Source organism: Lactuca virosa, chromosome 8, assembly GCF_052849685.1.
Source record: "Lactuca virosa cultivar CGN04683 chromosome 8, Lactuca_virosa_CGN04683_v6, whole genome shotgun sequence".
NCBI classification, from domain to species: Eukaryota; Viridiplantae; Streptophyta; class Magnoliopsida; order Asterales; family Asteraceae; genus Lactuca; species Lactuca virosa.
This window is the reverse complement of record NC_136433.1, coordinates 187,786,046-187,858,134: the sequence shown is the minus strand read 5'-3', so window position 1 is coordinate 187,858,134 and position 72,089 is coordinate 187,786,046. Positions and strand designations below refer to the sequence as shown.

Genomic DNA, 72,089 nt, shown 5'->3' with positions numbered 1-72,089 from the left:
TGGTAACCGTTGTGAAGAACCGTTTCGCCTTATTACCTCTTGGTATTCTGGATGAATTGTTCCGGACAGTGCATGATCCGGAGTATAAAAGGGACGTTCCGGAACATATATGATAAACAGGGTTTCCGGAGCAAATTTGAAATTCTGGAGCAAATTTTGAAATTCCGGAGCAAATTTTGAAAATTCCGGAGCAAATTTTGAAATTCCGGAGCAAATTGAAAATTCCGGAGCAAATTTTGAAATTCCGGAGCAAATTTTGAAAATTCCGGAGCAAATTTTGAAATTCCGGAGCAAATTGAAAATTCCGGAGCAAATTTTGAAATTCCGGAGCAAATTTTGAAAATTCCGGAGCAAATTTTGAAATTCCGGAGCAAATTTTGAAAATTCCGGAGCAAATTTTGAAATTTCGGAGCAAATATTGAAAATTCGCCTATCCGGAGTGGATTTCCGGAATTCCTTTATTGAGTGAGTTCTGAAATGGTGATTCAGATGATGGTTGATCTTGATAGTCGTGATGAAGAGAATGAACTGTACAGCTTAAAAACTCAAGGGATAATTAGTAAAAAAGACAGGTAAAATGATCCTTTGTATGTAGAGAGAAAATAGTTCCGAAGCAAAAATAATTGAGTTCGGAGCATATATTTCTTCTGAATACTTCTATCAAAGAGAACATGTCTCCTGAAAGAATTGAGGATCAGGCATCGTCATACTCATTTTGTTCAGAAAACCATTAAATTTGGTTTCGTCTAATGCCTTAGTAAAGACATCAGCAATTTCATCGTCAGATGGAACAAAAATAAGTTCGATGTCACCATTTAGAACATGATCTTTGATAAAGTGGTACCGAATGTCAATGTGCTTCGTCATGGAGTGCTGAATTGGATTGTAAGAGATTGCAATGGCACTTTGAGAATCACAGTAGATAGGAATGCGTTGAAATCGGTAACCATAATCCAACAGTTGAGATTTCATCCAGAGAACTTGAGAGGTACAGCTGGCAGCAGCAATGTATTCAGCTTCAGCTGTAGAGAGAGCAATGCAGTTCTGTTTCTTGGATGACCAGCTGACTAAACGACCACCTAGGAATTAACATCCTCCTGATGTACTTTTCCTATCGAGTTGAAGACCATCATAGTTTGAATCAGAGTAAGCTTGCAGAAGGAAATTTTCATTTGCTGGATACCAGATTCCGAGGCTCTTTGTACCTTTGAGGTATCGAAATATTTGCTTCACAGCCAAAAGATGAGACATCTTCGGATTGACTTGAAATCTGGCACATAAGCAGGTTGAGAACATAATATCTGGGCGACTAGCAGTGAGGTAGAGTAAGGATCCAATCATTCCACAATACTTCTTTTCATCAACGGAAACACCCGAAAGGTCGGCAAAGATTTTGTGACCGAAGCCCATAGGTACCTTGGCTGAGGCACAGGTGTCCATCGAGTATTTCTTGAGAAGCTCAGAAATGTACTTCTCTTGATCAATGAAAATACCTTTGTTAGTCTGTTTAACTTGAAGGCCAAGAAAGAAGCTTAATTCATGATTCATGCTCATTTGAAATCGACTGGCCATAAGTTTGGCAAAATCAGCAACCATAGATGAATCCGTAGATCCAAAAATGATGCCGTCCACATAAATTTGTACCAACATGTCACACCCCCAAACCAAGGATGGCGGAAACGTCCGGGGGTGGAGGACTTCATGTATAGTATCATAACAGCAATTGTAATAGTAATTCAAGCAAACACAACCAACATATATAAAATTTTTTTGCATCATTGTATGAATTACATGTTTACGAATAAATCACAATATGTTGATAAAATATGAAATAGTAGACGCCTTAGCGTCCCATCCTCAAAAGCACTTGATTACCTGTTTAATGATTTCCTGAGAATACAAGTTTTTGAAAAAGTGTCAACACAAAGGTTGGTGAGTTCATAAGCTTTTCGTTTGTAAAAGTAGTATTTGTGTTAGAAAAATCCAATATTTTCCTTAATGTGTAAATGTAGTCTTAAAACCCAAAGACCGAAATGTACAAGTAATTTGTCATATTTATAGTAAAACAATGCAAGTTTAAATCGACATAAACTCGTTAAATTTTAATGAAGTCCCCGTAAATTCCAATGTTTGTTAATACTTTATGTGAGTTTATTATAACCATACTATGACCAAGGTTGCCTAAAACGACGTTCTTCAGGCGTCGGAAATGTTATGACATTTGTCACCCCAGACCTATCGGTCTAACTGTTGCATGCAGTTTAGGTGTGGGTTTGTCAAACCCAATATAGATCTATACACAAGTATCACGCTCTCCCTCAAGGAGACTCTGGTTACAATACATGACTTAATGGTAATTTGAAGCAGTTGTCTCACAAGTCATTAACGGAATTACGTGTTATGAAAACTTGGTACCGTATGGCCGTACCTTGCTTAATGAAAATATCCTTTGTATAAATGTACCCTTTTTAAATGTATGTGTTATGTAATGTATCATAAACTATACCTATTATAATTTATCAACCAAGGGTAGTACGTGGTAATGTATGCAAACTATATTCAAAATAGTTTATTTAATGTTTGAATGTATCGATTGTACTTTGATTATAATCACTTGTTATTCTTTATATTTTTCATGACCAAATCCATTTGTAAACTGATGTGTGTCTAAATATTAAGATAAAATGTCATATGTTGCAGTAACATATAGTCACATAAAGATATACACCTTGCTCAACATGTTACAAGGTAAAATGAAATTAACAGCAACTTTTCGTTAAAAACAGTTTCTGTTACCTTTCTTAGAAAATTTATAGAAAAATCATCACAGCTCTAAATCCAAATCCGCAAATTTTGAGAGTTTGGGATATGAGTCTAGTTTGTTCGTAAATTTTCTCATGATTTTTAGTGATCTCTAACAGAGGTGAAAATGTTCATAATCACAGACTGGTCCGGGTTTGCCTCTGAAATGACAGGCAGTTTTGTAACAATCACTATTAATTGTAGAAAAATCATCTGGAGATGTGCAAGTAGTCATTTTAAAGCTAAGAGTTTGAACTACTTGCACCTGAAACAGTTTTGAAAACTAAAATTTTTAAGTTGACCAAAACAGTCTGTGATTAACGTCCATCTTTTCTGATGCAATCTGTTAGAAAAAGTTTAATTGTGTTCTTGATGATTTTACTTGTATTTCCCCCTTAAAACTTAAGAAAAAGATGTAAATGTATGGGTATGAACTCACCTTATGTGGTTTCAGTAGATGAAAGTGAGAGAGAGGAAGTGTTCAACTCAAGAACACTAAGAAGATGTATTGATGATTCGAGAATCTAACACCGAATAAGATGGAACTTGTGTAAGATATCAATGATTTGAGTAGAATGGAGTTTAATAATTATGTGAATGATGAAGATACTTACTAATTGAAGAAAGAAATCCCTGGAGAGGGTCTTGAAGTTTTTGAAGTTGAGAGAAAAGATGAGAGAATTTTGGAGAGTGTTCTTGGTTGCTAAGTGTAGAATGAAAGAGTTTTATGGAGGATGAGGAGAGAGGATCAATCCTCCAGCTCTTAGAACGTGGGAAGAGCTGGAGATTGGCTGTAAAGGTCCACTAAGGAGACAAGGGGTAGTGGGAAGGAGTGGCTGGTCATAGAGTGAGGTGGTAGTGGGTTGCTTTTGCCATAAATTAAGGAAAAGCAAATATTCCCTCAATAATTAGTTCAATCACCAATTCTTTTAATATATTTTATAAAAACCCTGGAGATTTATATATTTTGGGGCCTTAGTTTATAAAATAAAGTTTTGGGTGAAAATCCCACGTTAAAATAATGAAAAACGGAGTTAAAACGAAGTCGTAGTCGAAAAACCGGTAAAAAGGGCCTGGCTTCGGACCTCGGACCTCGGACTTCGGACACTGGCTTCGGACCTCGGACTTCGGACACTGGCTTCGGACCTCGGACTTCGGACACGGACACTTCGGACTTCGGACACGGACACTTCGGACTTCGGACCCTGGCTTCGGACACTTCGGATCCTTAAAGCTATTTTACTCGTTTTTACCCCGTTTCAAGCGATTTTTGACCCGGTTAAGGGTCGAGATGACCCAAATGATTACAAAAAGTTAAAGTAACTTTTGAGAGAGATTTGGGAGAGATTTGGGAGAGATTTCAAATAGAAAGAGATAGAGTGAAAACGATTTAGAGAGGTTTCGTTTGTGATTAATTTGAGTGTCCGGCTTCACAACGCAAGGTTCGTAAACCCCATTAAACCGTGTTTTAGTGTCGTACACAATCCCGATGATTGTGCAATAGTGTTTTATCGCTTTGGTTCGTTGTTTAGCACTGTTAAGGCTAAGGAAAATCAAACACATGAACTTTCCAAATGAGGATTTCTCATTAAAATAGCGAATTGTATAGTGATTACATAACGTAAACCCTAGCATACAAGGGTTATTGGAGTTGACTGGTTTGACTTGTTGACTTTGAATTGACCGAAATTTGACGGTTGTCACACAACATGAGATGCTTTCCATTTGATCTTCGGAATAGAGTGGGATCAAGTATACCTCTTTGAAAACCTGAGCGTTTCAGAAAATCGGTGAGTCTCTCGTACCAAGCCCGAGGAGCTTGTTTGACTCCGTAGACAGCCTTTCGGAGTTTATAACAGTAGTTCGGAAAAGAAAGATTAATAAATCCGGGGGGCTGTTGAAGGTATACTTCAGTGTCAAGTTCACCATTAAGAAAGGCACTCTTAACATCCATTTGATAAACTTTGAAGCCTTTGTGGGCAGCATAAGCAAGAAAGATTCTGATAGCTTCAAGTCGTGCAACAGGAGCAAATGTCTCGTCGTAGTCAAGACCTTCAATTTGAGTAAAACCTTTATCTACCAATCTTGCCTTATTTCGGATGATAACTCCTGCATCGTCTAGCTTGTTGCAAAATACCCATCTTGTACCAACAATAGGGTGATGTTGAGGAGGAGGTACGAGAGTCCAGACTTCATTTCGGTTCAAATTCTGCCAGTTCTTCTTGCATGGCTGTAATTCAATCAGCATGCTATAATGCTTCCTTGATGGATTTAGGTTCAACCATGGATATGAATGCTGAAAAATGGCATTCATTCTGGATGTTGGTAGCTGAGCGAGTTTGTACACCAACATTCGGATTGCCTATCACTTGGTTCGGAGGATGATCCTTCGTCCAAACATGCAATCGAGGGAGTTCTTGTGCAGCCGAAGATCCTACATCAACAGTGGAATTGATTTGCTCCCCCTGAATGGTTTGAATATTGGGATGATGCTCCCCCTGGACTTCTAAACCGGAGAGGTTGACATCATCATCAGAAGGAAACTCAAAGAAATTTTTGTTTTCATCAATGTTGAGAGGATTTGAGTTATCGAAATCAGCAGCTGCATCTTGGAAGCCATCCACATTTGATTCAAGAGAGGGATTTGCGTTATGATTCTCCCCCTCAACCTGAGAAGGTTGAAACGGTTCAGAATCAAATGGAGGTAAGCTCGGAAGTGGACCAGAGAGGTTGTGAGAAACTAGGGCTTCCGAAGGAGGAATTGGAATCAGAGATGGTCTTGATCTAGATTGGGAATCAAGAGCGGTTTCGGAAGGACCAAAAAGGGTTTCAAAGTCAACCTCGAGAATGGTTTGTGGGTTCGGACATCCTGGCGGAGGAGCATGAGACTCCATGATGTGAGTAGTGATGTGAGTGGGGCTAGAATTCCGAACAAAGTTGTCATCAAAGGTAATATCAAAACTTTCTTCCAGAACACGAGTTCTTCGATTGAGAACTCTGTAAGCCTTTGATTTGGAAGAGTACCCAAGAAATATAGCTTCATCAGCTTTAGGTTGAAACTTCGTAAGCTGATCACGGTTGTTTTTGATGAAGCATCTGCATCCGAAGACATATAGGAAGGAGATCATTGGCTTTAGACCATTCATTGCTTCGTATGGTGTCATGTTGAGTCGTCGATTGATAATACTTCGATTTTGAGTGAAGCAAGCAGTGGATATAGCTTCAGCCCAAAGATAGAGTGGTAAGTTTGCATAGTTGAGCATGGATCGAGCAGCTTCAACAAGTGTTCTATTGCGTCTTTCAACTACACCGTTTTGTTGTGGAGTGTAGGGAGCTGAGAAGTTGTGATCGATTCCTTTATCTGTGAGAAACTTCTCAATGGTGGAATTAACAAATTCCGAACCATTATCACTTCGGATTCTTCTGACCGGGAGTTTGATAAGAACTTCTATTCCTTTGATAAAATTGATGAGCTCAGAGGCTGTTTCGGATTTCAGCCTTAGGAAGAAGACCCAGGTGAACCTTGTAAAGTCATTAACAATCACAAGAATGTATTTCTTATGATGAAGACTTTCTATAGTGGATGATCCACAAAGATCAATGTGTAGAAGTTCCAATGGATCCGAAATGGATTTTTCGATGATAACAGGATGACCCTTCTTTGATTGCTTACCACACTCACATGCAGCACATAAATGATTATTTTCGAACTTGAGGAGAGGTAAACCTCTTACCATTTCACCTGATACAAGATCATTCATGTACCGAAAGTTTAGATGTGCGAGCCTTCGGTGCCATAACCAACTGACGTCAGGAATAGCTTTGGAGAGAAGGCATAGTTGCGGTTTGCCAATAATCATGTTGATGTCGAGCGGGTACATGTTCTTGTTGCGAAGAGACTTTATCAAACATTCTTTTCGGTCTTCAGTCATCACATAGCTATACTTTTTGCAAAATTCCACACGTCGGCTTGAGTCAGTGAGCTGAGCAACACTTATCAAATTATGTTTCAAGTCAGCTACATAAGCAACATGTGAAATAGAGAAGTTTCCATTGGTGAGAGTTCCATAACCACAAATTTGAGAATTGGAGTTGTTGCCATATGTCACGTAACCAGCATTTGGAGAAAGCTTTAAATCTCGCAGAAAATCCTTCTGCCCTGTCATGTGCATGGAGCAAGCACTATCAATATACCATATTGTTTCTTGTTCCGAAGCACAAAGTGCCTGCAAAATTAGTGAGCAATGGAGCTTTTAGGCTCCGAGTTAGACTTTGGGACGTAGGCATGGACTTTGGACTCTGACTGTGACTTTGGAACAACTACGTGTTTCTTGGTGATATTACTTGAGTTCTTTGGAAACAGACAGAATGCTAATGTCTTTTCATCTATCCAGTAGTCATATTCAACTACTTGTGGGTTCGGAGCTGACTTCTTCGGAACTTTGGTATCCGAAGGATTGACATTTTTTGTTATCTCCGAGACAGTTTTTTTGTTAACAGATGTTTTGATTTTCCACACAAGATTTTTGTTTGAAGATTTTGAAACAGTGGTTTTTGAACTTGTGGATTTGTTTGATGACACATTGTTCTTTGAAATTTTCGGTTTAAAAATTGTGCCATCAAATTTTGTAATAAAGACAGATGAAACATTTCGAGGTGCCGGCGAAGTATTTCGGATGGTTTTGACATTGACATTAACATGAGATTGAGGTGATTTGGAGTTAAGGACTTCCTTCGGTTCCGAACGAACAGGAGGTTCGGAAGGTCTTTTTAGGATCCTTGTGGGAACAAAAGAATTTTGACTATGAGTAGAGACACTAGGATTCCGGGATGAATTTGGTTAGAAAAATCCAATATTTTCCTTAATGTGTAAATGTAGTCTTAAAACCCAAAGACCGAAATGTACAAGTAATTTGTCATATTTATAGTAAAACAATGCAAGTTTAAATCGACATAAACTCGTTAAATTTTAATGAAGTCCCCGTAAATTCCAATGTTTGTTAATACTTTATGTGAGTTTATTATAACCATACTATGACCAAGGTTGCCTAAAACGACGTTCTTCAGGCGTCGGAAATGTTATGACATTTGTCACCCCAGACCTATCGGTCTAACTGTTGCATGCAGTTTAGGTGTGGGTTTGTCAAACCCAATATAGATCTATACACAAGTATCACGCTCTCCCTCAAGGAGACTCTGGTTACAATACAGGACTTAATGGTAATTTGAAGCAGTTGTCTCACAAGTCATTAACGGAATTACGTGTTATGAAAACTTGGTACCGTATGGCCGTACCTTGCTTAATGAAAATATCCTTTGTATAAATGTACCCTTTTTAAATGTATGTGTTATGTAATGTATCATAAACTATACCTATTATAATTTATCAACCAAGGGTAGTACGTGGTAATGTATGCAAACTATATTCAAAATAGTTTATTTAATGTTTGAATGTATCGATTGTACTTTGATTATAATCACTTGTTATTCTTTATATTTTTCATGACCAAATCCATTTGTAAACTGATGTGTGTCTAAATATTAAGATAAAATGTCATATGTTGCAGTAACATATAGTCACATAAAGATATACACCTTGCTCAACATGTTACAAGGTAAAATGAAATTAACAGCAACTTTTCGTTAAAAACAGTTTCTGTTACCTTTCTTAGAAAATTTATAGAAAAATCATCACAGCTCTAAATCCAAATCCGCAAATTTTGAGAGTTTGGGATATGAGTCTAGTTTGTTCGTAAATTTTCTCATGATTTTTAGTGATCTCTAACAGAGGTGAAAATGTTCATAATCACAGACTGGTCCGGGTTTGCCTCTGAAATGACAGGCAGTTTTGTAACAATCACTATTAATTGTAGAAAAATCATCTGGAGATGTGCAAGTAGTCATTTTAAAGCTAAGAGTTTGAACTACTTGCACCTGAAACAGTTTTGAAAACTAAAATTTTTAAGTTGACCAAAACAGTCTGTGATTAACGTCCATCTTTTCTGATGCAATCTGTTAGAAAAAGTTTAATTGTGTTCTTGATGATTTTACTTGTATTTCCCCCTTAAAACTTAAGAAAAAGATGTAAATGTATGGGTATGAACTCACCTTATGTGGTTTCAGTAGATGAAAGTGAGAGAGAGGAAGTGTTCAACTCAAGAACACTAAGAAGATGTATTGATGATTCGAGAATCTAACACCGAATAAGATGGAACTTGTGTAAGATATCAATGATTTGAGTAGAATGGAGTTTAATAATTATGTGAATGATGAAGATACTTACTAATTGAAGAAAGAAATCCCTGGAGAGGGTCTTGAAGTTTTTGAAGTTGAGAGAAAAGATGAGAGAATTTTGGAGAGTGTTCTTGGTTGCTAAGTGTAGAATGAAAGAGTTTTATGGAGGATGAGGAGAGAGGATCAATCCTCCAGCTCTTAGAACGTGGGAAGAGCTGGAGATTGGCTGTAAAGGTCCACTAAGGAGACAAGGGGTAGTGGGAAGGAGTGGCTGGTCATAGAGTGAGGTGGTAGTGGGTTGCTTTTGCCATAAATTAAGGAAAAGCAAATATTCCCTCAATAATTAGTTCAATCACCAATTCTTTTAATATATTTTATAAAAACCCTGGAGATTTATATATTTTGGGGCCTTAGTTTATAAAATAAAGTTTTGGGTGAAAATCCCACGTTAAAATAATGAAAAACGGAGTTAAAACGAAGTCGTAGTCGAAAAACCGGTAAAAAGGGCCTGGCTTCGGACCTCGGACCTCGGACTTCGGACACTGGCTTCGGACCTCGGACTTCGGACACTGGCTTCGGACCTCGGACTTCGGACACGGACACTTCGGACTTCGGACACGGACACTTCGGACTTCGGACCCTGGCTTCGGACACTTCGGATCCTTAAAGCTATTTTACTCGTTTTTACCCCGTTTCAAGCGATTTTTGACCCGGTTAAGGGTCGAGATGACCCAAATGATTACAAAAAGTTAAAGTAACTTTTGAGAGAGATTTGGGAGAGATTTGGGAGAGATTTCAAATAGAAAGAGATAGAGTGAAAACGATTTAGAGAGGTTTCGTTTGTGATTAATTTGAGTGTCCGGCTTCACAACGCAAGGTTCGTAAACCCCATTAAACCGTGTTTTAGTGTCGTACACAATCCCGATGATTGTGCAATAGTGTTTTATCGCTTTGGTTCGTTGTTTAGCACTGTTAAGGCTAAGGAAAATCAAACACATGAACTTTCCAAATGAGGATTTCTCATTAAAATAGCGAATTGTATAGTGATTACATAACGTAAACCCTAGCATACAAGGGTTATTGGAGTTGACTGGTTTGACTTGTTGACTTTGAATTGACCGAAATTTGACGGTTGTCACATCATCCCCCCGTTAGAAGGAATTTCGTCCCGAAATTTTCATTTTGACTGGGATTTCAAGAGTTTGGAAAGAGATGTGGATACTTTTGTTTCATCTGATCCTCGCGTTCCCAGGTGAATTCGGGTCCTCGTTTAGCGTTCCAACGTACCTTCACGATGGGAATACGACTTTGTTTCGTTCGTTTGATTTCCCGATCCATGATTTCGACTGGTTCCTCCACGAAGTGGAGATTTTCGTTAACTTTGATTTCGTCGAGTGGTATTACGAGTGTCTCATCAAACAAACACTTCTTTAGGTTAGACACGTGAAACGTGGGATGTACTTTGTCAAGTTACTGAGGTAATCGAAGTTTGTATGCTACTGGCCCAATCCTAGCAAGGATTTCGAATGGCCCGATGTACCTTGGATTTAGTTTCCCGCGTTTGCCGAATCGTATCATTCCTTTCCAAGGGGAAACTTTTAGTAGTACCCGATCACCCACCTGGAATTCCAAGGGTTTGCGTCGTTTGTCTGCGTAACTCTTTTGCCGATCGCGAGACGCTTTCAGTCTCTCTCGAATTTGAACGATCTTTTCTGTGGTTTCCCTTATGATTTCAGGGCCAGTGAGGGTGCTATTAGAGACTTGCCCTCTAGCTAGCTGTGTATCCCCCACCTCAGCCCAACACAGGGGTGATCTGCATTTGCGACCGTAAAGAGCTTCGAATGGAGCGACTTTGATGCTAGTATGATAGCTGTTATTGTAGGAGAATTCGATAAGCGGTAGATGGGTATCCCATGCTTTACCGAAGTCTATCACACAAGCTCTTAACATGTCTTCCAACGTTTGAATGGTTCGTTCGCTCTGTCCGTCGGTTTGTGGGTGGTAGGCCGTACTCATGTCAAGCCTAGTTCCCAATGATTTTTGTAGAGACTGCCAAAACCGTGAGGTAAATCTACTATCTCTATCGGAGATAATGGATATCGGCACACCATGGAGTCGTACAATCTCTCTGATGTACGTCCTAGTCAGCTTCTCCATCTTGTCGGTTTCTTTTATTGGTAGAAAGTGTGCTGATTTGGTCAATCTGTCTACAATTACCCATATTGTGTCAAGACCGCCCGATGTCTTAGGCAGCTTGGTTATGAAGTCCATTGTTATTCGTTCCCACTTCCACTCAGGTATATCCGGCTGTTGTAATAGCCCGGATGGTTTCTGGTATTCTGTTTTGACCTTAGCGCAAGTCAGGCACTTGCTCACATAGGTAGCAATCTCAGCTTTCATGTTCGGCCACCAGTATAATTTCTTGAGGTCTAGATACATCTTATCCGACCCGGGATGGATGAAGTATCGAGTCTTGTGTGCTTCATTCATGACAACATCTCGGAGTCCACCGAACTTCGGTGTCCAAATCCGGTTCATGATATAACGTGCTCCATCCTCCTTGACTTCTAAGTTTTTATCCATTCCCCTTAATGTCTCTCCTGCCACCTTTTCTGGTTTCAAAGCTTCCAGTTGAGCTTCCTTGATTTGTATGGTCAGGTGGGAATGGATTGTCATTGTTAAGGATTTTACTCGGCGGCCCGAGTACTCCTTCCTGCTTAGAGCATCGGCCACTACATTGGCCTTGCCCGGATGATAACGAATTTCGCACTCGTAGTCATTCAGCAACTCCACCCATCTCCTCTGTCGCATGTTGAGCTCTTTCTGATTGAGGATATGCTGAAGACTTTTGTGATCAGTGAAGATAGTGCATTTCGTGCCGTAGAGGTAGTGTCTCCAGATCTTCAAAGCGAAAACCACTGCTCCTAATTCCAGGTCGTGCGTAGTATAATTAACCTCGTGCGTCTTAAGCTGTCTTGATGCATATGCGATAACCTTCCCTCTCTGCATGAGCACACATCCGAGGCCTTGATTCGAAGCATCACAGTACACTACGAAGTCCTCGGTTCCCTCTGGGAGAGACAAGATCGGTGCGCTGCATAGGGCTTGTTTTAACGTTTGGAAAGCAGTTTCTTGTTTATTTTCCCACTTGAATATCAAACCTTTCTGCGTCAAGGTGGTGAGTGGTTTCGCAATCTTGGAGAAGTTTTGTATAAATCTTCGATAGTAGCCAGCAAGCCCAAGGAATTGTCGAATTTCGGTTGGCGTCTTGGGTGCTGACCAATTCTCGATTGCCTTGATCTTGGAGGGGTCCACATGTATGCCTTTCTCACTTACCACATGTCCAAGGAAATCCACTTCTCTAATCCAGAATTCACACTTAGAGAACTTAGCATAAAGCTTCTCCGCTCTTAGCGTCTCTAACACTTGGCGTAGATGTAGGCGATGCTCTTCTTCGCTTCGCGAGTAGATCAAGATATCGTCGATGAATACGATTACAAACTTGTCTAGGTAGGGTCGACACACTCTATTCATTAGGTCCATGAATACCGCAGGTGCGTTTGTTAAGCCGAAGGACATCACCACAAACTCGTAGTGCCCATAGCGAGTTCTGAATGCAGTTTTGGGAATATCTTCTTCTTGAACTCGTAGCTGATGGTAGCCTGACCTTAGGTCGATCTTTGAGAAGAAATTTGCTCCTTGGAGTTGGTCGAAAAGGTCGTCGATTCGGGGCAGAGGATATCGGTTTTTGATGGTGAGCTTGTTTAGTTCCCGATAGTCGATGCACATGCGAAAGGATCCGTCCTTCTTCTTTACAAAAAGGACTGGTGCTCCCCAAGGTGAGAAGCTTGGTCTGATGAACCCTTTGTTCAAAAGCTCGGTTAATTGACTGGACAACTCCTGCATTTCTGATGGTGCGAGGCGGTATGGAGCTCTGGCTACGGGGGTAGCTCCGGGTATTAAGTCAATTCTGAAATCGACTTGTCGTGCGAGTGGTACACCAGGAAGATCCTCCGGGAACACATCCGGGAAGTTACACACTTCGGGGATGTCCTTGATGTCTTTCACGTCTTGTTTCTTGTCTACTATATGGGCTAAGAAGGCGTGGTACTCCTTCCGGAGATACTTTTGGGCTTTGATGCATGAGATGATTTGTAAATTCGCACTAGGTTTGTCACCATAGATAAGAAGGGTTTCGTCATTTGTTAGATTGAGGCGAACGGCCCTTTCGTAACATAGAATGTCGGCACGGTGAGGAACTAACCAATCCATCCCGATGATTACGTCGAAGCTTTTTATGGTGACCGGCATCAGGTCAATTTTAAATGTATGGTTGTCTAGAGTGAGAGTACATTCTGAGTATATGTCGCTAGTGCGTTCTACTTTCCCATTTGCCATTTCTACTACATAAGTATCCTTTAGTGATTGGGGATTTTGTTCAAGTAAATGTTTATATTGGTGGCTCACGAAACTCCTCTCCGCTCCACTATCGAATAGTACGCATGCATAAGAGTTATTGAGGAGAAACGTACCGGTAACCACCGTGGGATCCTCGACTGCTTCCCCATGTCCTATTGCCAGGACTCTTCCTACTCCACCAGCATTAGGGGCTTGTGCTTTGGGGCAGTCTCTTTTGAAGTGACCTGCGTCTCCACAGTTGTAGCAGGTCCGGGTTGCCCCCGTACTGGCGACTTGGTTGATTGGTTGAGCCGGCGCTTTACAGAAACGAGCAGTGTGCCCCTTCCTGTCGCAGTTGTTACAGTGCATCTCCCTACAAGCACCATTGTGGTGAAAGTTGCACTTGTTGCACTTAGGTAGTTTTCCCGCATATGGCTTCGGTGGTGCTGGAGTGGTAGCAGTAGTGGCAACATTAGTGGCAGCATGGACAGCAACAATTTGTTGCTTCTTAGCGGGGTCCTGTGCTGGTTGGCTCTTCTTTTCGTTCCAGAACTTCCTTTTGTTGTTTCCCCCTTTTGATTTATCAGTGGTGGTGGTTGTAGTATTATGACCGGCTCGGTGGTCAACAAGTTGTTGTGCCAGCTCCCTGGCACTGTCAAAAGTAGTTGGCCTTGAAGCTAGGACACTACTTTGCACATGGAGAGACAGTCCCCAAAGGAATCGCTCCACCTTTTTCTCCTCCGGAGTAACCATTGTTGGGCAGAGGAGAGCCAATTCATTGAATCGGGTGGTGTAGGTTTCAAGGTCAGAGCCCGTCATCCTGAGGTTCCAGAGTTCTTGTTCCAGTTTTTGAATTTCACCTCTCGGGCAGTACTCCTTCATCATCAACGTTTTTAGTTCTGCCCAGGTTATGGAGCTAGCCACTTCGAGAGTAAGTGACTTAACCCGGCAGTTCCACCAAGTAAGGGCCCGGCCGGTGAAGGTTAAGGTTGCGAACTTAACTTTGCTCGCTTCGGGGTAGGAGCACACCTGAAAGACTACTTCGGTCTTTTCAAACCATTGCATCAACGTGATGACTCCCCCGCTTCCATTGAAGTTGTCGGGTTTACCATTTGTGAAGTCCTTGTATGAACACTCTTTTGCACGCCACGTACTGTCTCCGTGGATAGAGTGTGTAGCTCCCGATCCCGAACCACCAGCTCCGTTGGTCCCTATATGTGACATTGCAGCTGCTACGGCTGCTGTTACTGCAGCCTGGAACATCGCGGGATCAAACTGTGGAGGCGGCGGCGGAGGAGGTGTTGCTGTGTTGCTGGAAGGTCTTGGTCTTCTTCTTGGCGGCATGGTTCTGTCATAAGTCGTAAACCAATGTACTTTTAGTAAAAGTGTATTTATAGGGAGAGAAATCTTTTATACATAAAGTATATTATTACGTTGTTTTCCGGTATGTTTACGATACATACGATTTTATACTTTTTATTGACCCAATACATTGGGTTATGAGGTAAAATGAAAGTATAAAATATTTTTATTATAGTAACACAAAATACTCCTATAGTATTTGTAAATGTTTAGTTTTGAGTTCTTAAAGCATTTAGTTACTTTATAATATTCATCATACTTTTAATGAGAATTTATAAGTCCTTGTCTTACCCGTTCGGCTAACGACCCTCCACCGATCAAGGAAGCGGTGGGTGAGAGTGGACACCCATTAAATTGCCATTTTACAGGCAACAACCTTATACCCCCCTTATAGACCGGCTTCGTGAATGAGGCGTACTAGCGGTAAGACGAGTTTGTTAGATTTGTTGTCCATCCTGACCATCCCCCGGTATATGCAAGTCAATTCCCGGACAGATATAGTTGATCAGGCTATATCCTTCCCAGACTTGATTTACATATACCAAGGCATACCCATAATGTACAACTCCTCTTCTTTTATTTTATGTTCTTCTAGTTATGACACTATGTGAGCATGTATGCATGTATTTATACTTTTTAAAAAAAAGAATCATTTATTTTCTAAAGGTATATTTATTTGAAAAATGCACAAATCAGAGACTATTAGTCCCAATTGTGTTTATAGTTTGTATATCTTGTGTGGTTTGATATACTTAATTCACTATAAACTGCGCTCTGATACCAATCTGTCACACCCCCAAACCAAGGATGGCGGAAACGTCCGGGGGTGGAGGACTTCATGTATAGTATCATAACAGCAATTGTAATAGTAATTCAAGCAAACACAACCAACATATATAAAAAAAATTTGCATCATTGTATGAATTACATGTTTACGAATAAATCACAATATGTTGATAAAATATGAAATAGTAGACGCCTTAGCGTCCCATCCTCAAAAGCACTTGATTACCTGTTTAATGATTTCCTGAGAATACAAGTTTTTGAAAAAGTGTCAACACAAAGGTTGGTGAGTTCATAAGCTTTTCGTTTGTAAAAGTAGTATTTGTGTTAGAAAAATCCAATATTTTCCTTAATGTGTAAATGTAGTCTTAAAACCCAAAGACCGAAATGTACAAGTAATTTGTCATATTTATAGTAAAACAATGCAAGTTTAAATCGACATAAACTCGTTAAATTTTAATGAAGTCCCCGTAAATTCCAATGTTTGTTAATACTTTATGTGAGTTTATTATAACCATACTATGACCAAGGTTGCCTAAAACGACGTTCTTCAGGCGTCGGAAATGTTATGACATTTGTCACCCCAGACCTATCGGTCTAACTGTTGCATGCAGTTTAGGTGTGGGTTTGTCAAACCCAATATAGATCTATACACAAGTATCACGCTCTCCCTCAAGGAGACTCTGGTTACAATACAGGACTTAATGGTAATTTGAAGCAGTTGTCTCACAAGTCATTAACGGAATTACGTGTTATGAAAACTTGGTACCGTATGGCCGTACCTTGCTTAATGAAAATATCCTTTGTATAAATGTACCCTTTTTAAATGTATGTGTTATGTAATGTATCATAAACTATACCTATTATAATTTATCAACCAAGGGTAGTACGTGGTAATGTATGCAAACTATATTCAAAATAGTTTATTTAATGTTTGAATGTATCGATTGTACTTTGATTATAATCACTTGTTATTCTTTATATTTTTCATGACCAAATCCATTTGTAAACTGATGTGTGTCTAAATATTAAGATAAAATGTCATATGTTGCAGTAACATATAGTCACATAAAGATATACACCTTGCTCAACATGTTACAAGGTAAAATGAAATTAACAGCAACTTTTCGTTAAAAACAGTTTCTGTTACCTTTCTTAGAAAATTTATAGAAAAATCATCACAGCTCTAAATCCAAATCCGCAAATTTTGAGAGTTTGGGATATGAGTCTAGTTTGTTCGTAAATTTTCTCATGATTTTTAGTGATCTCTAACAGAGGTGAAAATGTTCATAATCACAGACTGGTCCGGGTTTGCCTCTGAAATGACAGGCAGTTTTGTAACAATCACTATTAATTGTAGAAAAATCATCTGGAGATGTGCAAGTAGTCATTTTAAAGCTAAGAGTTTGAACTACTTGCACCTGAAACAGTTTTGAAAACTAAAATTTTTAAGTTGACCAAAACAGTCTGTGATTAACGTCCATCTTTTCTGATGCAATCTGTTAGAAAAAGTTTAATTGTGTTCTTGATGATTTTACTTGTATTTCCCCCTTAAAACTTAAGAAAAAGATGTAAATGTATGGGTATGAACTCACCTTATGTGGTTTCAGTAGATGAAAGTGAGAGAGAGGAAGTGTTCAACTCAAGAACACTAAGAAGATGTATTGATGATTCGAGAATCTAACACCGAATAAGATGGAACTTGTGTAAGATATCAATGATTTGAGTAGAATGGAGTTTAATAATTATGTGAATGATGAAGATACTTACTAATTGAAGAAAGAAATCCCTGGAGAGGGTCTTGAAGTTTTTGAAGTTGAGAGAAAAGATGAGAGAATTTTGGAGAGTGTTCTTGGTTGCTAAGTGTAGAATGAAAGAGTTTTATGGAGGATGAGGAGAGAGGATCAATCCTCCAGCTCTTAGAACGTGGGAAGAGCTGGAGATTGGCTGTAAAGGTCCACTAAGGAGACAAGGGGTAGTGGGAAGGAGTGGCTGGTCATAGAGTGAGGTGGTAGTGGGTTGCTTTTGCCATAAATTAAGGAAAAGCAAATATTCCCTCAATAATTAGTTCAATCACCAATTCTTTTAATATATTTTATAAAAACCCTGGAGATTTATATATTTTGGGGCCTTAGTTTATAAAATAAAGTTTTGGGTGAAAATCCCACGTTAAAATAATGAAAAACGGAGTTAAAACGAAGTCGTAGTCGAAAAACCGGTAAAAAGGGCCTGGCTTCGGACCTCGGACCTCGGACTTCGGACACTGGCTTCGGACCTCGGACTTCGGACACTGGCTTCGGACCTCGGACTTCGGACACGGACACTTCGGACTTCGGACACGGACACTTCGGACTTCGGACCCTGGCTTCGGACACTTCGGATCCTTAAAGCTATTTTACTCGTTTTTACCCCGTTTCAAGCGATTTTTGACCCGGTTAAGGGTCGAGATGACCCAAATGATTACAAAAAGTTAAAGTAACTTTTGAGAGAGATTTGGGAGAGATTTGGGAGAGATTTCAAATAGAAAGAGATAGAGTGAAAACGATTTAGAGAGGTTTCGTTTGTGATTAATTTGAGTGTCCGGCTTCACAACGCAAGGTTCGTAAACCCCATTAAACCGTGTTTTAGTGTCGTACACAATCCCGATGATTGTGCAATAGTGTTTTATCGCTTTGGTTCGTTGTTTAGCACTGTTAAGGCTAAGGAAAATCAAACACATGAACTTTCCAAATGAGGATTTCTCATTAAAATAGCGAATTGTATAGTGATTACATAACGTAAACCCTAGCATACAAGGGTTATTGGAGTTGACTGGTTTGACTTGTTGACTTTGAATTGACCGAAATTTGACGGTTGTCACACAACATGAGATGCTTTCCATTTGATCTTCGGAATAGAGTGGGATCAAGTATACCTCTTTGAAAACCTGAGCGTTTCAGAAAATCGGTGAGTCTCTCGTACCAAGCCCGAGGAGCTTGTTTGACTCCGTAGACAGCCTTTCGGAGTTTATAACAGTAGTTCGGAAAAGAAAGATTAATAAATCCGGGGGGCTGTTGAAGGTATACTTCAGTGTCAAGTTCACCATTAAGAAAGGCACTCTTAACATCCATTTGATAAACTTTGAAGCCTTTGTGGGCAGCATAAGCAAGAAAGATTCTGATAGCTTCAAGTCGTGCAACAGGAGCAAATGTCTCGTCGTAGTCAAGACCTTCAATTTGAGTAAAACCTTTATCTACCAATCTTGCCTTATTTCGGATGATAACTCCTGCATCGTCTAGCTTGTTGCAAAATACCCATCTTGTACCAACAATAGGGTGATGTTGAGGAGGAGGTACGAGAGTCCAGACTTCATTTCGGTTCAAATTCTGCCAGTTCTTCTTGCATGGCTGTAATTCAATCAGCATGCTATAATGCTTCCTTGATGGATTTAGGTTCAACCATGGATATGAATGCTGAAAAATGGCATTCATTCTGGATGTTGGTAGCTGAGCGAGTTTGTACACCAACATTCGGATTGCCTATCACTTGGTTCGGAGGATGATCCTTCGTCCAAACATGCAATCGAGGGAGTTCTTGTGCAGCCGAAGATCCTACATCAACAGTGGAATTGATTTGCTCCCCCTGAATGGTTTGAATATTGGGATGATGCTCCCCCTGGACTTCTAAACCGGAGAGGTTGACATCATCATCAGAAGGAAACTCAAAGAAATTTTTGTTTTCATCAATGTTGAGAGGATTTGAGTTATCGAAATCAGCAGCTGCATCTTGGAAGCCATCCACATTTGATTCAAGAGAGGGATTTGCGTTATGATTCTCCCCCTCAACCTGAGAAGGTTGAAACGGTTCAGAATCAAATGGAGGTAAGCTCGGAAGTGGACCAGAGAGGTTGTGAGAAACTAGGGCTTCCGAAGGAGGAATTGGAATCAGAGATGGTCTTGATCTAGATTGGGAATCAAGAGCGGTTTCGGAAGGACCAAAAAGGGTTTCAAAGTCAACCTCGAGAATGGTTTGTGGGTTCGGACATCCTGGCGGAGGAGCATCAGACTCCATGATGTGAGTAGTGATGTGAGTGGGGCTAGAATTCCGAACAAAGTTGTCATCAAAGGTAATATCAAAACTTTCTTCCAGAACACGAGTTCTTCGATTGAGAACTCTGTAAGCCTTTGATTTGGAAGAGTACCCAAGAAATATAGCTTCATCAGCTTTAGGTTGAAACTTCGTAAGCTGATCACGGTTGTTTTTGATGAAGCATCTGCATCCGAAGACATATAGGAAGGAGATCATTGGCTTTAGACCATTCATTGCTTCGTATGGTGTCATGTTGAGTCGTCGATTGATAATACTTCGATTTTGAGTGAAGCAAGCAGTGGATATAGCTTCAGCCCAAAGATAGAGTGGTAAGTTTGCATAGTTGAGCATGGATCGAGCAGCTTCAACAAGTGTTCTATTGCGTCTTTCAACTACACCGTTTTGTTGTGGAGTGTAGGGAGCTGAGAAGTTGTGATCGATTCCTTTATCTGTGAGAAACTTCTCAATGGTGGAATTAACAAATTCCGAACCATTATCACTTCGGATTCTTCTGACCGGGAGTTTGATAAGAACTTCTATTCCTTTGATAAAATTGATGAGCTCAGAGGCTGTTTCGGATTTCAGCCTTAGGAAGAAGACCCAGGTGAACCTTGTAAAGTCATTAACAATCACAAGAATGTATTTCTTATGATGAAGACTTTCTATAGTGGATGATCCACAAAGATCAATGTGTAGAAGTTCCAATGGATCCGAAATGGATTTTTCGATGATAACAGGATGACCCTTCTTTGATTGCTTACCACACTCACATGCAGCACATAAATGATTATTTTCGAACTTGAGGAGAGGTAAACCTCTTACCATTTCACCTGATACAAGATCATTCATGTACCGAAAGTTTAGATGTGCGAGCCTTCGGTGCCATAACCAACTGACGTCAGGAATAGCTTTGGAGAGAAGGCATAGTTGCGGTTTGCCAATAATCATGTTGATGTCGAGCGGGTACATGTTCTTGTTGCGAAGAGACTTTATCAAACATTCTTTTCGGTCTTCAGTCATCACATAGCTATACTTTTTGCAAAATTCCACACGTCGGCTTGAGTCAGTGAGCTGAGCAACACTTATCAAATTATGTTTCAAGTCAGCTACATAAGCAACATGTGAAATAGAGAAGTTTCCATTGGTGAGAGTTCCATAACCACAAATTTGAGAATTGGAGTTGTTGCCATATGTCACGTAACCAGCATTTGGAGAAAGCTTTAAATCTCGCAGAAAATCCTTCTGCCCTGTCATGTGCATGGAGCAAGCACTATCAATATACCATATTGTTTCTTGTTCCGAAGCACAAAGTGCCTGCAAAATTAGTGAGCAATGGAGCTTTTAGGCTCCGAGTTAGACTTTGGGACGTAGGCATGGACTTTGGACTCTGACTGTGACTTTGGAACAACTACGTGTTTCTTGGTGATATTACTTGAGTTCTTTGGAAACAGACAGAATGCTAATGTCTTTTCATCTATCCAGTAGTCATATTCAACTACTTGTGGGTTCGGAGCTGACTTCTTCGGAACTTTGGTATCCGAAGGATTGACATTTTTTGTTATCTCCGAGACAGTTTTTTTGTTAACAGATGTTTTGATTTTCCACACAAGATTTTTGTTTGAAGATTTTGAAACAGTGGTTTTTGAACTTGTGGATTTGTTTGATGACACATTGTTCTTTGAAATTTTCGGTTTAAAAATTGTGCCATCAAATTTTGTAATAAAGACAGATGAAACATTTCGAGGTGCCGGCGAAGTATTTCGGATGGTTTTGACATTGACATTAACATGAGATTGAGGTGATTTGGAGTTAAGGACTTCCTTCGGTTCCGAACGAACAGGAGGTTCGGAAGGTCTTTTTAGGATCCTTGTGGGAACAAAAGAATTTTGACTATGAGTAGAGACACTAGGATTCCGGGATGAATTTGGTTTAGAGTTAGCAAGGAACCTGAAATTTTGTCTAGTCTTAACTTCCTTTTTGAAAGAATTTCTAGCTTCTACCTTGGGATCTACAACATCTTTTCTATTTAACATTGATTTTCTCTTATGATGAGGAGAGGATCTAGATGTTTGTCCTTTGGATGGATTTGTAAACTTAGGAGTAATGGGAACCAATTTGGTCTTTGAAAGAACTACGAAGTCCGATTCGCATGAATCAGAGGACACATTGCTTGAGACTTCAACTTTATCATCTAAAGATGCCCATACAAATTCCGAGGCATTGACTTCAGTTGTTTCCGGAATAATTTCCTCAATCACACAGTTGTTGACGTGATTGCTTTTAGGAACATAGTCTACACAATTTGGAAGACTATAATGATATTCTGTGGTCTGATTCAGGTCCAGGTTTATTAGAGGCGGAAGAGGCGTGGAATCAGGACATTTGACAACTATTGGTTGGAACTCAGGATATAGGGACTCAAAAATTTTTTTAGTCTCCGGAAGGGGTGACAATGGAGAAAAAGAGGTGTCCGAATGTTTGATGTTCGGAACCTCTCCCATGAATGTCATATTTTGCAATTCCTTCAGGGGACTAACAATTGGTTTCGGAAACTCGCTTCCGAGACCAGGAGCTTTGGACCATGGATGACGAAAATTATGAGTCATCCGAATGTCAGCTTCAAGCATGTCTACAGAGTTATGCAAAGCATCTATTTTGGCATTGAGACGTTTGTTATCAGAAATCAAAATATTTCGTTTAGAATAAGTGATTTCATATTTATCTTTCAAAATGATACATTCATCTTTTGTCATTATAAGTTCATCCTCTAGAGACTCGATTTTTCAATTATCCTCAAAACGTAATCTAAGACGACTTAGTTCACAGTGTTTCTTCTCACTGGCTTCTATGGCAGAGTCATAGGCTTTATAGATGGTGTTCATATCTGTTTGGATCTGGGTCAGATAAGGTTCACATAAAGTCAAATCAAAATTATTATCAGAGATCATGGATTTTACCTGCTGAACAATGCTTCGACCTGGTGGATCGTTAATGGCCATGTAGCAGTAGTGAGGTTTAGCAACATCATCTTCATCTTCGGACCCAGAAGACCAATAAACTTCATCACATTCAACCGTTTGTCTTGCCATTAAATACATATTTCTTCAAGACACCAAATCTTCATCATCTCCGGATGACCAATATCCTTTGACATCTCTTGAAACCGTAGTGAAAAATGCCTTCTCACTTTCAACCATTTCTTGTGCTTTTCGGACATAATAAGCTGAGTCTTTGACTTTTGGTTTTTATGGAGCATCAGCTAGACAATCTTTGGCAAAATGGTTTGCATGACCACATTTATGACACAAGATCTTTGGTTTGTCTGAGTTGGAATTTTGAGAAGATTCCGGAGCTGAGTTTGGTTTAGTGAGGTTAGGCTTGTATGCAGGAGGATTTTCGGAGGTGTGTTTTGGTTCCGAAGCAGAGTATGGTTGAGGATTGTTTTGGTGAGGAGCGCTGAATCTGTTTTGGTATGGTTTGTAAGAGGGATTGAAAGGTCGTTTGTATTTCATTGAGAGTAAGGCAAATTCTTGTTGGAAACGGAGTTCGGAATCTAAGGTTTCGGAATCATCGTCAGGATAGATGTGTGTGGGTAAAGAAGTTAAGGATGACTGAGTCAATGGAACAGTGGGTTTATAAGGTTCAGGAGCAGGTGGGTTCGGAACGGTTGATTCAAAGGAACTGAGGAGAGCAAGTGGTCTGCCGGAAAGTTCCCTTATGGTTTGAGCAACATTTGATTCGTGTCCTTGAAGCTCATCAAAAAGTTGATAGAGTTTCAATTTTTTTAAGGAACCATTGCTTTGAAGACAGGACTTTACATTTCCCCATCCTTTACCTAGACTGTTAATGAACTTGAGATTGTACTCGAGAGGAGTTCGAACAATACCATGAGAAGTCATGTTGTTGACAACGATTCTATATCGGTTGGAGGCTGAGGCTACGGATTCACCTGGAGTAGTAGTGAAGGTGTCAAAATCATTGACAACTGAGGTGAGGCGTTTGTCCTTCATATTTTCGAAACCTTCAATCAGATCCTGAAGAGTGTCCTAAATTTCTTTGGCTGATTTGCATAGCTTGATGTGCTCAAAGAGTGATGGAGGGACACCAAACACCATTTATGAGAAGGCAACTTGATCAGCATGCAGCTTTTCAATATCATCTGCAGTTAGAGGGGCTGGACGAGCTTCATCCTCTCGCATGAGTTGAGTAGCTGCATCTCTTACAACTGTTCTTACTGGAACATGAGGGCCTTCTTTGACGGATCTCTAGATTTGTTCACCTTTCTATTTAGATAGTAAAAACCTTTCAGTTCTAACTTTCCAATGATCATATTCTTCCACAACTAGCAATGGGGCACATGTAGGGCCACCCACGCTATTTGCGATTTGCATTGAAATCATTTGTTGAGGATTTGAAGCAGCCATTGAAGTCAAGATATATTCAAGCTTAAGTGGTATATAGAAGAACTTTTATCCTTAACACAGAAATGGTTGAAATACCAAGGTAAATTCAAACCAACTATAATCTGATCTTATGGATTCAAAGGACAACCACTTAAGCTCTGATACCAATTGTAAGATCAAAATTTAAGCGCAGGGACAAGGTTTGAGAACTCAAACCTTAAGTGAATGCTTGAGATCAATGTCTGCTTGATAATGGTTGTTCAAGTCGAGACTGGAAAGACCAGTCAAGTCTTAGATAATCAGTTCAACAAATGATCAAGACATTAATTAAGAACAAGAAGATAATGATCAAGGTAACGTCAGTTAATGAAGAACAAGTAGAATGTATTTAATAAGAGTAGAATGCCAAAAGTAAGAGAAAGATCCGTTTTTGAGTTGTATTGAATGCTCCTATTTATAGGAGAGAATGTTACAGTGAATTAACCCAAGTGTTTTCATAGGACCGGACAAAAGATACAAGTCTGACATTCTGATTGTCCTAAATCAACTTTAAACTAAGTCCTATGAAACGTTACATCACAATACAAGACAAAAGTAATAAATGCACAAAAGACATAAAGACTTCATTCAGGACAAGTAATGTTCCGGAGATGAAGGGTTGGTCCAGATCAGCATACATTCCGGACTTCAGGTTCAGCTCCGGAATGTGTTCATCTTCAAAATACTTTACTCTCCTTTTCTCCAGCTCTGGACAGGTTCCGGATCACATCTTCTTCGGAACCAACAGCCTTCGGAATATGTACTTAGGATTGCTAGAGGTTCACTTTCAGGTTCCAACATCACTAAGGGGAACTTTCCTTGAAAAGTTAATTTTCCCTTTCTGTTTTGCTTTATTAATCCGACGGTGTGTGGCCCTAACAACTTCATGTCGAGGATTTCTCCATCTTTGTCCATTTCAGGAAATTGTTCATCAATGAAGACTTGAATGAACCTAGGGTACAACAAGAACCTGTCCCTAGTCTTCCCTTTGATGTTTGTAATTAATTCTTCGAGAATGAACTTGGAGAAGTTGTAGTCCAATCCCGCAGCCAGAGAGATTATGGCACCAGTGTTTCTTAGAGAGATCTCATCTGCGCCAGACTTTCTCCCAGAAATGCAGCTTACGAAGACATGAGCTAAAAATCTCCAAAATTGTGGCAGCAGCTTGTTCATGGTTGGAGGGAAAACACCTTCATATCCCATTTTGACAAGAAATTCTTCAATTTGGGAAATTTCGATCTCAGGGGAGAAGGTTGATTGGTCGTCAATTTTGAGAGTACTTCTGATAAACTGTTCATTGATAGTAATTTTGAAGTTTTGACTGTTGCTTCAATAGAAACAGCTCCATCACTTCCTCTCTTCACTGAAGCTGACTTCCAGAATTCCTTAATCAATCCTTGATAAATATCTGGATTGATAGTCAAAGCAGTAGACAAGCAACACTCTCGCAGTCCATGCATCATGGATTTGAATTCTCCGTGAGCAGCCGGAGGATCAGCCAAGATGATAGCCAGGTTGTGACTGTCAACAAACTTGAGCTCTGCCATTTTAATATGCACTCAAACAAGCCAAATGAGAAAATAATATATTTATACATTTAAAATTTATGTTTTCCTCATGTTTGCAATTTAAATTGGCTCTTAAGTGAAACACACGAAGAAAAATCAATTTTATTGACCAAAAAGGGAGTTCACGGCCGTAAACTGCCTAGCCGTAAACTGCCTGGCCGTAAACGGCTTGGCTGTAAACTCCGACAGTTGATTTTTCATCGATTAAGGCTTGAAAACATGTCGATTTTAGTGACCAAAAAGGGAGTTGACGACCGTAAACTGCCTGGCCGTAAACTCCGATAGTTGATTTTTCATCGATTAAGGCTTGAAAACATGTCGATTTGATGCGAGATTTGCATATTCCTGGTCGGATTTAGCATACCTTTGAAGCTATCAGATCAATTTCACCAAAACTCACGAAATTTTTTTAGAGAGAGAGAGAATTTAGAGGATTTGCGGCCAGAAGTTTGAAAATGAGAAGAGGTTGTTCACGGCTGTTGCCTTTTTATATACTTGGACCAAAAAAATTAATGGGCTGCAATCCACAAAGTTATAGTCCAATACCCGAAAACCTTTATAAAAATAAAACATTTTCAGGATAAAAATAGAATAAAAAAATGAAAAAAAAATAATAATAAAATTAGATTTTAAAAAAAATAAAAGTAAAATTTAAATTTAAATGAAATTAAAAATTTTAAAACTAATTTCACCTCTTTCTAACACTAAAAATAATTTTGTGATATTGGGATCAAAGTTGTTAGACAACCATAATCCACTTATCGACACTTCTGTCTTCATGTCCAGGTCTGGTCGATCACCGGTATTGTGGTCCACTTAAACACGAAAGATTTTGATAAACTTTTGTACATACTATAAGTGACAAGTCATTAGATCTTATGAGCTTAGATAATTTTCCTAAAGGACCATTCAGCTGACGACGACCAAAAGTATTGTTGTCCAACTAAATTGAGCAGTGAGATCTACAGAAAACCTATAAAATGTTCAATTTTAATTGTATTAGAACATGTTTCCCATTTCCTGATATACCCCAGTAATCAAGTTCTTCCAGAATACTCCTTACATCAGATGAGTAGACAATTATAAAGGAAGAAGTTAGATTTAGAATGCATATGATGTACACTCAGGTCGGATCTCTTCCAATCACGCAGAGAGTGAAACATATGACTAACTAGAGTTTAGAGGGATTAAGAAGTAGAAGGTTGCATATACTGTGTACCAGGTCGGATTGTTAATCACGCAAAGGAGACAGTATATGACTAACAGATAGAAAGAATTGCATAGATAGAGGATGCAGAGAGACAGAGCTGCATATGTTGCATTCCAGGTCGGATCTCTTCCAATTAGTAGAGGAAGCAACATATGACTAACAGATAGAAAGAAAGAAAATAATTTCCTACAGACCTAACTTATCGGAATTTCCCAGTTGCACTGTCAATACTAGAATTAAGGATAAAATCCGCACATCGAGGAAAAGTTAATCCCCAATTCTAAATACAAATCATTTAGTGTATCTGCAGATTCCCACGTATATCTCTCTGCTCAACCTACCCAAACGTCGCATTGTCAGGCTAAATGGAACTATCTAGGTCAAGATTTGTCAGGCCTCTAAATTCCTTAAGTTCATTTGATCCTAGTCAAGTCCATTTCAGAACCTTTCGTGCCTACCAGCGCATCGAACGCAGAGCTTAGACAATTTAACTTTTGGTACCTTACACAGATTTAGATAGCCTGTTATCACATGATTATATCACTTCCCAAAACATCACCTACAAACAGAAACTATCAGCAACATATTTTTGTTTTTCTGAATTTCTAATGTTTTTGGATTTTGGATTTTTTTTGTTTATTTCTCCCCCTAAATTTGTGCATGGGTGAGAATGAAATTAAAATGCGCAAATTTAAACTAACCTAAAACAAAAATTAGTCCTCAAAACGTAGCATTTTCAAAAAAATCACAAGCACATCGAATCGAGCTTTGTTGAACGACTTTATGAACAGATCCGCTACATTATTAGCAGTAGGAACCTGTTCCAGCCGAATGAGCGAACACTCATAACAATCTCTGATGAAATGAATTTTGATGTCAATGTGCTTGGTTTTCGAATGCTGGAGTGGATTTTTAGCACTTTGAATTGCAGCCTCATTATCACAGAATATAGGTGTTTCTAAGTAATTCAAACCGTAATTCAACAGCTGATGTTGGATCCATATAACTTGAGAGCAACAAGCAGAGGCAGCAACATATTTCGCTTCTGCTGTTGAGGTTGAGACGGTGTGCTGTTTCTTGCACTGCCAAGACACTAGCCGATCACCAAGGAATTGACACCTTGTTAGATGTCATTTTATGAATCTTTTAGGGTAGTTTTCATTATTATTTAGTATCATATTTTGTACATTTTCATTTCATTTATTTAAATAATGTTCAGCTCATGTAATTCGTAAAAATTCCCGTACTGTTCATGTTTTTATGTCGATTTCAGATAGTTCGAGCGGAGCAGTGATTTGGGAGCAGTTGGATGCGTGTTTGGAGCTTAAAATGGAGCTTGGGACTTATGAAGGATTATGATGAATGTTTGGAAGATGCTTTGGTCAAGAAACATTCGATTTAATTGATCACACGAAGATAGAATATGCAATCTAAAGTTAAAGGATGTTGCTGGCAGCTTTGACCCCCTGTCAGTATTTTGACCATATATCGAGAACCGTAACTCCGATTGACGCGACTCAAAATGATCTGAAAAGTAGACGAAATTTTGGACGTCTTAGGCACAACATGCAATCACAGATTGCCTTCATGCGATCGCATGGTGACCTTTTGCGATCGCTGGATAGGTCGCAACTTGTCTTCGAGGTTCTTTTGTGCCAAAAATTCATCCGGAAGTGAAAAATGAAAACCTGCGATCGCAGGTTGTGTACATGCGATCGCAGGTTGGCCAAAAAGTTCCAGAATAGCATCCTACTTCATTAAAAAGGCACGAGACGTGTTTACTTCAAAACCTGCGATCATAGGTTGTGTACATGCGATCGCATGTACGTCGTTTTTCCTGATGGACGTATAATAGACTTTATAACCTTCCAGTAACCTATGTTGGCGATTCCAGAGGTACCAGACGATGAAAATACGATTTTGGATGCGTTTCTTCTCCGATTTCATCAATTTCTGAAGATCTGAACACCGTGGATCATCTCCTTCAAGTAGATTAGTAAGATTAGGTGTTTGATGTCCCTTTTCATCTGTTTTCATCAGATTTTGGCCATGTCTGGCTAAACCCTAGTGTTCAGTTCTGCAAAGATAAGTACTTTTCATGTGATTGATCATTAGATCTGGTTTTTGATTTGTGTTTCTATATAGATTCTTCAGTTTTGTTCTTAATGAATGTTTGATTTGAATTCTTGTTAGTCTGATCACCTAGCTAGGGTCTTATCATTCCAGTTAATCAGTTAATAGAATCTGTAATTGTTCTAATTAATTGGTAATAAGTAACAAGTAATAAATCGGTTCCGTGTTTGGGATTTGACTTTATTATTAACTTGAAAAATCATATCTTTACGCTTCCGAGCTTGTGAGAAGTATTGGGTATTGCTGGGAATTTTACAATGAACTTAATGCAACTTTTCTGATCTTAATTAAGAGCTTGTTTGATTAGACAGTAAAAAGTTAGGGTTAATTGAAGAGCTTGTTTTGATTAACTAGTTTAGGTAAAAGAGAAATTACTAGAGCTTGTTAGTTTTTCTCAGTACCAGCTTAGATAGAACGCATCTCAAATAATCAGATTTGGATCAGTTGCAAGATTAGGAAAGTCGCAGCAGAACTGGAATTGTTTTTATTATTGAATTTCATTTAATTTAATATCACTGCATTTTAGTTTTTAGTTTACAATTAAAAACCCCTTTTATAATTTTTGTTTTGACTAGATGTGCCTGATGCAAAAAGGCATTGACTTTTAGGTCGTGTCCCTGAGGATTCGACCTTGCTTCCCTGTGTTATATTTTTAGTGCAACAAGAAGTGATAATTTACTTGTTTAATACGCGCGCGACATCGTGTCAACAAATTGGCGTCGTTGCCGGGGACACGGTGCTTTCTAATAGTTTTATGCAAAGAATTTTTCGTTCAGGTACACCTTTAGTTATTGATCTAGAAATTGAGCGAACTGCAAGGAGACTGAAAAAAGAGGCAACAAGAAAGAAACAATCAGCTGGTCTTTTTAGTTCATCATCCTCCCTACCTCCAGAAACCTCCACACCACAAGGCACTTCCTTGTCGAACGAATCAGATCCGTTTTTTTTTTCTAAAAGTACCCCCGTCTTCTCCTCAAAACAGCCCATATAAAACTTACTCCCCACCCTCTTCCGTAAAATCTGAAACCACAGATTCTTCTGAAACCGAATCTGAAGACTTAACCATGAGTCGAGACGAAGCAGAAAAGACCTTTAGAGAGTGGGCCACTCAAGAGGTCAATCAGCAGCGCCTCTGTATCACTTTTCCGGAAGCCCAGAATTTCGAACTTAAATATGGTCTGATTCATCTTCTTCCCACATTCCGTGGTCTAGAAAACGAAGACCCACATAAATTCCTCAAGGAATTTCATGTGGTTTGTTCTGGAATGAAGCCTCATGCAGTTACTGAAGACTAGATCAAACTAAGGGCATTCCCCTTTTCGCTTCAAGCATCTGCAAGAGAATGGTTGTATGAACTCCCATCTGGTTCCATCATCACTTGGACAGAACTCGCAAAGCTGTTTTTAGAGAAATACTTTCCAGAAACGCGAGTCACCAGTCTCAGAAGAGAAATCCTTGGGATCAAACAAGGAAAAAAGAGAAGCTTTACATACTTACTGGGAAAGATTCAAGAAGCTTCTGGTACGGTGCCCACAACATGGGATCAACGATTATCAACTCTACAACTGTTTCTGTGAAGGTCTGACACCCATGGAGAGGCGCCTGATAAATGCTTCGAGTGGAGGTTCTTTGGGAGATATGACGCCAACTGAAATCAGAGAGCTAAACGAAAATCTGGCGATCGAAACTAAACATTCCGGGAATAAAGACGAGTGGTATCCAGATCAGCCAAGAGGGGTCAAGGAAGTCAACAATGTTCATCTGGAAGCTCAGATATCTGAATTGACAAAAGTTGTTCTGCTCTTGACTAAAGAAAAAGCAGCTGTAAAGAAACAATGTGAGATTTGCTTGAAGACTGATCACCCTACATATATGTGCTCAATATTGCAAGAGGGTACAGTTGCAGTCAAAGCTGTCGGGGGATACCAACAAAATTTTCAGAATAATTATCAGCAGAAACAACAATTTCAGCCTCCACCCGGATTTCAGCAGCATCGAAATTTTTAGCAGCCGGGTTTTCATATTTTCAGAATCAGCAGAATTTCCAGCACCAGAATTTTCAGCAGCCTTCGCAGCAACATTCTCGCAGCTCTAGTATGGCTTTGGAAGATATTGTTAAAAGTCTGGCCACCAGCACTCATGCGTTCCAGAACGAAACCAGAGCCAGTATCAAAAATCTGGAGCAGCAGGTGTCTCAACTTGCCACTTCTGTGGGTCGTCTGGAGTCTCTAGGAAAGTTACCAGGACACATAGAAAACAATCTGAAGCACAATGTGAGTGCCATTTCCTTGAGAAGTGGGAAAACATATGAAGGCCCAAGCGCATCTGAACCAGAAAACGATTCTGAGGAAGAATTTGAAGAAGTTCTGGTCGAAGAAAAAGATTTAAAAGAGCCTGAAAAAGAAGATGAGGAATATGAGGAAGTGTTGGTTGAAGAAGGATCTGAAAATCTGGAAGGAAAAGAAACTCCAACACTACCCAAGCTTATTCTGAAAGAATACAAGCCATTACCTCCCTTCCCATCGTGACTGAGGAGCACGAAGCGCGAATGAGATGATGAAGATATTATGGAAATTCTTCGCAAGGTAGAGGTAAACATGCCGTTACTAGATATTATCCAACATATCCCTCGTTATGCTAAATTTCTGAAAAATTTATGTATTTCAAAGAAAAAACTGAAATTTAATGAGATTTTAAAAGCTGGCAAAAATATTTCTTTAATTTTGCAAAAAGGTTTGCCTCCAAAGTGCAAGGATCCAGGGATTTTCTCAGTTCCTTGTAAATTGGGGAACCTTGATTTTATAAAGGCCATGCTTGATCTAGGAGCTTCAGTTAATGTCCTCCCGTTTTCTATTTTTGAAAAATTAAAATTGGGATCTTTGAAAAAGACCAGGACCATCATCAAGTTGGCGGATCATTCAACAGTACACCCAAAAGGTGTGCTTGAGGATGTTCTTGTCCAAGTGGGTGAGCTTATTTTTCCCGCTGATTTTTATATATTGGACATGGGAAACCTGGACACTTCAGATGTGAACTCTATTATTTTGGGAAGGCCTTTTATGAAAACTGCAAAAACAAAAATTGATGTTTTTAATGGAATGATTTCAATGGAGTTTGATGAGGAAGTGATTAAATTTCAAATTAATAATGATGATTTTCCTTCTGAAAATGTTTCTGTCAATTATATGGTTACCAGCAGTCCTTTGTTTGAGGGCTGATGTGAGTTTTCTAATGTCTCTGTGCAAGAAAAAGTTTTAGACATGAATTCATCTGATAATATATCCAAGGAGCTGGCAGAAGATAAGCTTGGGAAGGTGGAAGAGGTTGAACTGAAATCTGCTACGGAAGAAGAATCAGATAAAAATATGAAAAGGAAAAAACTTTTGGAAAAAGAAAATGTGGAAGTGGTGATTTCAGATACAAATCTGAAAAGAAGAAAAATTGAAGAAAAGGAAGAGAAGACTTATGGAAAAAAGAAGAAGATCAGAAAGAGGAAGAAATTTGAAAATCTACAAAGCTTACCTGAAGACAATTTGAATTCTTTTCATTTTGCTGAACAAGTTCCAAATCCATCCATCTTGCCATATTTGAAGGGATCTGGAGTCATAAGGAAAAGAGTTGAGCTTCAGAGAAGTCCAAACCACACCATTTAATAATCTGGTTAGGCAAAGTCGAGCCAACGACTTTAAACAAGGGCGGCTTTCCGGGAGGCAACCCAATGAGTAGTTTTTACTTTTTATGCTTTTAATAAAGAAATGGTCGTAGTTCCAAGCAAGCTTGGGGAAATCAGAGGATCGACAGAGTTGCTGCAATTCAGATTTTTCGCTACATCTTCGTCAAAATCAGATTTCTGCACTTTTATCAGGTACATTCTTTCCTAGCTGCACATTTTTGTTTTTATTTGCTTTATTGAGCTGTTCATTCCTCTCTGAGCATTGAGGACAATGCATCATTTTAAGCTTGGGGAGGGGGTTAGTGTAAAAATTTGCATTTTTGTTTAAAATTTTAATTTTTCAGTTTTTTAGTTAAATTTTTCAAAATTTTCTTTTTGCATTTTATTTTCTGCATTGCATTTGCATATAAAAAATTCAAAAAAAAAGTCTAAAAAATATTTTATTTTTCTGCATTCATAAATAAGAGAACAAAAATAAACCAAAAATATTTTTATTTCTAGTTATTTTTTATTTTCTGCATATAAAAAAATCAAATTAAAAATCTTTAAAAAATAATTTACATGAGATGAGGATATCTTTTTACATTCGATAGCTCTGTTAAGATGAAGTGTGATAGTTACCGAAAATAACAGTCTCGTTACAATCAATTTTAAGAATTTTTTTTTCAAGTGCTTTAAATGTTTTCAATATGAACCAACATAAGAGTCAGATAATTTTTACAATGGAAGTGTGGGATGGAAAAACGAACAGTGTTTTGAAAATAATTTCCTTAGATGCCTTAAAAAGAACCTAGATTGGATAACCCTTATCATTCCTTGAAGTATTGAACCCTATAGTTTCTGCGCCTTTTGAGGTTAGGAGGGAACTCTCGTTATACCCACAAAATAGTTATCATTTTTGAAGTATTGAAGATATGGTGGGCCTCAAAGTAAAATCCGCGCCCGATCTATATATATGTTAGAAATGGTATATCAAGCAAATTGAAGAAATATGCAATTCAAAGTCAAATCTAAGTCATGTTCAAGTCGAAATCAAGAAGCAAGCAAGTTACATCTGAAGAGTTGATCGAGACAAAGAAGATGTGTGGTATAATGAGATTGATCCCTCGATAGTGGAATCATAGGGGTAAGCTTGGATTTTCTGTCCATAATGGAGCTTACCGCGTTTACTGGATGAGTTCAGAAAAAAAGGAGGGGTTGGTCAAGCTAAGTTTTTATAAACGAATTTTCGTGAAATTATTTTTAAAAAAACACTGTTTTCACAAATTTCATTCGGCGTAAATTTATTTGCTCAAGCTTGGTTTAACTTATTAAATATGAAATCTGAATCGTTAATATAAAATATCAAGACTGTTGTCTAGATAGTGATTTCATTGGAGCTTCCTCGTTGTGAAATCTGATATTGTGAACAAAAAAAGAGTGAAGTGTTTTGATAAAGTTTAAATTTTTAGTTTCCTTAATCTTGTTTTAGTTTTAACTCTAAGTTTCTTTTTTGGTTATCTACATCTTTCCATTTGTTTATAATGTTTTATTCTTTTTCTTACTTGAGGACAAGTAAGGTTTAAGCTTGGGGAGATTTGTTAGATGTAATTTTATGCATATTTTAGGGTAGTTTACATTATTATTTAGTATCATATTTTGTACATTTGCATTTCATTTATTTAAATAATGTTCAGCTCATGTAATTCGTAAGAATTCCCGTACTGCTCATGTTTTTATGTCGATTTCAGATAGTTCGAGCAGAGCAATGATTTGGGAGCAGTTGGATGCGCGTTTGGAGCTTAAAATGGAGCTTGGGACTTATGAAGGATTATGAGGAATGTTTGGAAGATGCTTTGGTCAAGAAACATTCGATTGATTTGATCACACGAAGATAGAATATGCAATCTAAAGTTAAAGGATGTTGTTGGCAGCTTTGACCCCCTGTCAGTATTTTGACCATATCTCGAGAACCGTAACTCCGATTGATGCGATTCATGCGATCGCATGGGGCCCTTTTGTGATCGCAGGTTAGGTCGTAACTTGTCTTCGAGGTTCTTTTATGCCAACAATTCATCCGAAAGTGAAAAATGAAAACCTGCGATCACAGGTTGTGTACATACGATCGCAGGTTGGCCAAAAAGTTCCAGAATAGCATCCTACTTCATTAAAAAGGCACGTGACGCGTTTACTTCAAAACCTGCGATCGCAGGTTGTGTACATGTGATCGCATGTACGTCGTTTTTGCTGCTGGACGTATAAATAGACCTTATAACCTTCCAGTAACCTAAGTTGGCGATTCCAGAGGTACCAGACGATGAAAATACGATTTTGGATGCGTTTCTTCTCTGATTTCATCAATTTTTGAAGATCTGAAGACTGTGGATCATCTCCTTCAAGTAGATTAGTAAGATTAGGTGTTTGATGTCCCTTTTCATCTGTTTTCATCAGATTTTGGCCATGTCTGGCTAAACCCTAGTTTTCAGTTCTGCAAAGATAAGTACTTTTCATGTGATTGATCATTAGATCTGGTTTTTTATTTGTGTTTCTATCTAGATTCTTCAGTTTTGTTCTTAATGAATGTTTGATTTGAATTCTTGTTAGTCTGATCACCTAGCTAGGGTCTTATCATTTCAGTTAATCAGTTAATAGAATATGTAATTGTTCTAATTAATTGGTAATAAGTAACAAGTAATAAATCGGTTCCGTGTTTGGGATTTGACTTTATTATTAACTTGAAAAATCATATCTTTACGCTTCCGAGCTTGTGAGAAGTATTGGGTATTGCTGGGAATTTTACAAAGAACTTAATGCAACTTTTCTGATCTTAATTAAGAGCTTGTTTGATTAGAGAGTCAAAAGTTAGGGTGAATTGAAGAGCTTGTTTTGATTAACTAGTTTAGGTAAAAGAGAAATTACTAGAGCTTGTTAGTTTTTCTCAGTACCAGCTTAGATAGAACGAATCTCAAATAATCAGATTTGGATCAGTTGCAAGATTAGGAAAGTCGCAGCAGAACTGGAATTGTTTTTATTATTGACTTTCATTTAATTTAATATCACTGCATTTTAGTTTTTAGTTTACAATTAAAACCCCCTTTTATAATTTTTGTTTTGAATAGATGTGCCTGATGCAAAAAGGCATTGACTTTTAGGCCGTGTCCCTGAGGATTCGACCTTGCTTACCTGTGCTATATTTTTAGTGCAACAAGTAGTGATAATTTACTTGTTTAATACGCGCGCGATAGCGTGTCAACACACCCTCCGGACGTAGATTTCCTGTCAAGCTCACAGCCTCCATAATTACTGTCAGCAAATGCATATAGATCAAATTCAGAATTTTTCGGATACCAAACACCCAATTTTGGGCTGCCTTTGATGTACCGAAAGATTCTTTTGACAGCAATAAGATGTGAAAGTTTAGGATTAGCCTGATAACGTGCGCATTGACAAACTGCAAACATGATGTCTAGACGGCTTGCAGTTAGATACATCAACGAATTGATCATCGATCTGTAGTGAGTTTGATCTACGGATTCGCCATCAGTATCTAGAGTCAGCAGGGGTCTCTCGGCCATTGGCGTCAAGGCAGGTTTTGCGCCTTTAACCCGAACTTCTCAAGTATATCCTCCACATACTTTGCTTGATGGAGCAGGATTCCGGTTGATCGTTGTTGGACCTGAAGCCCTAAAAACATGGTCATCTCGCCTAACGAGCTCAGCTCGAACCTCTTTTTCATCACTCATTCGAACTCTTTACATAGTTGCGGACTTGTAGACCCGAAGATAATGTCGTCAACATAGATCTGGACTAGAATCTAATCATTACCCACATGCTTGATGAATAAAGTTTGATCGATAGTGTCGCGATAATATCCATGTTCGAGCAAGTGCTTTGTGAGAGTTGCATACGAAGCTCAAGGAGCTTGATGTAACCCATACAATGCCTTGTCCAACTTGTAGACATGATTGGGAAACTTCGAGTTAACAAACCCATGGGGTTGATCAATGTAGATTTCTTCCTTTACTTTGCCATACAAGAAGGTTGTCTTGACATCCATCTGAAAAACAATAAAGTTCATGTAGGAAGCATATGCAAGGAAGATACGTATAGCCTCCAAGCGAGCCACCAGAGCATAAACCTCAGTGTAGTCAAGACCCTCGATCTGTCTAAACCCACAAACCACCAATCTCGCCTTATTTCGCACTATAACTCCAGAATCATCTTGCTTATTGCGGTATACCCAGCGAGTGTCAAGAGACTTTTTACCTTTAGGAAGTTCAACCAGCGTCCAAACCCCGAGCTTTTCAAATTGATTTAACTCTTCGTGCATAGCATCTACCCAGCTGGGCTCATTCAAAGCCATTTCAACATTCTTGGGCTCTATTTGAGAGATAAAACAAGAGTAGAGACATCTATTAACATCTCCACTCTGGCTTCTTGTTCGAACACCATCACCCAGCTGGCCAATAACATTATCGATCGGATGATCGCATTAAATGCGTGAAGGAATCTCCTGGCTGATGTCATTGAGTGAAACAGGAAGATTGTGAATGTTGATAATTCCATCATTTGCCGAATGATCCACTTCAGACAAACCTGTCTCATTAGTAGGATCTGCCACAAACTCATTTGCAATTTGCTTAGGAACGAGAAGTTCCATAAAAGTTTGAGTAACAGCGGAAGCATCTCTGGTCATGAACTCTCTTTCATCAGGAGTAAGAGGAGTGGCATCAGCATCTGGAACTTGTTGATGACTTGGAGATTCTAGATAAAGAGTAGGATCAGATGAATCCACTGTAGGAATTGCAGAAGACACTATCGGCGGTCTGTAAACAACTTCTTCGTCTTCATCTTCAGGAACAGTCTTCGAACCAGAAGTAGAACCAGATAAACTATCTGAGCACATATTGAACGATTTTAACAAAGATGTGTAATCAAACAGCCAATCAGGACCCACTCTAGCATCTGTTTCATTCTCCTCCAGCCAGCGCACATCGAAGGATTCTACAATTTGCTTTGTTCGTTTGTTGTAGACCATGTACGCACTGCGAGCAGCATACCCCACAAAATAGCAGTCATCAGCTTTGGCATTAAACTTCGGGTTGGATTCCAGGTGAAGAAGGGTACAAGGGCAGCCAAATACGCGGAAATGGCTGACAGATGGCTTGTGACCGTATAGAATTTCGTACGGAGTCTTCATCTGGGTTTTGTTGATCAAAACACGATTCTGAACATAGAAAGCAGTGTTGATCGCCTCAGCCCAAAAGAAAAATGGTAACTTTGAGTCACACATCATCGTCCTTGCAGCGTCTTGCAGTGTTCGATTCCTCCGTTCAGTAACACCGTTTTGCTGAGGTGTGCGAACTGAACTGTATTGACGCACAACTCCCTTTTCTGCGCAAAGGTGATCAAGAACCGCATTCTTGAATTCTGTTCCATTATCAGTACGAAGCGCCTTCACCCGGTTATTGGTTTGGTTCTCTATCATTACGATGAACTTCTTGATCAGATCAGATATCCCAGCTTTGTTGGATAAAAATAAGACCCACGTGAAACACGAGAAGTCATCAATCACAACTAGACAGTATGAATTCCTGTTGATACTTAGAACATTGACCGGACCAAATAAGTCCATGTGCAATAATTGGAGCACCTGACTGATTGAATTGACCTGTTTTGGCAGGTGTGCTTTTCTATGATGCTTTCCTTGGGCACATGACACACATTTTTCAAATGTTATGAAGTCTCTGACAGGCAGGCTACGCACCATTTCATTTTTAGCAAGACAATTCAGATTCTTAGCATTCACATGACCAAGTCGTCGGTGCCACAACATTGCATTTTGTTCTGAGACTTTTGAAAAGAGGCAGGTGACTTGCTCATGAATGTTGCTATTCATGTCTATAATGTAAGCATTTTCATCCCGCTTTAATTTAACAAGAATCCACTCATCCGGGATGACAATCCCTGGTTTTAAGATCAGACACTCTTTATCAGTAAAATGCGTTGAATAACCCTTGTCGCAAATCTGAGAGACACTCAACAAGCTGTGCTTTAACTCAGGAGCATAGTTGATGTTCTCGAAACTCAGCACTCCATTTGTCACAGTTCCTTTCTGAGTGATTTTTCCGCCTTCTCCACCCGCAAAGGAAACAAATCCCCCAGTAAAAGTTTGAATGTCGTTCAATTGAGAGATGTCTCCTGTCATGTGCTGGGAGCAGCCGCTGTCGACATACCAAGGTCTGACGACACTCCTCCGCAACTGTCCCTGCAAAATGAGCGGGATCATTTAGATTTGGGGACCCAGGTCATTTATTTCCTGGGTGGACCCTTTACAATCACAGATTTGTTCTTTGAACTTTTGGATTTTGAGTCATCATGTAAAACACTTTTAGAGGATGATGATGATTGGTTGGAAGATAATTTGGGCACCCACTGGTATTTAGGTTTTTGAAAACTCACAGAAGATTTTGAAACATTTTTCTTTTCAGTTTGCTTTGAGCATTTGGATTTTCTACCAGAATTGGTTAAAGATTCAGATCTACTCTTTGACGAAACCGACCTTGGCTTAGCCTTGTTCGATTTTGGCAAACTTTTTGTGACTTTGTTATTGAAAACCTGTTTGTTCTTTTGAAAAACTGCCATTTTCTTGTTTTGATTAGCCTTCCAATCATCATTTCAAGGACGAGATCTTGAGGATTTTCTAGTCAAAGACCTTCCTCGAGACTCGTTCTCTCTTCTTTGAGACAAAAAATGCACAAATGCCCTATTAGGACACTTCCTAGCGATGTGACCGGGAGTACCACAGTTAAAACACATTTGCTTATTATTATTGTAACTGGTACTGCCTTTGTCTGATTTACTTTCTTTACCGACACCCTTACTTTTTTCACAAGAACATGTGCAAGAATCAGATTGTGTGATAGGTGAGGGAGAATCCGGTTATATGATTGGTGAAGTGGATGTGCTTGAAACAGAAACATCAAATTCAGGAACATCAGGATTATCAAACAAATCATCAAAAATGTCAAAAAAAAATAAATCAACATGATCCGATGCAGAATTATCACAAGATGTATCATTGTTTTTAACATTAGAAACAAAAGATTCAATTTTTGAAACAGAAACAGCAAATTCAAAAACAGCAAATTCAGAAATTTCTTTATTTTCAGAAACAGATCCGTCAGCTTCTCGCTTTAATTGATTTAAGGATTGATCTGCATTGGAAGTAGAAACATTAGTATTTTCAACATTAATAATACCTCCTGACACAAATCCTTATTTCATAAATGGCTCTCTGTCTATTTCCTCTTTTGTCAAGGGGTTATTAGTATAGGTATGATTAAAAGGAGGAGGAACTTTATCATACCCTAAACCCTTTGACTGGTTTTCTTTGAATTTCAAATTAGTTTCTATCATGGATGCAACTACTTCACTTGACACTTCAAATTTTCTAAAAGTAAAATCTGCATTTTCAAATTTATTTTTCAATGTGTCAAGCTCAGCAGCTACCTCAGCAAGTTGGTCAGTCACATAACTATAATGTGCGAACTTAGTGTTATACTCTTCCTGAAGTTTTCTAAAGTCTTTGGTTTTTGCTTCTAATTCAGCCTTCAGGGGTTTCTGTCCTTTTCTAAGTTGATACCCTTCATATCTCAAGTCCTCGTTCTCTCTACATAATAATTCTATATGCTCAAGAAGATTGTTAACTTTATCAATGCATGTTTGAGAACAACAAGACTGATTTACCTCATTCTTTTCAGGTTCTGAAGTAGAAGATACCATGAAAGCAAACTGCAACTCCATCATCTCTTCTTCAGGATCCACTTCAGCTTCTTCCACAGGAGTATCATTGATTTGAGCCAAGTGAGCATTTTCAGGCCCTGAAATATTCAGTGCCTGAATCTGGTCCTCCCAGTCAAAGGACTGAGCAACCACTGCTAGATTAGCAGTCTCACTGTTGACAGTAGCATTTCCACGACCATTTCCCACTGGAACCATTGTTCGATCACCGCATACTCTTCTGTCTGGTTTGGGACACTCACGAGCAAAATGACCCGACTCGTGACAGTTGTAGCAACGCAACTTTCCCTTGTTAAACCCTACTTTCTTATCCGCATTCATTCCCCAATTATTCTTTCCTGTCTTCTTAGCATATTGCTTTGCCCTGCACACTGCCATAGCTATTTGCCAAGTAATATCCATTTCTTCCACATCTTCTGGATGAACCTGATCCAGATCAGCAAATGAGAGTTGAGGTGGAAGCTCTCCAGCTACAAAAGCATTGTAGCAATTGACAAGTCCAGTAGCAAGAGCTAAGTTCTCATCAGTTTCTTTGGAATGGGGAGCTGGAGCGATAACTTGTGCCCTTGAGGAGGAAACAGCTTGAGGAACAATGAAAGATTGACTTTGTGGATGAGAAACAGATGCTGAAGCAACATGTGGATGAGAGACAGATGCTGAAGCAACAAATGGTGCAACTGATGGAGTGATAAATGTTTGATTCTGAGGTTGTTGAATAGTAAAGGCTTGACTTGGTGAAGAGGTATAGGATGAAAAAGCATTATTTGAGGAAATTCCAAGATTCACAGTTGAGTAGGAATTCACATGATTCATCTCTCGTTGCTTGTCATCAAGATCACAGGCTTTGATCATTGCCATTGTTTCAGCAAGACTAAGACGATTAAGATCTTTTGTCTTCTTGATGACCGCCACATTCATATCCCACGACTTCGGAAGTGAATTCAGTAACTTTTTGTTTATCTCAGTCCTACTCAAGTAAATCCCAGCTGTACTCATCTCAATAGTAAGTGCAGTAAATCGCTGCAACTGAGCTTCCAGGGTTTTTCCAACGATATAATTGAACATGTTGAATTTTTGTCTCAACATATCCTGACGGTTCTATTTCATATCCTCATTTCCTTCGTAAACCTCAATTAAAGCTTCCCACAGTGCTTTGGCTGAAGTGTATTCTCTGAAGCCTTGAGCAATATCGGGAGATAAAGCCATAGTCAAGGTAGCCAGTGCCCTTTCCTGCTCTTCAACTTTTTCGAAATCTTCATCAGTGTAATTAGCGTACAATTTGTCAATTACTTGTCCATTCAGAAGATTAGTAGTGATTCTGACTGGTCCTTTGAGAATACTTCGCCAAACCTTAAAATCTCCCATTTTGATGTATTTCTCGATCCTGTATTTCCATTCCGGGAACCCTTCTGCAGATAACAATCGTGGAATGCGAGTGGTTGTTCCCATGATGGAATCCAATTCATGATGAAGTGCTTGACCTTGAGAATCCATTTTTTTTAATTGAAAAGGACTTGACTAGAAAAATAAACTAAAATGCCAAGAAGGTAGTTTGCGGTCACAAGTTTACGGTCAAGTTCCCGGTTGATTTGAGTTTACGGTTGATAGGAGTTTATGGTTAATTGAAGTTTACGGTTGAGGGAAGTTTACGGTTAATGGGAGTTTACGGTTGATGGAAGTTTACGGTTGAGGGAAGTTTACGGTTAAATGAGGGTTTACGGTCTAAAAGAGTTTACGGTTGAGTTGAGTTTACGGTCTAAGAGGGATTTACGGTTGAGGTGAGTTTACGGTCTAAGAGGGATTTACGGTCAATGAAGATTGACTATTTACAGTCAATGAAGATTGACTGTTTACGGCCAATGAATGGGAGTTTACGGCCGTAAGCTCTTGACTGTAAATGCCCAGAACTTGATGAAAACACAAATTTTAAGCAGATCTGATCCCCTTTTGCCACGAAAACACCAAATCCAGTCTCGACCAATGATGAAACTGAGCTCCTTTGACCGAAAACGAGATTGAAAGATGATTTGACACCGGACTTGCTCTGATACCAATTGTAAGGTCCTGGAAACAAGATCTTAACCAGTGATCAAACAATCTAACAATCAAACAAGATAAGAATTGAGTAGAAGAAGAATAATCAAAGCTTGCACACGTTTATATTCAGAAAACGTCTGGTACAACTCTGACAGATGACCGTAAACTGTATGGATTATCAACCACCACTAACAGACACAGACTGGACCTATATATAGGAAAAGAGACATGACCGTAAACTGACATGGCCGTAAACGGGTTTACAGCCGCAAACTTGTTTACGGCCGTAAACACACTCTTGGCTGTAAACATACACCAAAACACTTCTATTACATGACTCAAAGTACAAATGACCTATACATCCAAAAGCCTAGCCCAAACCATAACTTGGACCTTCAAATACATTCTGTACCAAAATAACCATTTTGTATATCTTGAAATAAATGAAAATACATTTTTTTGTTGTGAAAATCGGCCTAGGCGGCCGATTAATCGGGGTGGGCTTGACCCTTCTACAATTAGTGTTAGGCAGCCTTCTTAGGAGGTCTTGGTCAATATCGGTCATAGGCGGCCCTAGACGTTCCTTGGCACCCAAAATTTGAAAAAATTTCAAAATTCAAAATTTCAAAAATTCAAATATTATACAAAGTTTTTAAAATTTCAAATTTTCAAAAATTTAAATACTTATTTTATTAAGATATATTAAATTTTAAATAATTTTTTATTAATTAATGGTATCGGATTAATCACCCAATTAATTCCTTAATCTGATCTACAGACCCCTCAATTAATTCATTAATCTGATCTACCAACCAGCTAACGTGAAACGTTTTTTACAACTTTGGTTATAACTTGTAAGTAGAAGTTCAAAAGTTATTCAAATATTGTTATTGAACGATAAGAAGCTAGAATTTTTAAAAAATTAAAATATCCAAATTTTAAATTTTCAAAAATTCCACCAAAATTTTAAAATCTTCAAAATTTCAAAATATCAAAATTTCAACTATTATACCAAAGTACTTAAAATTTTAAAATTTTAAAATCTCAAATACTTACTTTATTAAGATATATTAATTTTTGAATAAGTTTTTGTTAGTTAATGGTATCTAATTAATTTCCGTCTAGCTGATTAATTTTTTAACTATGGTCTACCGATTAAATCCTCATCTTGGTTATACATTTTACAATATGTTAATTAGAGTCTACAGATATACTATGATTTCCTATGACACATTATATTATTACTATTAACAAGACTTATTATTGCAGAAATATAGTAAAGGAATTTTACTACACTAGAACCAAAACGCAAAAGAATGAAAAAAAACGATATATAATTTAATATTTAAATTTTAGCATGTTTATGTCATATATATACTCTCGTAAAAAAGACATCTTTTATTTTAAACGTAGTTCAATATTATTATATAATATAACATATTTACTTTTTCAATTCTAAACAAATAAAATGGAAATTTATCATCTTAACATTATTCGTTAAATAAAAGTAATCGCCGTCCACTGCCAGACAAAGAGTAAGAAGAGTAACAGATGCTAATTACTATTTACCGTCCGTCTAGAGACAACTGATTGCCGTAAGAAACAAATCGCCGGAATAAAACAATTCGAAAGGGAACAGCTTGACGACCGCCGAAATGAGACTAACTTTCGTTTGAAAATTACCTGCCGGAAGGAAACAAATCGCCGCCGCCGAATCGCGCGGGTACGCTACTAGTATATATATATATATATATATATATATATATATATATATATATATATATATATATATATATATATATATATAATAAAAACTAAAAATACATAATTTAAGAAGAACTCTAATATATGACAAAATCATAAATGTGTTAATAAATCAATAATTACTAATGTCTTAAAATACATCAAAAAGAAAAATTAATGAAACGAAAATGACAAAGCCATGAACCAACAATGGGCTCATGCTATTTATATTTTCCATGGTTCCGATTCGTATCATCGGGGAACATGTGTTGAATAAACGAGACTGCTATCGATATTAAAACCCGAAGAGAGTGCAACTGTAGTAGAATACGGATTAATCGACACACCATAAAGATCCTCTTGTTCTTTCTTGGTGTGTATCAAGCTCGTGTTTTCTTCATCCCCTTGATTCGCCCATGGATGTTGAGTAAACTTCCGCAAACCTTGAAGTTGAGTGGCCACTTCTTTCATCGTAGGTCGCTCATCACTCGTAAGCTTAACACATCTTTTCACAAGCTCACCATCCTGAAGTTGATCTAGGCTTCCTTCCCTTACAACTCTAGGATCAAGAATTTGAAACAAACGGTTTTCTTTTAGCGCCATTACAAAATACGTCGTCAAATTCCTTTCTTCCTCGGATCTTTCCATACACAACAGTTTTCTCCCTGTTAAAAGCTCAGCTAACACAACTACAAAGCTATAAACATCGCTCTTTTCAGTTAACTGACTTGTGTGGAAGTATTCAGAATCCAAGTACCCTAAAGTTCCTTGAGCTAGTGTTGTAACTTGTGTTTGATCTATGGGGACTAATCTTGATGCCCCAAAATCCGCGATTTTTGTTGTATAATTTTTGTCTAATAATATGTTTGCAGACTTCACGTCTCGATGAATCACGGGGGTTGATGTTGCTGAATGAAGATATGAAAGTGCACCAGCCGATTCTGCAGCTACTCTTAAACGATTCTCCAATGATAACCAACTTGTGCCTTTATCATGAATATGATTAAAGAGAGTTCCATTTGAAACATATTCATAAACTAGCAACGGGACCTCACTCTCCAAACAACATCCCAAGAGCTTGACAACATTCCGATGATTGACTTGTGTTAAGATAATGACTTCCATGATGAACTGTTCAATTTGGGAGTCATCCATTACACGAGACTTCTTATAGCAACGACTTGATCGTTGCTAAAAATACCTTTGTATACAGTTCCATAGCCACCACGACCCAAGATTCTGTCTTCAGCGTAGTTGTTGGTGGCTTTTTCTAACTCTACGGCAGTGAACACTTTTGTTGAGTCAACGCTGCCTTCGTTGCTTATGATTCTTTGTTTCAGAAGTAAACCACCGTTTTGCTGAAACAGTTTTTGTCGGCGTTTGATAAGACTCCTCTTCTTGAAGGCAAAATACAGCCATGTTATTCCGACTAAAAGGGCCATAAAACCAAATCCCATACCTGCATGCTTGCATGATACCACATTAATTAATGAAAGATGAATAAGAATCGAATATTTCAATTTTTCAACCAATCCATCGATAGATCGACGTCACTTGATCAGTCAACTGAAGTACCGAATGATCCATTTAAGAACACAAAAGCGATGAGATTTCAGCTGGTTTATTACCTAGGGAGAATTTAATAACTGGGAACTCCGAAGTTTCAGCAATGCAACCTCGACCGTTGCTAAATCCATCTACAACGTAGCCATCTTTGCAAGAACACGAATAACCTCCGGGAGTGTTGGTGCAGATCCCGTCGCACACATTACTGTTGGGATCTTCACATTCATTGATATCTGTGAAGATCAAACACAAAATTAGTATAATTCATGTTTATTTAATAGTAATAGAAGAAAGATTTAACCTTGACAGCCTGGATCAAGATATGGTTGACCCTGATAGCCTTGATTACAATTGCATCTGTATCCCAGAGCTCCGGTATCAGAATCGATACAATAAGCATTTGCTTGGCATGCCAAGACGCCGGCGTTTCTAGCCTCGCTGCAGCTCAAGTTCCCGACCACCCAGTCCACCAATATCGGAACATTAGCCCTGGTCCTGTTAATGAAATCCGGGTCCTTAAAATCCGACACCCCACGAAATGTAAACCGTTCTTCCTCACCCATAAACGCGTAAGTACAAGGATCAAAACACCAAACTGTGGTGTGATTAGACACCATACTAGCAACATCAGTGTAGTAGTATTTGAGTCCTTTTGGTATCGATGTTTTGCAGCATCCGACGCCGGTGCACGACCCGTTGACCACCTCCTCAGGTCATGAACACAATGTGATGCAACCGCTGGTGAAATCTGCTTGTTTTGGGCCTAAGAACAAGGCGAAATCATCGCATCCGATTACGGTGAACTGGTTTTTCTGGGAGAACGTGTAGGGTGAAGTCCAGCCTAGATTTGTCCAAACGGGATTGTTTTTGTGAGATTTCCGAATGGATCGTAACATGAACTTGCCACTTTGTTAGTGATTCGGAAAGTGGAATCGGAGATTTCAAGAACTTGGAGACGACCGAAGAAGGGTTTTGGAGGGTTGAAAGTGGTGTTGCATGTTACTTCGAACCATTCGCTCAGAAAGCAACCAGGACCGATGCCGAAGGGATATGGAATGGTTACGTTTCCACATTGGCTTTGGCATCCGGGTTTGGTTACGTTGGCGGCTTTTGTGATGGTGGTGGTGTCATCGGCGGTGGTGTTTGTGGTATTAGAAAATCATGGACCATTCTATAAATGAACATATATATTGTTATCATTTAAATCCAAAATATTATGGCAAGTGTATAAGATTGTTGATGGACTGATATTCACTTATTATTTGTGGTTTGAGTTTCCGGTTTGACTCAAGATCCTCAAGATCCTTTCCATCTCTCACATTAGGGTTTATCTCCATCTATAAATATATGTGATGAGGAGCAAATCCAAGAGGACGAAATTAATTCACAAATTCGTTTTTTTTCTGATTGCTAAGGTGTCTTGGAGTTGTCTTGAGATCAACTGGAAAACCAAGCTTGTTCTTCAGATCCAAAAGCTTCAATGGAAGCAGGTACACAATCTCCTTCTCTTATTATTCTTTTATTCAGATTCGAGTTTGAAGGTCCGGCCTTAAAAAGCTTCCGCATTCATAGATTAAGTTATTAAAATTATCAACAATTGGTATCAGAGCCTTCTCGAATTTGATAATAGAAATTTTCTGTTGGTTTAAGATCTCTAACATTATATTTGAAACATACCTGTTCTTCGTTACGTCGAGAACTATTTATTTCATCAGATGCTTGATTTTTCTTTGACTGTCGATGAATAACGAAGGATGTAATATATATTTGTATTTTTGCTACTGGAGATTGCTTCTTGCTCCAAAAGAAAAGTAAAACTTCAAATATTTTACGATTATCCGTATTAAAGGCACAGTATCTTTGTTTGAGTTGTTAAATTCATGTACTATTTGCTTTTACCTTTTGTTAGTGACATTGCTTTACAATTGTCCAAACAAATGTTTGACTAATAAGTTTGATAGTGACTATTAAAGTCTGTCATGCGAACGCTATGTATTATGTTATATATATATATATATATATATATATATATATATATATATATATATATATATATATATTGTCTTTTGTGAATGGCTATTGATATTTTTGCTTATGTACATATTAGATAAAATTAATAAGTATTATTTGTGCCAATACAACTTTAAATTAACATGCAAATATTTGTGGATTGTAATTTGTCTTGAAGTCGTAAGTTGTTTTGGAGACCACATATACATGCACTTTGTTAAAATAAATAAATGCCTTTAGCCCTTGTGTTTATATTATCTCTCGTTTTGAGCTGTACATATAATACACATATATTCTCTTAGCTTTTATTATTATTTGACTTTGCTGTGTATATGATTTAAGAAAGCAGTTTTTATGTGATAATGTTTATTGTTGTCAGCATGTCTACAATTTAATTACGTTAGTGTGCATGCAATTTAATTAAAGAGTTACATTTTTTATTCGATAAGCACTGTTAATGATATTTGAATTTATTATCAGTTTTTTATGAAATTATTTTGGTTGTCAATAAATTCAGTTATGACATTATTTATTTTCTTGGCAAATTTATTGACGCAAAGTGATGTTTTTTGTGAAAATTAATTTTCTAAGAATCTAAATATTACGGTTTATGTGTTTATTATTGCGGATACCAATCGACCCAATGGTAGATTGATATTTTGACGAATAAACACGAATATGATAATGAATATGCGACAATTATTTTTTGGTTACATGTCGTTAATAAGTCAATCCAAAGAGGGGCTTGTTAGATGGGATGATTTATTGTCATATATTATTATTAATTTTTTTTATGGTTTATGTGGTTGTCAATGCGAATATTAATCGACCCAAGGGTAGGTTAATATTTGGTCGGATAAACACATATATATAGTGTTAAATATATGATAATTTTTGGGTTTCATGTGATTAATCAGTCAATCCAAAGAGGGGCTTATTGATTAACATATTTTATTGTCAATATTTTTTTACTACTTAAACAAGATATCTCTTACAAGTTAATATGTTGTCCAAAGACTTGATATTAATGTTGTGTTGATATCTTGTGATGTCATAATTTGAATTTTATTGATTATAATTATGGTTTAATAAGCATGAAAACTAATTAATATTTTGTTCTGAAATACAGCAAATGCTAATTGTGGCATAATATCTTCCAACTTGAATCACATTCCAGTCCTTAATGGGACTAACTTTAAGGAATGGAAAGAGAACATTATGTTAGTTCTCAGCTGCATGGATCTTGACCTTGCACTTCGGATTGAGCAACCCATCCTTACCGCCACAAGTTCAGTGGAGAACAAAAGGGATGCTCAAAAATGGGATCGCTCAAATCGCATGAGTCTAATGATCATTAAGCGCGGCGTTCCAGAAGCTTTTAGAGGTGCAAATGAGCAGTCTATTAATGCTAAAGATTTTCTTGCTGAAATTGAACAACGTTTTACAAAAAATGATAAGGCTGAAACAAGTACTTTTTTGCAAAAGATGATTTCAATGAAGTATAAAGGCAAAGGAAACATAAGGGAGCACATCATGGAAATGTCTCATCTTGCTTCAAAACTTAAGGCATTGAAACTAGAAATTTCTGATGATTTTCTAGTCCATTTGGTGTTGCTTTCTCTTCCAGCACAATTTAACCAGTTCAAGGTCAGTTACAACTGCCAAAGGGACAAATGGACTCTTAATGAGCTCATTTCCTTTTGTGTGCAAGAAGAAGAAAGGATGAAGCAGGAAACAACTGAGAGTGCTCATTTTGCTAGTACCTCTAAAGGTAAGGGCAAAAGAAAGAGAAAAGAAGCTGCTACTAAGCGACCAGTGCAAAAGAAACAACATTTAGGTAATGATCAAAAGAAAAAGGAATCGGGACCTCCTAAATGCTTCTTTTGTCAAGAACCTGGTCATTTGAAGTCGGATTGTCCAAAATACCACAATTGGCGAGTTAAGAAAGGTATAATTCGTGCTTTGGTCTGTTCTGAAATTAATTTAGTTTCTGTACCTAGAAATACTTGGTGGATAGACTCTGGTGCTACTACTCACGTAAGTATTTCTATGCAGGGTTGCCTGAACTACCGAAAACCAAATGATGCTGAAAGATACATCTATGTGGGTGATGGCAAGCAGGTTGAAGTCAAAGCAGTTGGCACATTTCGTTTATTACTAGATACTGGTTTTTATTTGGATTTTCAAGACACTTGCATTGTACCGTCTTTTGGAAGCAATTTGGTTTCTGTTTCTAAATTGGATAAATCTGGTTATTATTGATCTTTTGGAAATGGTGAATTTAGTTTGTCTTTAAATTCAAATGTTATCGGTGTTGGATAAGGTGTCTAAGTCCATAACTATTTCTGGTATGTACTTGACCCGACCCGGCATGGTCCATTTGGGTTGCATGGCACCATGCAATTGGATAAACTAAAATGAGAGAAATAACACTTATGGTTTATTAATATATTATAAGTTCTAATATATTAATAATATTATTTAATTAGTTTGATCAAGAATTAATTTAGAATTAATTAAGTGATCAAAAGATAACTAATTAAATATATGGGTAGATTATGTAAATCTTCCATATCTTATATAGTGGGCTAAGAGGCTCCATGGATTATCAAGTTGGGTTCCACCCATAGGATGCTCCATGGGAGTTACAAACCCATGGGTCATGGAAATGAAGAGTCATGACACATTAGGGTTTACATGGTGTAACCCTAGATGTGTCAACACTATATAAGAAACCCATTCTCCACCAAAATTGGCTACACATAAGAAACAAGAGGGCTAGGCCGATTTTAGAAGTGTGTATTCTCTCTAAAGTCATTCCAAAAGCATTTGGTGTTGTGTGAAGCATTTGAGGCATCACACTTGGGGTGCTAGGCTCACAAGGTTTCAAGGATCATAAGCAACAACAAGGTAAGTTATTCTATCTTTCATGCAAGTTAAAATTTGTTCCCCATGTACACTAGATAGGAATATAACCTTGGAATTCAACTTTGCATGATAATTAGACAAACATAGATCCAAGGTTATTAGGGTTGCATGTACACCTAGGAAGTGTTAGAATGCTCAAAACCCATCAGTGGTATCAGAGCCAGGTTCGTTTGTTGTTTTTTTGTGTGCAAACAGCTTGAAAAAAAATCGTTTTTCTGTTTTCTGCTCGTATGAATGTTTGCACATTTGTTGCTGGAAATGGACTAGAAACATTACCCTAAACTGTTTTGATGTTTTAAAGCTTGTTTTAGATGGTGTAATGTTTATGCTAATCCATTTACAATGGCAATTATTAAAATTACAAGTTTTTTTAAGTGTGATTTTTGATTCTTGAAAGTTTTCATATTCATGTTCTTGAACTTATGAAGATTAGATGATCATAGGAATTGTTTGTAACCTTCATGGTAGTTTAATTCATGATCCTAATGTGTTTTAATGGAGTCCATAACTTGTCCTCAAGTTATGGAAAACCAAAAGTCTCACTTTTATTAAAGCCATTAAAAGAACACAAGAGTTATAAAAATGAAGAGTCTTCATTTTTATTACTCAATTAATTCATAAGTTATAAGAAATGAAAAGTTTTGGAAGTTTACAAAACTTGCCCTCAAGTTTTGGAACATGTAAAGTCTTGATTAAAACTTTAGTTCCAACCCTTAGAATTTTAAAAGTTAAAATTCAACCCTTATACTTTATAATATTATAAGTTACTAATATATATATATATGTATAACGTCAAGTCGTCTTACCGCTAGTACGCCTCATTCACGAAGCCGGTCTATAAGGGGGGTATAAGGTTGTTGCCTATAAAATGGCAACTTAATGGGTGTCCACTCTCACCCACCGCTTCCTTGATCGGTGGAGGGTCGTTAGCCGAACGGGTAAGACAAGGACTTATAAATTCTCATTAAAAGTATGATGAATATTATAAAGTAACTAAATTCTTTTATTAAATTCCCAATCTTAGTTACTTAAGGAAAATGTGAATAAGGTGCTAATCCATGAAATTACACTTTACACTTTGTTTAAGTTGTTGGTGGAGCGTGTGTGGTTAACCGACACACTAACTTGGACTTAACAAGGTAGGTAAAGGGTGACTTAAGGTTTACCATAGCATCGGTGGAGCGTGTGTGGTTTACCGACACATCGATTGAGTGATAAACCTTGAGGGTACCAAGTGATTTGCATGGTTACTTCACACCTCGTTTTGTGATCCTCGGTATCCCAGTCACAAAACTTGGAGGGCACACTCGAGATTGAAACATGCCTTTGAAAAATTCATTGAATCTCAAAAGAATCTAGGAATTTCTAAGAACCAATTAAAAACCTAATATTTATATTTCGTTTTTCATGGTGGAAATTGGTGAATCGTCATTCACCTACCTTTCAAATATGTTATAGCTTGGATTATGGCATACCTCTTCTAAGTTATAATATATTGTGATTGGATCCTAGCCTTAATATTACATTTGGGTGTTTTATTAAGGACTCTCTTAATATCTAAACTAATCTTGTTCTCTTTTTCCAGATGTCTTCAAACAATGCTGCTTCTGGCTCTAATCCTAATGGCTCCTTTACCCTTATGAACTTGTGTGGGAAAGTCACTTTTGATGGATCCAACTTCAATGAATGGATCCGAAACATCAGGATGATTACCCGCTACGAGGACAAAGAATATGTCCTTGACAAGGAGCTTAAGGAAATTGATGAGACCACTGCAACTCCCCAGGAGATCGCTGACTTCCGGGCACATGAAAGGGATGCTACAAAAGTGGCATGCATCATGTTGGCCACCATGACAGCGGAACTCCAAAAGTCCTATGCGGACTTCTACCCTTTTGAAATGCACCAAGATCTGATGGAAAGATAACATCAAAGTGCACGACAAGAGAGGTATGAAATCATATGCTCTATCATAACAACCATGATGAAGGACGGGGAATCCGTCACGAGCCACATGCAGAAAATGCAAAGGTATGTGGATCGGTTGCTGAAGCTTAATGTGAACTTCCCTGAGGAGCTTGCAATAGATATCATTTTGCACTCCTTACCATCGTGCTATGATCAATTCCGCATGACATATCACATGAATAAGGAAGATGTCACACTCAGCAAACTTCAGGGACTCCTCAAGACCGCAGAAACAGGTCTTAAGGGTAAGTCGGTTGTTAACACTCCTACTCCAAACTCCGCCCCGGTTTTGGCAATCGGGAAAGGTAGAGGGAAGAAGAGGAAGAGCTCTTCGAAGGGTACCAAGGCTAGGACCCTTGATGGCTCTTCTTCAAGTGGAACCAAGAAAGGTTTTGTCACTCCTTCTTCTGACCCTAAAGAGGCTGAATGCTTCTATTGCCATGAAAAGTCACATTGGAAGCGGAACTGCCCAAAGTACCAGCAAGATATGAAGGATGGGAAAGTTAAACCCAACCATGCAGGTATTTAAATTATCTTATCTAATAACTCACCCCATTCTAACTCTTGGGTCCTTGATACCGGTTGTGGTATTCATATCTGTTCTGATTTGCAGGGACTAAGAAGAAGTGAGAATGTGGAGCATGGAAGAATAAACTTAATCATGGGGAATAGGAAAGCTTTACCTGTCACCAAGATTGGAGTTTATACTTTATCGCTAAGTAGTGGGTTTAGTTTAGATTTGAATAAATGTTGTTATTCGCTAGAAATGGCAAGAAATATTATTTCCTTTCATGCATTGTATAAACAAGGTTTCACCTTTTCATTTGATAATGAAGTTGGTTCGATTAATGCTTTCTTTAATAATGTTCTTTATTTTAAAGCATTACCTTATGATGGTGTGTATGAAACTGTATCTGTGGTTGATAACTTAGGAAATAATGTATTGTGTATTGATTCTGTTAATGATAATAACTTGGATAAAGCATCATTATGGCATTGTCGTCTTGGACATATAAGCAAGAAACGCATAGGCCAACTCCAAAAGGATGGAGTATTGGAGTCATTTGACCTAAAGTCAGATGATAGTTGCGAATCATGCTTACTTGGAAAAATGACAAAGTCACCCTTCACAGGTTCTTGTGAGAGGGGTGAAGGTTTGTTGGATCTTATACACACGGATGTGTGTGGGCCCTTCAAACATGCCACAAGGGATGCTAATCGTTATTATTTGACTTTTACTGATGATTACAGTAGATATGGATATGTCTACTTAATCAAGCATAAGTCAGAGACTTTTGAGAGGTTTAAAGAGTTTAAACACGAAGTCGAGAATCAATTGGGCAGGAACATTAAGATGCTTCGATCCGATCGAGGTGGTGAGTATCTTAGTTCAGAGTTCCTCGACTATCTTAGGGAATGTGGGATTGTCTCACAATTGACACCTCCCAGGACACCGTAGTTGAATGGTGTAGCTGAGAGGCGTAATCGAACCTTGTTGGATATGGTTTGTTCCATGATGAGTCGAGCTTCGCTACCAATCTCATTTTGGGGGTATGCCTTAGAGACTGCCGCCCATATCCTTAATCTAGTTCCCACAAAGAAAGTTGCCAAAACTCCTCATGAGATGTGGACTGGTAAAGTACCCAAACTAGACCACATTAAGATTTGGGGTTGCGAGGCTTTCGGGAGACGCGAGACTCATGATAAGCTCGAACCTCGAAGTGAGAGGTGTATTTTCATAGGCTACCCACATAAATTCTTTGGTTACCTCTTCTACAGACCTAGTGAGAATGTGGTATTTGTAGCTAGGAGGGCTTTCTTTCGAGATAGAGAGAGTTCATAAGACAAGGAGACAATGGGAGGCAAGTTGACCTTCAAGAAATTCAAGAGTCAAGTGGTGAAGGAACTTCAAACCCTAGCACTCAACTTGAGGAGGAAACTCCTGTTGAGCCAATTGACAAGTCTGTACCTCTGAGGCGTTCCACAAGGGTTAGGAATGCACATGAGCATTACTATGGATTCCATATTACTGCGGAAGGTGATACACTTATCAGTGATGAGACACTGATAGGTCTAGATGAACCTAACAGTTACGCGGAAGCCATGGCAGGCCCTGAGTCAGCCAAGTGGAAAGAGGCAATGGACAGCGAGATACAGTCCATGTATGACAATCAAGTTTGGAACTTGGTTGAGAATGTACCAGGTCGTAAGACTATAGGGTGCAAATGGATCTTCAAGAAGAAGACCGACATGGATGGTAATGTACACACTTATAAGGCACGACTGGTTGCAAAGGGTTTCTCACAAACTCCGGGAGTTGATTATGATGAGACCTTTTCTCCAGTGGCCAAGATTAAGTCTATTAGGGTTCTGTTAGCCATAGCCGCATTTCATGACTATGAAATATGGCAAATGGATGTCAAAACCGCTTTCCTTAATGGAAAGTTGGCTGAGGATGTTTACATGAGTCAGCCAGAGGGTTTTGTCAACACAGAGTACCCTAGTTCATATTATTCGAACCTCCACAGTCGGTCATATGTCGGAAGTAGGTATGAATCAAGACTGTCATGATTGGTTGCAGAGGTCTAAGTTGTTGGACATGGCTACAACACTCATGAGTGCTCATAAGTTCTGAGCATTGGACTCAACCCACGCTCACTGGAATCACTTCATGGAATTTATCTCGAGTGATCGTGAGACGGTAATATCATATAAGTCTTCAAACCTAGATATATGATTTGTTACTTATGAGTTGGTTATGCATTGATTGTACGAAAACGCATTGGTAACTCGATGTTATAAAACGTGCTCTTGTGTATAATTCAATGAGTAGTAGAACAAACATATGAGTCGAAGTTTGTCTGTTCCTTCTTGGATTAGAAGCTGATATCTGGGCCCCTCGATGATTTTGTTTTGACCTATGTACCGGGCCCGGTCAGAACTAAGTTGATGTGTTCAATTGAGTTCTATGTCAAACAAATCGGAAATCGGGAAACAAACTGCTGGACACAAAGTAAGACATTGTTCCATGTATTTGTCCGGCTGATATCTAGAACAGAGGATTATATGATCACTTATCTTAAATGGCGTATCATCATCTTCTCAGTTCCGAGAGACCTTGAAAGAGCTACGATTGCCGATCGGTTCCTGAAGTATTGCAGTTATAGTTATAGGCTTATCCAAGTGGGAGAGTGTTGGATAAGGTGTCTAAGTCCATAACTATTTCTGGTATGTACTTGACCCGACCCGACATGGTCCATTTGGGTTGCATGGCACCATGCAATTGGATAAACTAAAATGAGAGAAATAACACTTATGGTTTATTAATATATTATAAGTTCTAATATATTAATAATATTATTTAATTAGTTTGATCAAGAATTAATTTAGAATTAATTAAGTGATCAAAAGATAACTAATTAAATATATAGGTAGATTATGTAAATCTTCCATATCTTATATAGTGAGCTAAGAGGCTCCATGGATTATCAAGTTGGGTTCCACCCATAGGATGCTCCATGGGAGTTACAAACCCATGGGTCATGGAAATGAAGAGTCATGACACATTAGGGTTTACATGGTGTAACCCTAGATGTGTCAACACTATATAAGAAACCCATTCTCCACCAAAATTGGCTACACATAAGAAACAAGAGGGCTAGGCCGATTTTAGAAGTGTGTATTCTCTCTAAAGTCATTCCAAAAGCATTTGGTGTTGTGTGAAGCATTTGAGGCATCACACTTGGGGTGCTAGGCTCACAAGGTTTCAAGGATCATAAGCAACAACAAGGTAAGTTATTCTATCTTTCATGCAAGTTAAAATTTGTTCCCCATGTACGCTAGATAGGAATATAACCTTGGAATTCAACTTTGCATGATAATTAGACAAACATAGATCCAAGGTTATTAGGGTTGCATGTACACTTAGGAAGTGTTAGAATGCTCAAAACCCATCAATCGGTACTGGTTCTCTAACGTATTGTGATAAGTTATATATGCTTGATATTGTTACTTCATATAATGAAACCTTGCACGTGGATTCACGTGGTACTAAGCGAAAATTAAATAATGAAATTTCAGCAACACTATGGCACAAACGCTTAGGCCATATCTCAAAAATGAGAATTGATAGGCTTGTGTCAGATGGAGTGTTAAGTAACCTCAACTTCACAGATTTGAAAATTTGTGTTGAATGCATCAAAGGAAAACAGACAAAAACCAAAAGATTAGATGCCACCAGGTCTTCAGATGTCTTAGAATTGATACATACAGATATTTGTGGACCATTCCCTTCGGCTTCTTGGAATGGTCAACAATATTTTATATCATTCATAGACGATTACTCACGTTATGGGTATCTATATCTTATTCATGAAAAATCTCAGTCACTGGAAGTGTTCAAATCTTTTAAACTTGAAGTTGAGAACCAACTTAATAAAATGATTAAATGTGTTAGATCTGACCGTGGTGGTGAGTACTATGGTAGATATGACGGATCGGGTGAACAACGTCTAGGACCTTTTGCTAAATTCCTAGAGGAATGTGGAATCGTCCCACAATACACAATGCCAGGTTCGCCTAGCATGAATGGTGTATCTGAAAGATGCAACAGAACTCTTAAGGATATGGTAAGGAGTATGATAAGTCATTCTACTTTACCAGAGTCACTCTGGGGTGAAGTACTTAAGACTGCAGCTTACATTCTTAATAGAGTACCAACTAAAGCAGCTGTTAAAACACCTTATGAGCTTTGGACAGGGAAAAAGCCTTGTTTAACTCATCTTCGTATTTGGGGATGTCCAGCTGAGCAAGGCCTTATAGGCCGAATGAAAAGAAATTAGATTCCAAAACCGTTAGCAGCTACTTCATTGGCTATTCTGAACGATCCAGGGGTTATAAGTTTTATGCTCCTGCAACAAAATCAATTTTTGAAACAGGAACTGCAACGCTTTTTTGAGGATGTTGAGTTTGGGGGGAGAAATAAGGTTAGAGACATTGACTTTGAGGAGGAATCAATCTCGATTCCTACTGTTACTTTTGACGATACACAAATTAATGTGCCTGTCGGAGAAGAAGTAATTCAGGAACCTCAACAAGACAATGTTATTCACTCTCTTGTTCATAATGAACAACCTCGACAACCTCAACTTAGGAGATCCACTAGAGAAAGGAGAAGTGCAATCCCTTCGGATTTCCATGTATATCTCCAAGAAAATGAAGAACCAGATGGAATTATTGAAAATGATCCAATCAACTTCTCTCAGGCCATGCAAAGTTCAAATTCTCAAAAGTGGATTGATGCCATGAACGAGGAGTATAAGTCCATGCAAGACAATAAAGTTTGGGAACTTGTTCCATTACCTGAAGGTACAAAGCCTATTGGTTGCAAATGGATTTTTAAGACCAAAAGGGATTCAAAAGGTAATGTGGAAAGACATAAGGCACGTCTTGTAGCTAAGGGCTATACTCAAAAGGAAGGAATTGATTTTAAAGAGACATTCTCTCCGGTTTCATCAAAAGATTCTTTTAGGTTGATCATGGCACTAGTCGCACATTATAATCTTGAGTTACATCAGATGGATGTTAAGACAACATTTCTGTCACACCCCCAAACCAAGGATGGCGGAAATGTCCGGGGGTGGAGGACTTCATGTATAGTATCATAACACCAATTGTAATAGTAATTCAAGCAAACACAACCAACATATATATAATTGAAAAAGTTACATCATTGTATGAATTACATGTTTACGAATCAATTACAATATGTTGACAAAATATGAAATAGTAGACGCCTTAGCGTCCCATCCTCAAAAGCACTTGGTTACCTGTTTAATGATTTCCTGAGAATACAAGTTGTTTGAAAAGTGTCAACACAAAGGTTGGTGAGTTCATAAGCTTTTATTTGGTATTATTAAAAGCCTTTCGTTTGTAAAAGTAGTATTTGTTTTAGAAAAATCCAATATTTTCCTTAAAATGTATATGTAGTCTTAAATCCAAAGACCGAAATGTATAAGTAACTTTTCTTACTTATAATAAATAATGTAAATTTAAATCGACATAAACTCGTTTAATTTTAAGGTGTGGGTTTGTCAGACCCAATATAGATCTATACACAAGTATCACGCTCTCCCTCGAGGAGACTCTGGTTATAATACAGGACTTATTTGTAAATTGAATCGAATGTCTCACAGAAGTCATTAACGAATTTACGTGTAGTGTAATGAAAACTTGGTACCGTATGGTCGTACCTTGCTTAATGAAAATATCCTTTGTATAAATGTACCCTTTTTAAATGTATGTGTTATGTAATGTTTCATAAAGTCATTAACGGAATTACGTGTTATGAAAACTTGGTACCGTATGGCCGTACCTTGCTTAATGAAAATATCCTTTGTATAAATGTACCCTTTTTAAATGTATGTATTATGTAATGTATCATAAACTATACCTATTATAGTTTATCAACCAAGGGTAGTACGTAGTAATGTATGCAAACTATATTCAAAATAGTTTATTAAATGTTTGAATGTATCGGTTGTACTTTGATTATAATCACTTGTTATTCTTTATATTTTATATGTACAAATCCATTTGTAAACTGATGTGTGTCTAAATATTAAGATAAAATGTCATATATTGCAATAACATATAATCACATAAAGATATACACCTTTCTCAACATGTTACAAGGTGAAATGAAATTGACAGCAACTTTTTGTTGTATACAGTTTCTGTTACTGTTCTTAGAAAATTTATAGAAAAATAATCAAAGCTCTAAATCCAAATCCGCAAATTCTGAGAGTTTGGAATATGAGTCTAGTTTGTTCGTAAAGTTTATCATGATTTTTAGTGATCTCTAACAGAGGTGAAAATGTTCATAATCACAGACTGGTCCGGGTTTGCCTCTGAAATGATAGGCAGTTTTGTAAAAATCACCATAAATTGTAGAAAAATCATATGGAGATGTGTAAGTAGCCATTTTAAAGCTAAGAGTTTGAACTACTTGCACCTGGAACAGTTTTGAAAACTAAAATATTTAAGTTGACCAAAACAGTCCGTGATCGAAGTTCATCTTTTCTGATGTAATCTGATAGAAAAAGTTTAATTGTCTTCTTGATGATTTTACTTGTATTCCCCCCCTTAAAACTTAAGAAAAACATGTAAATGTAGGGGTATGAACTCACCTTATGTGATTTCAGTAGATGAAAGTGAGATAGAGGAAGTGTTCAACCCAAGAACACTAAGAAGATGTCTTGATGATTCGAGAATCTAACACCGAATAAGATGGAATTTGTGTAAGATATCAATGATTTGAGTAGAATGGAGTTTAATAATTATGTGAATGATGAAGATACTTACTAATTGAAGAAATAAATCCCTGGAGAAAGCCTTGAAGTTCTTGAAGTTGAGAGAAAAGATGAGAGAATTTTGGAGAGTGTTCTTGGTTGCTAAGTGTAGAATGAAAGGGCTTTTAAGGAGAATGAGGAGAGAGGACCAATCCTCCAGCTCTTAGAACATGGGAAGAGCTGGAGATAGGGTGTAAAGGTCCACTAAGGTGACAAGGAGTAGTGGGAAAGAGTGGCTGATCATAGAGTGAGGTGGTGGTGGCTTGCTTTTGTCATAAAATAAGGAAAAACAAATATTCCCTCAATAATTAGTCCAACCACCAATTCTTTTAATACATTTTTATAAAAACCCTGGAGATTTATATATTTTGGGGCCTTAGTTTATAAAATAGAGTTTTGGGTGAAAATCCACGTTAAAATAATGAAAAACGGAGTTAAAACGAAGTCGTAGTCGAAAAATCGGTAAAAAGGGGCCGTCTGCGAGACCTCTCGGATGGGGGCCGAGACTTCGGACCCTCGCATGCGAGGCTGCTGTCTGAGGGCTTCGGATTCGGTCTCCTGAGAGGCTTCAGCTTCGGTCCTGATGAGAGGCTTCGGATCCGAGGCCTCGGATGTGAGGCTTCGGTCCTGAAGCTTCAGTTCCAGGTCCTTAAGGCTATTTTACCCGTTTTTACCCCGTTTCAAGCGATTTTTGACCCGGTTAAGGGTCGATATGACCCAAATGATTACAAAAGGTTAAAGTAACTTTTTGAGAGAGATTTGGGAGAGATTTCAAATAGAAAGAGATAGAGTGAAAATGATTTAGAGAGGTTTCGTTTGTGATTAATTTGAGTGTCCGGCTTCACAACGCAAGGTTCGTAAACCCCGTTAAACCGTGTTTTAGTGTCGTACACACTCCCGATGAGTGTGCGATAATGTTTTATCGTTTTGGTTCAATGTTTACTTAGGAAATTCAACATACGAACTTTCCAAATGATGTTTCTCTCATTAAGATATTGCATTGTACAGTAATTACATAGTGTAAACCCTAATATACAAGGGTTAATTGAGTCGATTGGTTTTGACTTGTTGACTTTGTTTGACTTTGACTTGACTCAATTTTGACGGTTGTCACATCATCCCCCCGTTAGAAGGAATTTCGTCCCGAAATTTGCATTTGACTGGGACATCAAGAGTTTGGGAAAAGATGTGGGTATTTTTGTTTCATTTGATCTTCGCGTTCCCAGGTGAACTCAGGCCCTCGTTTAGCGTTCCAACGGACCTTCACGATGGGAATACGACTTTGTTTCGTTCGTTTGATTTCCCGATCCATGATTTTGACTGGTTCCTCCACGAAGTGGAGATTTTTGTTAACTTCGATTTCATCGAGTGGTATTACGAGGGTCTCGTCGGATAGATTTTGTCAATCATATTTTCGGGGTTAAAAAAAATAAAGTTTTATTAGTTACCTATAGCGACGACTTGTCGTCACCACAGGTTTAATCTATTACGATGACTTGTTGTCGCTATAGGTTTTTAACAAGAGCCAACGACATACCTATAGCGACACACAAGTCATAATTTGCATGTGTGAAGACTTGGAGTACTTTCTAACTGGTTCATGTGTGAAGACTTGGAGTACTTTCTAACTGGTTCATGTGTGAAGACTTGGAGTACTTTCTAATGAAAACTGTGCTACTGGGGAAATTGGAAACTAGTACGTAGCTTCAAAGTCAAGAATATGCAGTAGGCATGTGATGCATTAAATGCATGAGGCACACAAGTCATAATTTGCAGCAACATATACGTATATGTGTGTGAATTGAAGAAGAAGGTTACGGCTCAAAGAATATATATATATATATTCATTTTCTCTTCATTTGTTAGATACACAATAACCATAACATCATAGACTATATATATTCAATTTCATTTGTAATTTTAACTAGTTTATATTCCGCGAGTGTTACCGAAATCATTTATCAATTTTTCAGAAGTGCTTAACTTGTTTTGTTGCATTCCCAACAATTTGCTATTAATTACTTCTCCCACTTTACTTATATAAATCATCACATTCTTACCGCGACTTTTAACTTCTCCCTCACAGATGGATCCACCTGCAGATCATCAAAACCCCATAGATGACCTCGATTGGTTTCAGTACTTTGATCATCAAGATCTTTTCAGGTATATATAAACGTCACTCATTACACCATCTTACGCACAGAAAAGTGATTTTGTCGACATTGATCAAAACATGGTTTGGATTTGTAGTGATCAAAAAGAGTCTTTCATCGTGTTGGATTTGATTATCTTGAGTTTTTGGATTTTTGCAGTGGTGACATGCTCAACCATCATGATTACGAGTTGTCGGAAAAATTGCATGAAGTGCTCGATCAGAACGTTTCCACAGTACTTAACAAAGATCAAAACATCATTTCTAGAAATGAGTTTCACGATTTTGATCCCCTTGAAGATATAAGCTTATGGGATTGTTGGGAGGATGGTAATTTACCATTGGTTAGTTTCAGTGAAGACTGTAAATCCGGTGGTGAGGCTACATGTAGTTCTAGTGCTGCCACCACTGATCACGGTGGCCGGAAGGTGGCAAAGAGATTGAGACCATTGGAGTTTGAAGAGATAGAGAAGTACTTTGAGATGCCGATAATCATGGCAGCAAAGGAACTAGGGATAAGTTTAACAGTGTTGAAGAAAAGATGCAGAGAGCTAAACATAAACAGATGGCCTCATAGAAAACTTAAGAGCCTTCAATCCCTCATTGAAAATGCCAAGGTAAATTATGATAATAACCTTCTATACATTACTCATGCACTTGGTAACCAAAGTAGTTTTGGTATTTTCTAAAATTTTAATTGTTAGTTTCTTTATAACTAAACATAGGTCCTAGGCATATGCCACATCAAATCAATTGATTTACTACGATCTCCTGATTTATATTTATATAAACTTAACTCATTGTAAATTTTGTGAACTCACATGAAAAATATATTGCATCTACCTTTAAAAAAAAATTAGGAGTTGGGATTAAAGGAGGAGATAGAGACGTTAGAAGGGCACAAGAAGATGATGGAGAAATTGCCAGGTATGGAATTGACAGAAAGAACAAAGAAGCTTAGGCAAGCTTGCTTCAAAGCTATTTATAAGAAGAGAGGACTTAACAATCCTTAGCCATTTTGTTATAATTAGTGGATGTTAATCTACATTGTATGTGTTTTTCTCTTGATAGTTTGATACCCTTTTTAGTTTCATTTTATGTATTTGTCTATTGATTTTTAATGCAGAAAATTTTGTATAATTTGGGTATTATAATTTGTATTATGTATTTAGCCATATTCTAGATTGCCGACACGACTACGCCGACGACTCTATACCAGAGGTCTATATAAATAGACTTATGAATTTAGTAGGAATAACTTGATTATAATCTTGTGATTTGTTCCATGTCTGATCCACTCCTAAGATTCACTTGACATGCCCCCAGTTATGTGTAATTAAAATTTTATTAGACTGTTGATCCTAATGAGTCTACCCTAAGTCCACAACCAAACAAGGAACAGGTCCTAAGGCGGACTCACCATTTCTAGGTCAATCATTTCTTAATTACACATAACTTCGAGGTACACCTAAAGAATCTTAGAGTTACCAGTTGTAAATTGTTTGTAATACCAAGTAGTGATATTCAATGAAATAAAATACATGCCTATTTCATTGATAAACCTTTTAGTAAATATCCTTACCATTTATATACACATGTATAATTTCGCACTTTAGTGAACTATTCTTGGTGTTTCTGTTAACGTCTTGGAGACGGAGTTATGGTAGTGGGTAGAAGTAGGTTTTGTACGGGCGTTAAAATTTACACATCATGTTGCTCATGCGAGAATAGGGGTAGAAAAGATAATTAATAGACGCCTAATCCTATAATTACTTATAGGGGTGATCCTTATTAATTACGTCTATAATCACGTAGTGCATATCAGTTATACATAATTTGAGATAGAATAGACTTTCGAATAAATGACTCTACTCTAAGTCCACAACCAAACAAGGAACAGGAAGTAGAGCAATAGTCATAGATTCTGAGTCTATAATATCTTTAATTATGTATAACCTTGGCGTATGCACTCAGTTATCATAGGCCTACTAATAGAGGTCTTTAGTTTTCACATAAGTTGGTTATAGTATCACCAAATACTCCTATAGTATTTTTAGGTGTTTAGATTCGATTCTTAAAGTATTCCCTGTAGGGTGTAGTTAGGTTGTTAGATTTGTTGCCCATTATGACTATCCCCCAGTATATGCAAGTCACTCCTCGGACATATATAGTTGATCAGGCTATATCCTTCCCAGACTTGATTTACATATACCAAGGCATACCCATAATGTACAACTCCTCTTCTTTTACTTTATGTTCTTCTAGTTATGACACTATGTGAGCATGTATGCATGTATTTATACTTTTAATAAGAAACCATTCATTTTCTAAAAGTATATTTATTTGAAAAATGCACAAATCAGAGACTATTAGTCCCAATTGTGTTTATAGTTTGTATATCTTATGTGGTTTGATATACTTAATTCACTATAAACTGTGCTCTGATACCAATCTGTCACACCCCCAAACCAAGGATGGCGGAAATGTCCGGGGGTGGAGGACTTCATGTATAGTATCATAACAACAATTGTAATAGTAATTCAAGCAAACACAACCAACATATATATAATTGAAAAAGTTACATCATTGTATGAATTACATGTTTACGAATCAATTACAATATGTTGACAAAATATGAAATAGTAGACGCCTTAGCGTCCCATCCTCAAAAGCACTTGTTTACCTGTTTAATGATTTCCTGAGAATACAAGTTGTTTGAAAAAGTGTCAACACAAAGGTTGGTGAGTTCATAAGCTTTTATTTGGTATTATTAAGTAACTTTTCTTACTTATAATAAATAATGTAAGTTTAAATCAACATAAACTCGTTTAATTTTAATGAAGTTCCCGTAAATTCCAATATTCATTAATACTTTATGTGAGTTTATTAAAGCCTTTTCTTGTAAAAGTAGTGTTCGTTCCAGGAAATCCAATATTTTCCTTAATGTGTAAATGTAGTCTTAAAACCCAAAGACCGAAATGTACAAGTAGTGTTCGTTCCTTATAGTAAAACAATGCAAGTTTAAATCGACATAAACTCGTTTGATTTTAGTGAAATCCCCGTAAATTCTATGTTTGTTAATACCACATGTGAGTTATTATAACCATGCTATGACCTAGTTGGCATGAAACGACGTTCTTCAGGCGTCGGAAATGTTATGACATTTGTCACCCCAGACCTGTCGGTCTAGCTGTTTCATGCAGCTAAGGTGTGGGTTTGTCAGACCCAATATAGATCTATACACAAGTATCACGCTCTCCCTCGAGGAGACTCTGGTTATAATACAAGACTTATTTGTAAATTGAATCGAATGTCTCACAGAAGTCATTAACGAATTTACGTGTAGTGTAATGAAAACTTGGTACCGTATGGCCGTACCTTGCTTAATGAAAATATCCTTTGTATAAATGTACCCTTTTTAAATGTATGTGTTATGTAATGTTTCATAAAGTCATTAACGGAATTACGTGTTATGAAAACTTGGTACCGTATGGCCGTACCTTGCTTAATGAAAATATCCTTTGTATAAATGTACCCTTTTTAAATGTATGTATTATGTAATGTATCATAAACTATACCTATTATAGTTTATCAACCAAGGGTAGTACGTAGTAATGTATGCAAACTATATTCAAAATAGTTTATTAAATATTTGAATGTATCGGTTGTACTTTGATTATAATCACTTGTTATTCTTTATATTTTATATGTCCAAATCCATTTGTAAACTGATGTGTGTCTAAATATTAAGATAAAATGTCATATATTGCAATAACATATAATTACATAAAGATATACACCTTGCTCAACATGTTACAAGGTGAAATGAAATTGACAGCAACTTTTTGTTGTATACAGTTTCTGTTACTGTTCTTAGAAAATTTATAGAAAAATCATCAAAGCTCTAAATCCAAATCCGCAAATTCTGAGAGTTTGGAATATGAGTCTAGTTTGTTCGTAAAGTTTATCATGATTTTTAGTGATCTCTAACAGAGGTGAAAATGTTCATAATCATAGACTGGTCCGGGTTTGCCTCTGAAATGATAGGCAGTTTTGTAAAAATCACCATAAATTGTAGAAACATCATATGGAGATGTGCAAGTAGCCATTTTAAAGCTAAGAGTTTGAACTACTTGCACCTGGAACAGTTTTGAAAACTAAAATATTTAAGTTGACCAAAACAGTCCGTGATCGAAGTTTATCTTTTCTGATGTAATCTGATAGAAAAAGTTTAATTGTCTTCTTGATGATTTTACTTGTATCCCCCCCTTAAAACTTAAGAAAAACATGTAAATGTAGGGGTATGAACTCACCTTATGTGATTTCAGTAGATGAAAGTGAGATAGAGGAAGTGTTCAACCCAAGAACACTAAGAAGATGTCTTGATGATTCGAGAATCTAACACCGAATAAGATGGAATTTGTGTAAGATATCAATGATTTGAGTAGAATGGAGTTTAATAATTATGTGAATGATGAAGATACTTACTAATTGAAGAAAGAAATCCCTGGAGAAAGCCTTGAAGTTCTTGAAGTTGAGAGAAAAGATGAGAGAATTTTGGAGAGTGTTCTTGGTTGCTAAGTGTAGAATGAAAGGGCTTTTAAGGAGAATGAGGAGAGAGGACCAATCCTCCAGCTCTTAGAACGTGGGAAGAGCTGGAGATAGGGTGTAAAGGTCCACTAAGGTGACAAGGAGTAGTGGGAAAGAGTGGCTGATCATAGAGTGAGGTGGTGGCGGCTTGCTTTTGTCATAAAATAAGGAAAAACAAATATTCCCTCAATAATTAGTCCAACCACCAATTCTTTTAATACATTTTTATAAAAACCCTGGAGATTTATATATTTTGGGGCCTTAGTTTATAAAATAAAGTTTTGGGTGAAAATCCACGTTAAAATAATGAAAAACGGAGTTAAAACGAAGTCATAGTCGAAAAATCGGTAAAAAGGGGCCGTCTGCGAGACCTCTCGGATGGGGGCCGAGACTTCGGACCCTCGCATGCGAGGCTGCTGTCTGAGGGCTTCGGATTCGGTCTCCTGAGAGGCTTCAGCTTCGGTCCTGATGAGAGGCTTCGGATCCGAGGCCTCGGATGTGAGGCTTCGGTCCTGAAGCTTCAGTTCCAGGTCCTTAAGGCTATTTTACCCGTTTTTACCCCGTTTCAAGCGATTTTTGACCCGGTTAAGGGTCGATATGACCCAAATGATTACAAAAAGTTAAAGTAATTTTTTGAGAGAGATTTGGGAGAGATTTCAAATAGAAAGAGATAGAGTGAAAACGATTTAGAGAGGTTTCGTTTGTGATTAATTTGAGTGTCCGGCTTCACAACGCAAGGTTCGTAAACCCCGTTAAACCGTGTTTTAGTGTCGTACACACTCCCGATGAGTGTGCAATAATGTTTTATCGTTTTGGTTCAATGTTTACTTAGGAAATTCAACACACGAACTTTCCAAATGATGTTTCTCTCATTAAGATATTGCATTGTACAGTAATTACATAGTGTAAACCCTAATATACAAGGGTTAATTGAGTCGATTGGTTTTGACTTATTGACTTTGTTTGACTTTGACTTGACTCAATTTTGACGGTTGTCACAATTTCTCAATGGTGACATTGATGAAACTATATATATGGTGCAACCAGAAAACTTCGTATCGAAAGACTCAAATGAAATGGTTTGTAAACTAAATAAATCTATTTATGGACTCAAGCAAGCCTCCCGTCAGTGGTACCACAAGTTTCATCAAATCGTTGTCTCATTTGGTTTTGAGGCAAATATAGTAGATGATTGTGTATATCACAAGTTCAGTGGGAGTAAATACATCTTTCTGGTCTTGTATGTTGATGATATATTACTTGCCACCAATGATTTAGGGGTCTTATATGAGACCAAGAAATTTCTTTCAAAGCATTTTGAGATGAAAGATCTTGGGGACGCCTCATTTGTATTAGGAATCCAAATTCAACGATACAGATCTCGTGGAATTCTAGGATTATCACAAAAGAGCTATATTGAAAAGATCCTTGAAAGATTTGGCATGCAAAACTGCAAACCAGGAGACACCCCTATTTCGAAAGGAGACAAATTCAGTCTCGATCAATGCCCTAAAAATGACCTTGAATTTAAAGAGATGCAGAAGATTCCTTATGCATCGGTTGTTGGGAGTCTTATGTATGCTCAAGTGTGTACAAGTCCCGACATATCTTTCATTGTAGGGATGTTGGGAAGATATCTAAGCAACCCAGGTATGGACCACTGGAAAGCAGCCAAACGGGTTTTGAGATATCTACAGAGAACAAAAGACTACATGCTCACATATAGGAAATCAAATGTTTTGGAGATCATTGGATATTCTGATTCTGATTTTGCTGGATGCCAAGACAGTTATCGATCCACATCAGGCTACATTTACCTATTAGCAGGAGGAGCTATTTCATGGAAGAGTGCTAAACAAACTTTAGTAACTTCTTCCACCATGGCGGCAGAATTTGTAGCATGTTTCAAGGCATCAGATCATGCAATATGGCTGCGGAACTTAGTCACGGGGGTGCGTATTATTGGTGTTGAAAGACCACTAAAGTTGTATTGTGACAATAAGTCGGCAGTGTTGTATTCCAACAACAACAGAAGTTCTACAAAGTCAAGGCACATTGACATTAAGTTTCTGATTGTTAAAGAAAGAGTGCAAAATGGAAAAATCGCAATAGAGCACATCGGGACAAACTCCATGACAGCGGATCCGCTCACGAAGGGATTACCTCCCAAGGTCTTTCATGAGCATACTACACACATGGGTGTGATAAATATTGATGATATTTTGTTTATTGGGAGTTTTACAATTTATTTTTGGGTGCTTTATTTTGGTTTAAGAACAATTATGTTTTTCTGTACAGACTTAAGAATTCGGTTAATTCCATTATTAGTTGCACTTATTTGAAGTTTGATCTCATTTCAAGTTAAAGAGGAACTCGTCAGAAATCAATTTTGATTTTGTGACCACGCATTATGTTTAATCTATGTCGTTAGTTATACTTATATATGTGACCATTGATGGTTTAGTTACGTAAATTGTAACAAAGACCGCATTGATCCTATACAATTATGATTAATGGACAAGACTGTTTAAGGGTACCAATATCATGATAACATACATTAAAGCGCTAATATGGTTATATGTACATTTATAAATTCATGGTCCAGTGGGAGATTGTTAGAAAATCATGGACCATTCTATAAATGAACATATATATTGTTATCATTTAAATCCAAAATATTATGGCAAGTGTATTAGATTGTTGATGGACCGATATTCACTTACCATTTGTAGCTTGAGTTCCCGGTTTGACTCAAGATCCTCAAGATCCCTTCCATCTCTCACATTAGGGTTTATCTTCATCTATAAATATATGTGATGAGGAGCAAATCCAAGAGGACGAAATTAATTCACAAATTCGTTTTTTTCTGATTGCTAAGGGGTCTTGGAGTTGTCTTGAGATCAACTGGAAAACCAAGCTTGTTCTTCAGATCCAAAAGCTTCAATGGAAGCAGGTACACAATCTCCTTCTCTTATTATTTTTTTATTCAGATTCGAGTTTGAAGGTCTGGCCTTAAAAAGCTTCCGCATTCATAGATTAAGTTATTAAAATTATCAACATGTGGTGGTTGATTGGGATGTAGACTGTGTGATTGCTAGACCAAACAAGAACAGAAATAAATGAACATTTCTGGAGAACTGCATTGTTCTTGACGAAGAGGGGGATTTTTTTTCATTGGTGATCGTTTTAAACTTTTAAAGGCAAATGGAATTTTCTTTGTTTTTGCGTTTGTGTTTTAATTTGAGTTTTTCGGTGGCATTTTGTCAAGTTGATGTTATATATACATATTTCGAATCAACTTCATCAAACAATATCATTCACGACTTTACACGTCTGTTGCCGTTTACTTTTTCTCAAGGACAAAACGAGTTTAGAGTTTCATAAAATCTTTTATCTATCACCATCCGATATTCCTATTTAAATCATCCAAATTTTCTTTTATATGTACGTAGTAACCAAATTAATATTTCCCTCTCGTGTTACTTGTATTTAATCAATAAATTTTATTTCATGGCATCTACGTTACATTATTTGGACATATCTATTAAAATATTTTAGAACAAATTACTGAAGTCGTCCCTGTGGTTTGGTGAAAATTGCGTGTTCAGTCCTAACTTTTTTTTTGTACTCGGACCGTCCTTATAGTTTGATTTTGTTGCGTTTTTCGTCCCTCCCAAACATGAAAAGACTTTTTTGCCCTTTGTATTTTCTTTTTCAGTTATTGTTATTATTTATTGATAATAAAAAAATACATGGGTCCCACCTTCAACCCCTCTCTCACTTTATGCTTCACTTTTATCTTAGTTAAAAAAAAATAAAGCTCTAAATGGTTCTCAGCTAACCACCGCCGGAGCCACCAATGGAACCACCAGAAACACCAATGGAGCCACCAGAAACACCTTCATAACCTACTGAAAACCCATGGATCGCCTTCTACTCCTCCTATGTTGCTTCTCTCTTCCTATCACTTTTCTCTACTCCATCTCTCTCGCTGGAAATCCCCACCTCCGCCATCGTCGGTTATGTAAAGGGTTTCCCATCGATTTTTCTGTGCTCCGTCTTCTACCCCTCGATTTCCATCTACTCTATCGATTTCTCTCTACGCTGCTGCTTGTCTCTACCCTTCATCAGATTTATCTTCACCATAGGTGAATCTGCCTGAAGTAGACGGATCTGAAGATGATACGGAAGGCGACATCTTCAGAAACGGATCTGAAGCCAACGAAGCTGCTTCACATCGTCAGGTGGTTCACGCAAGAGTGACCTTCTGCTCAGCTTCAACCGCAACATCTCCTTCACTAAAATCCCGACCACCATTTCATCATCGATTTTAGGTTTTTTTGCGTTTTGAGCTTTGCTTACAGATCTGGTTTTGATTTCAGCTTAGGTTCTGATTTTGGGATTTGACTTTGGTTAGGTTTTTTATTTTGGAATTTGACCTTGGTATGGTTATGATTTCTGAATGTGGTATGTATTAGAGCTAGAATAGATGGATGGTGGTGATGTTGCAATCGGTCGGTGGTGGTTATCGGTGGTCGGTGGTGGTTATCGGTGGTCGGTGGTGATCAAAGGTGGTCGGTGGTGCAAGTGAGAGTATGAGTGAGTCCTATATGTCTATAAATTATGTAATTGATTTTCTTTTATTAATAAATAATAAACAAATACTATAAAAAACTGAAAAAGAAAATACAAAGGGCAAAAAAGTCTTTTCATGTTAGGAAGGGACGAAAAACGCAACAAAATCAAACTATAAGGACGGTCCGAGTGCAAAAAAAGAGTTAGGGACTGAACATGCAATTTTCACCAAACCATAGGGACGATTTCAGTAATTTGTTCAAAATTTTATTATTTCCTTCTTTCTACTAATTAACATTTAAGATCTATCATCAATCCTAATAAACAAAACTCATTCATGCAATATGTCATTTTCTGCTTCGCTATGTCACATGTAATTTTATAGTAATTTTGATTAAAATAAAACCACATGTCATTTTTGCTAATATACTGTAAGTTTATTTGAATTATTTGTATTTAATTTAATTTAATTAATAGTTAATGTCTTCATTCCATTAATAAATCCGTAAATTAAATAACATATATGATATCTTTGGCGTTTCTTTTGCTAATATACTCTAAGTCATCAAAACTTCATTATATCATCCCAAAATCACAATAAGTTGTAAATCCTTTCCTAATTTATGTAACTTTTCTTATATGGTATTTCAATTAACCATATATTTACTCACATCAATTTTTGAATCATACAAATCACTGAACTCCAATCGATA

The 72,089-nt window shown here is 37.7% G+C and overlaps 1 pseudogene; it reads right to left on the bottom strand.

Annotated features, from left to right (window-relative positions):
- Positions 1-44,487: 44,487 nt before the first annotated feature.
- On the bottom strand, positions 44,488-69,944 carry LOC145131137 (wall-associated receptor kinase 2-like; annotated as a pseudogene).
- Between the last annotated feature and the right edge of the window lie 2,145 nt (positions 69,945-72,089).